The sequence below is a fragment of the Phragmites australis genome, chromosome 8 (assembly GCF_958298935.1).
Source record: "Phragmites australis chromosome 8, lpPhrAust1.1, whole genome shotgun sequence".
Lineage (NCBI taxonomy): Eukaryota > Viridiplantae > Streptophyta > Magnoliopsida > Poales > Poaceae > Phragmites > Phragmites australis.
In genome coordinates this window covers 22,704,777-22,776,865 of record NC_084928.1, presented here as the reverse complement: position 1 = coordinate 22,776,865, position 72,089 = coordinate 22,704,777, and the positions used below count along the sequence as shown (strand labels likewise).

Genomic DNA, 72,089 nt, shown 5'->3' with positions numbered 1-72,089 from the left:
ACCACAGTTAAATATCAAATAAAAGTAAATGGAGATGCCACTGATACAATCTTCCCAGGAAGGGGGCTCCGTCAAGGTGACCCATTATCTCCGTATCTCTTTTTATTTTGTGTTGAAGGTTTTTCTGCTATGCTACAAAATGCTGAAAATTGTGGAAGACTAAAAGGAATAAAAATTTGCAATGAAACCCCAAGCATAAGCCATCTTCTGTTCGCAGATGACTCTCTTTTACTGCTAGAAGCTAATGCCAACAGTGCATGTGAAGTCAATCGAATCCTCTCTATGTATGAAGCTTGCTCCGGCCAAGTTACCGATAAGGAGAAGTCAGCCATTCTTTTCAGTAAAAACACGTCACAGGAGGACAAGAGAGAGTTGATGACCCAATTAAATATCTCTACAGAAGGCTTTTCTGGTAAATACTTTGGCTTGCCGGTTTACATTGGAAAATCAAAAACAAAAGTTTTTGAGTACATTAAGGAGAGGGTATGGAAGAGAATACAGGGGTGGAAAGAGAAAATGCTATCAAAGGTTGGAAAAGAAATTATAATTAAGGCAGAAGTACAAGCTATCCATGTATATGCTATGGCATGCTTTGACCTCACTAAGTCCCTTTGTGATGATATCAGTTCAATGATCGGAAGGTACTGGTGGAACCAGATGGATAAAGAGAATAAAGTCCACTGGATTAGATGGGACAATCTTACAAAACCGAAAAAAGATGGAGGACTGGGCTTTAGAGATCTATATTCTTTTAATCTGGCTATGTTAGCAATGCAGGCATGGAGAATGCTACAGAATCCCTTGTCTCTCTACACTCGATTTCTTTAGGCAAAATATTTTCCATGCAAGAATGTGTTGCATGCAGAGCCAAGGAATGGCATCTCTTATTGTTAGAGAACCATACTTAAAGGTGTTCAAGTGATTAAAAATGGTATTATATGGCGAGTAGGGGATGGTAACAACATTAATATTTGGACAGATCCGTGGCTGCCAAAAGGATTTTCTAGATGTGTAACGTCACAGAGAGGCAACAATGTTATCACTAAAGTTGCAGAACTAATAGACCCTACTTGAGCCATCTGGGATATCCAATTACTCCAACAAACTTTCAGTGAAGAAGATGCCCAAGCAATTCTCAAAATCCCAATCCAAGAAAACTCTGAAGATTTCCCATCATGGCATTTTGATAAGAAAGGTGTCTTTTCAGTGAAATCCGCTTATCAAGTTGTACTGGACGGTCAGGCCCGGGAATCCATACATGGAATTGCTTCTTCATCAAACATTAACGCAAGCAAGGGAAGCCTAACCTAGAAGAAATTATGGGCTTTGCCGATGCCAGGTAAGCTGCTGCATTTCCTATGGTGCCTGACAAATAATAGTCTGCCGTTAAGAATGAAGATAAAGCGCAGGGGAATAGAATTGGACACAAGATGTCCAACTTGCTTCAGATTTGATGAAGATGGTGGTCGTTGTTTTTTGAAATGCAAATTTGTTAAAGCCATATGGAGGTCAGCACTGTTAGAACACTGTCGATTGAAGCTTGTTAATTGCCTGAATGCTATCTCCATGATTGAAGAAATACTTCAGCTGGAAGAGGAAAAATGCTTTAAAATATGCATCTTGTTGTGGACATGATGACATGAACGAAACAAGGCCAATCAGGGAGATAAAATCAGGACAACTGATGAAATCATATCTTCAATTCAACTGCACTTTGCTGAATACAAGAAGTATTATCAGAAAAAGAAGCAAAGTGTTCAAGCCAAGAACCAGGTCTGGTCTCCTCCAATTGATTTCATGAAGATTAACACTGACGGAGCTTTCAAGCAGTCCTCTAGATCAGGTGGATGGGGCTTTACCATAAAAACTGATCAAGGAACAGCACTGGTAGCAGGAGCCGGACATCTGGAAAATGTAATTGATCCACTGCACGCAGAAACCTTGGCCATGTTACATGCTGTTAACGAGGCGTCGAGAATGAGATGTCAAAGAGTCATTTTGGAGACGGACACAATCATCTTAAAACAGACGATCACTACTGATGTTTATGACTACTCCAGCATGTGTGTGTTATTCAAAGAAATAAGAGATGTAATGCATTTATCTTTTCAAGTGTGTAAAGTTGAAGTTTTCCCACAAGCTTGTAATCTTTCAACACATTGTTTAGCTGTGTATGGTGTGAGTTTGGAGCGGGGAAGCTACAGTTATGGCTTGACCCGCTACCAGATCATGTAAAAGACTCTGTCGTTGGCATCACGTCCAGCTTGTCTAGTTAATGGAATACTTTGTGTTCCTCTCAAAAAAAATCTCCCCCTAGAAGAAACAAAAAGAAGAAATCTCTCCTTTGACCAAAAAAAAAAAGAAATAAAATCCTAAATTTCTCCCCTTTTGATAGTGAATCCATCAAGAATACAAAAGAGAATAAAATATTTTTGTTTTTATTATATTTTTAATGGGCATCATAAATCATCCATATGTATGGAAAATACTTGACCAAGCCATACTATCAAAATTAATTGCACCAACTCGTCGGCACATGAAAAAACATAGTGTAAGAACAACTCATAAAGCATAATTAATAATTTATTTGCAAGGAATGATCTTCTAATATCAACTACCTCAATCTCATAAAATGGTGAAACTTTACAACTTTATTGTGCTTGAAAAACTAATTGATTGCTTGAATGCAAAAAGATAAAAATTCATTTGCAAGAAATTATATGCACAATCAGTCTTACTTTTCAATCAAGCCAAGCCTATGTCAAAAAAAAAAACAATCAGAAGCTTAAGATCAATGATTTTGGTCATATACAACTTCTTCCAAGCTCATATCAAAGTGTAATGATAAGCAGTCTCGTAGAGAAAAAGTGTGATAATGCATATTTCATTGATCTTTTACCTATCAACTATTACTCAACACTTAGCACATAACTTTGATACTTAACATTTAGCATTTTTAGAAAAGATCAAAGAAACCAAGAAAGTTTAACCATGACAAAATTTAATTTAATTTTCATTCTAATTAAAAAGCCATGACCAAAACTACACCAAACATATATAGATATGAAGATGCAAAAACCTTGTAGCATAAGCATGACTTTAAATGTCATATATGTATAAAGTACAATGTTCATTACCTTTTTATTGTTTTCTCCTTTTGTTTTTCAAAAATTTCAAGAACTCCCCCTCAAGTGAATCCTTTCAAAAACTTCTTTTTCAAACAGTTAAGCGAAAAAAATCTTCCTGCTAAGCAAAAGAAAGAAATTTTCAAAAATTACTCCCCCCTCAACAGAATAACCAATAAAATCAAGCTATAAGGGGATATTTGTTTGAGATATCATGGTATGTTCTTTTTAAGCACAAGTATGAATCATGGTTTAACACATCCTAAATTTGAAAAGTCATGATGCAATATATAACATGATCAAACATACGAGGATACAAATGCATATATGAACAAACATCTCATCTCATACCACAAGTAGATACCTATCAAAAAGTATGAGTATATAGAATAACTCATAAAGTCGGTGAAGATGCCATTGTGTCCAACAAGCCTCTTGAAGGCCATCACAAGGGTATGGAACTATCCATGTCTTGATTATAGAAAGCTTTACTATCCCTCATTCAAAAAACCTACATTGCACTAGAGAATGTACAGGCATATGTACTGGAGTTAGTAATAAAATATTAAAGAATCTAGTACTAAGACACCTGACTAAAAGTAGGCACAACACGAGTATTCTTATGAGCAAAATTAGTTTTAGCATTTCTCGTGTTACTAGCAACAAAAGGTGATGATTGTTTCACCCGAAGCACATAATGAGGTGCTACAACCTCGCGAGGGATAAAACGTGTCTTTGTCAAATTAGACTTAGCTAGAAATCTTTTTTTCCATTGTTATTTAGCTAGTCTAAATCAAAGCTCTACTAAATGACCATCTCTACCACAATGAGTGCAAGTGTATTAACATGATATTTAGGTTTAGAAGAAGAAGAAACATTTCATTCATTGTGTAGAAGATAAAAATCCAGCAGACTTAACAACCTTCTTAGGTTCAACAAGAGTTTCAAATTTGTCACTACCAAGAGCTCTAACAACAGTGGGTGTATTTGCCTTAGAACAAGCATAACGATAAAAACATAAACCTTCTTTACATATGCTTGACTTAGATAAATCTAAAATTAGGTTTAGATTTTTTTTTCCTTCCCTTAGTTAAGTGTTCTAAAGTTCCTTTTAAGTAATCAACTTGTTTAGAAAGAGCTGGACACTTGTTACAAGCAACATTCATGGGTTTTTTTATTTATAACAATTAAAGCATGAATGATCCTCGTGAGTAACCATGTCAATGGCTATTTGAAAAACTATAGCATTAGCATAATGCAACTTTAATTCAAGAATTCAACAATTAGAACAAGAAGTTGAATCAAGAAAATTAAAAGTTAAACAACTAGCATCTTTACACTATTACAGAAAGTGCTATCACTGCCAGTTTTGGAGCCAGCAGTGGGCAGCGGGGAGTGATAGTCCCCGATTATCACTGCCAGCACGGGGAACTGGCAGTGAAGGAGGTTATCACTGCCAGCTCAAAGCCTTGTTGAATGCTTTGGAGAGACATCTTGTAAACTCATCTATGCAATGAAAATCAAGTTTTGTAAGTTGATGAGTTGCTGATTCAAAATTTTCTTTCTGTTCTATATTATGTGTGATTGGTTTTGGTTTTTGATTAATTTTGTGTTTTTCTAGAATTTCATCTTGGTTTAATCTATCCAAAACCTTGCTAGAATATCTAGTGTTTGATCTGAAAAATTTTCAAGTAGCTTTTGTTCATTATCGACTAGGTTTCGATCTACTCAATTCTAGTTGATATAGTCTGCTTATACTAGGCATAATTCTTGATCCACATATCCAATTGAATTGATTCTTGTTGGATTAGTTTCTTATTTTAATCTAGTTTCTACTATCCAAAATTGAGGTAAATCCGACTTATGGATCTTACTCTACAACATTTTTACTAGAGCATGTACAATCTGTTTCAATTGAAATATCGAGTTTAAGTCTATTTTTGATTTGGGTGAATTAATCTTTGAATTTGGTTTCCACAATAATTCACACCCCCTCTGATCGCCTTATTAGAGTGTTGGGGGGAAAATAAGCCAGTCTGAAGATAACGGTTGAAGATCACCATCCCGGTCCCCCCAAACCCTCTGGTAGAAGCTCGATCTCCGATATCATCAGATCCTCTCATGGTACCCATTCGTGCCTACGAAGCCTTCCCTTGACTCCGCTGGCTCAACCCCCCGAGGCCTTCCAAAACACGGCCTCCCAAAGCCTCGATCCTCTGAAGCTTCGGCCTCTCGAAGTTCCGGCCCTCCGGGGTCCCGCTTCCCAACGCCTTTACCTCCCTGCTCTACGCCTCCCAAGGCCCTCGCCTCGGGATGGTCAGGCCAACTTCCCAAAGATAGCAGGATGAGTTAGTAGACCCTGGGAAGATCTGCTGAAAGGAGAGCGCTGGTCGTGCTTTGCCTGCTAGGAAGTGACTAGCATTAAAGGCCTAGGCTGATGGGCGCCACTCTGGCACCCTGGCGTAGTGAGGGCTATCCTAACACCCCTGACAGTGTGGTGCCAGGCCACAATTGGCGATCGGCTCACCCCCTTCAGGGGGCTGGCACCACGATAGTTACAACGGTAGATATTTATATCCCAGGTAGAGTAGAAAAGTAGATATCCGAGATAAGGCCCAGAAATCGATCGGATTCCAGATATTGGTACATTATGGTAACTTGTACGCCAAGCTACGCACGACCCTATAAATAGGGGCCATAGCCGCCTGGGCAAGAGGGGGGCTAGACGGCAGAAAGACACAGAGGTGGAAAAACACCAAGTCACGTTGTGATACTCCCCCCAGATCGATCCATTTTTTCTATCATCAATACATTCGTGGTGTTCCTTCCTCTTAAACTTCGTCTCCAAGCTTGAGTCTCCTCCTTAGAAGAAACTCTCACCGTACTTGCTGAGGTAAGATGAACTCTTGCTCCAACATAGAGTGTAATCGGTCCTACACATAGGGCTCAAGGTCAACTTTGCTAAATCATATTTGGTTCCTATCAATCTGACTAAAGAAAAGACAAAACAAGTTGATGGGGGTTTTTGGATGCTTAGTTGGTGACCTCCCATTCACCTATCTTGGGCTTTCAATGGGTACAGCTAGACCTAGGCTGGAGGACTTTACTCCAATGATCAACAAAATTGAAAGGAGAATCACTGCAATATCTTCGTTGCTTGGCCTCACAGGTAGGCTTACTTTGGTCAACTTGGCCCTCTCCTCTTTGCAAATGTACATTCATGTGTACCTTTAAGCTGCCCAAGAAGGCAATTGACATCATTGATAGAGCTCGTGAAGCATCTAGGCCCCTATTTCATGTTTTGGTAATTAATGATAATAAGAAATTTATGGACTAAGATGTTTATTTGAGTTATGAAAAGGTTAGTAACAAAGGTGTTGCAAAGCTAGAAGAAGCATGTGTGAAAAATATGAAAATGGCTAGCTCATGTCAAAGGTATAATTGTAGGATATTTTGTTTTACCGGTCAAAGGAGATTAGAGAAGAAAATTGACCGGATTGATAGGATAAGTGTCGTACTATTAAGAGGGGTTGATATGCATTTACTTGAGACACCTAAAGTGCCATAATTGCTCAAACTTACATTTCATATAGAGTGGTAAATTTAGTTTGAGAGAAACCAAAGAAAGACGGTCTTTTAGTGTCTCTAAGTTGTGACGGTCTGACCACTATAATGGCCGGTCTAACCGCTGTATAGAAAAGGCTATTCTATTCAAGTTTCAAGTGTCACGATTTGACCGAAGGGACTTGCTGGTCTGACTGTTGTATAACCATGTTTGAGATGTGTTCGGACCTCAGTCCCGGTCTGACGCCAAGGAACATAGGGGTTTAGACCCTCTGCTCTGGCTGGCAGTCTGACCGTTGAGCATGGCCAGTATGACCATCTGGGAACAGAGAGTTTTGGCACTCTGTTCCCTGCTTGCGGTCTGACTGAGAGGGTTGGCAGTCTTATCGTCAGCCTATGTCAGAAGTAATTATCATGACTTTATAGTCATTGAATGGCTGGCGATCTGATCGCCAGTTGACCTACTACCTGACCACCAGTGCCGAAGAAGTGTCAAATTAACAAAAACGGACACATTTGGTGTGTGGCCTATATATAGTCGCTTGGTTGGTTCAAGAGAGGATGCTAGAACTTCACTACAACTTATTTGAGCTCTTGCCTTCCTGAAAGTGCCTAGAGGGGGGGTGAATAGGCTTTTCTGAAATTTAAAACTAAAAACAGCGGATTAAACTACCGGATATTCCGGTGAAGTCCGGATACTCCGGTATGGTCCGGAGTATCCGGTCTAGTCCGGAGTCTCCGGCCTGACAGGAAATTTCAGAATAAATTTGAACTAAAGGCCACAGCTAGATTCTAAGAATTGCACTAGGTCAAGTAGATATTACTAAGCTAGAATAACAATTAAAACTAGCAAGATTGATACTATAGCAATTTAAATGACAAATTACCAAATGCACACGATCAAGTAAGTTTAACAAGTAAGAACACGAGAATATATCCCGGAGTTCGGCCACCTCACAAAGAAGTACCTACGTCTCCGTTGAGGAGCTCACAAAGAGCCGGGTCTTCTCCAACCCTATCCTCTTCTAGCGACCACAAAGATCAAGCTAGAAATTCTTACTCAATATGAAGATGCTGACAAACTTCCCGAGGCACACCACAAGTTTTGGGTGCTCTTCGGGCGACTCCTTTCCTTCTAGAAACCCAAAGCTTCAAAGGAGATGATCGCAGTAAATGCTCGATGAAGAAATCAATGCTCAAGTGGCTTGAACCCTCTCCAAACACACACTCTCAAATTTGTGCAAATTTGGCTCTAGAGATGGTTGGAGGGGCTTTGAATGCTCTTAAAGTGCTCAAGAGGTCTCAAGGAAACCAGCCACAGCAAGCTCTAAATGCTATGGAGAGAGGGGGCATTTATAGCCCTCTCTCACAGACTAGCCGTTACTGTTTTTTGTCAGAGCTTACCGGAGTATCCGGTGTACACTGGAGTCTCCGGTCCTAATTCCAAAAACGGCGTCAGAACGGTCACGAACGTGTCAAAACTAGCCTTTACAGTTCTGTTTAATTACCGGAGTCTCCGGTGAACACCGGAGTCTTCGGTCCTGACAGATTTTCCAAAACAGACTAAGTCCGGAGACTAGCCGGATCCTCCGGCATCTCCAGGTACCGGAGTATCCGGTGAACACCGGAGACTCCGGTCTTTACTTCTTTTTAACAAAAAGATTAGAAGCTAACCGAGAGCCTCTGCTGGAGTCTACCTCGGAGACTCCGACTGCACACTAAACATTTTACCGGAGTATCCGGTGTACACCGGAGACTCCGGTCTTTTTCTTGAAAATATTAAACCGTAACCGAGACTCTCTGCCGGAGGCTAACTCGGAGACTCCGGCTGAACGCTGAGTACCGGAGTATCCGGTGAACACCGGAGACTCCGGACTCTGAAGATTTTCAGAAAGAGTTTCGTGTCCGTGAGTGAATGTGTCTCTCAACTGGGTGATTCTAAAGGATCTCTTGAGCATTGAGACACTAATCAAGCAAATGAATCCAACCATCTAGGAAAAAATCTATCCTAGACTCAATTTCAAAAGTAAAAAGAATTTAAGCTCTATCTTGTATCCTTCGTTGATTCTTCAATTGTTTCGACCGGCGTCAAACGTCATTTACCTTCACAACTAATGCTCATACCTGTTCAATACTCACAAAGCATGTTAGTTCTTTAATCGTTTTGTCATCAATAAGCCAAAACCCACTTAGGGGGCCTAGATGCACTTTCACTTCCTCCTCTCCCTCTCTTGGCTAAATGGTTGCATTTTTTAGAGTGTGAGAGCAACTGGTGTATAACTTTAAAGAGTTCGAGCATTGGGGCACTAGTGATCCTTCAAGCATGAGTCATCGACTTATTACTCTTGAAGGTTGCCGTCTCCTAGATGCTTGGAGGTTGTTGCGCTGTTGAGCCCTTCAAAGAAGATTGTGAAGGAGCCACTGCGGTGATTGTGAGAGACTTTGAGCACGCCTTGCCAGAGAGGCAAAGTGCTACTCTAGTGAAATCGAGATATTGAATAGTTCTTGTTCTATTCCAGCTTAACATTAAGTTGCTCAATGTGAGCCCTTTCTTGTGTGAGAATTGGATACTTGATAGAGAACCGGTTAGAAGCATGAACTCACCTCAACGTTAATTAGAGGTGATCGGATATTCATTTTCTCTCTTTTTCTTCTCCTCTGGTCCCCATCTCACCAAACCCAGTTTTTGTTTTCTCTCTCACGAACACGTGCACCCGGTGCCAACTCAAGAAAAACACAAATCCTTTGTCCTCGGTCAATCCGAGACCATCCCCAGTCCAACCGCAGACTCCTCTGACATGTCTTCTTGGTATTTCCTCGATGTCTTCCCTTTTTACCATGGATTTCAAAGCTTTTGAAGCTTAAGGTTTGAAGGGTATGATCTATTACATGAGACATGGATTTGAGATGAAACTTGTTAGAATAAGTTGCTAGCATCTATATTAAGTTATTGTCAACATTTGATTTGAACTTAATTTTCCATCAAATTCCACAGTTTGGATCTGTCTGCGTGCTCATGGTCAGACCATAGCCTGTGCCGATCTGATCGCCAACAGCGACAGAATCTGTTTCTCACACTGTTTCATCATGCATCATTCCTTTTCTTTGATCTAATTTCTTGTGACATCTCTTATGATCATTGGAAGGGGAAGTGGCCTTAGGAGGAGGATGAAAAAGATTGTGGCCGGTCGGGGTAAGGCTAAGAAAACATTGGCGAAATTGGATTCCAAGAATGATCATCAGGACTCCGATTGGATGCCCTTCTCAGGATATTGGTGAGGAAACCTCGTATTTTGTTGGTAATGTTGATCATGACATGGAAGATGTCAGTGATGAGGATCTTAAAATGAATCATGAAGCTTATGTTGGGTATAGAAAATCTTGAACTTCAACTGAATATACTAGAGCTAGAAACACTTATCAGTATGTTCTAGATAATGATGCTACTCAACCATATTTTTACACTATAGTTCAACAAGATGCTTTCTATGGTCATCTTCTGAATAAGAAAATCTATGAACAAAAGTGGATATTGGTGAGAAGTCAGTCTAGCATGGATGGTTTAGCTGATATCTTTCAAGAGCTAGGTCTTCATTAGTTTGTGAGTTTCAAATGTGATTGGAATGCAACTAACATCAGGCAATTCTATGCAACAATTGAGATTTCTCATGAGTCAAAAAATTGAGTGGATAACAGGGTCCAGAAAATTTGAAGCTTCCTTCAGGTATTTTGCAAGTGCTGTGAGGATCCCTTATGATGTGGTTTATGGCTCCTATTGATATAAATGATGAATATTTCTTGTCACAGGATGTTTGGAGCACTTTTTATGAGCCTTTGGGTGTTATCTCCAAAGTAACCCTTGGGACAATGACTGGGTTAAAAGTGCTACCTGCAACTATCAATAAAATAGTAAGAGTCACTTTTGCTCCAAAAGTTGAAACAGTGATGCTATTTGATATCATTATTCGAATATCATCAATCCTGTTATGAACAGGAGGAAAATTGATGTGATCAAGTATATATTGAGGGCTATTAATTATATCATAGTGAACATAACTCCAAATCTCTACTTTGCTCCATATATCATGTCTCTCCTTCTTTTGAAGTCAAAATTCCGCCAAACATCTTGTGATATAAAACATATGAGATACAAGCCTTTCAAAATGAATCTCTGCATTCTTCGTAGAGGTCAAGGGAGTTAGGGTTTTCCTGCAGCTCAGGGAGGTTAGGATGAGGAACCTCAGCATTATGTTCTTCCTCAGGCTCAGCCAGCTTCAGAGCCAGTTCCTACTCAGTGGACACCTCCAACTAGTTTCTTTGATCCATATATGGCATCTATTCAATAGGGTTTTCAGCAGAGCTTGGATGCTTTTCAGGCGAACTTTGAGCAGACCTACTATCAGCCTACTCAGCATGCCATAGCTCTCGCTCGTGAAGACATTGCAGCTTTGTATGCTCAGAACCAAGATTTGGATGAAATGTTTAATATGTTATCTCTTGGACAGCAAAGTCTTCAGCAACAGTTCAACACCTTCTCTGATCACTACTACAATACCTATCTGAGGCTTCCTCCACCTCCTCCTCAGGATGATTAGATCTTTTTAGTACTTGATGTCAAAGGGGGAGAAGTTGGAATAAGTGAGAAAGAGGGAGAGCGGGAGATAGTCTATCTTTTCATCTTTTCTATACATAAGACTCTATCATGCATGTAATGTGATGAACTATGTTGCATCTTTATTTGTTTTTTGGTTGCATGAGAACTATGTGATGGACTATGTTTAAGTATTGTAATGTGATGGATTATGTTTATTTGGTTATCTCCATATTATTCTCTATCTATATGTTCTAACTTTGTTGGATGTCTTGAGAAAAATGTTTTGAATGTTATATTTGTATTGGAAATCTCATTGATTATATTCTTTTCCTTGGATCCAAGAAAACAAGGTAAACTTTGCCAAATTTTTTATTAAAATCTATAACTTGTGCCATGTATCTTCTCTTTAATCTTGGGCGCATATGTAGTAGGAACTTACCTTAACATGAGTTTTTGATAGCATTTATATCCTTTATTTTCATATTCTTGAAATTCTTGCTATAGAAACTCACCACCGAGTTTCTTTATGTCATGTGCTAAAAGTGGGCTCAAAACTTAATTCACATCACCTCTTAGTATTATTGTCATCAATTACCAAACAGGGGGAGATTGAAGCATCTAGTCCCCTATTTCGTGTTTTGTTAATTAATGACAATGAGAAATTTGTGGACTAACATGTTTATTTAAGTTATGAAAAGGTTAGTCACAAAGGTGTTACGAAGCTAGAAGAAGCATGTGTGAAAAAATATGAAAATAGCTAGCTCAAGGCAAATGTATAATTATAGGGTATTTCTTTTGCTGGTCAAAGGATATTAGAGAAGAAAATTGACCGGATTGATAGGATAAGTGTCGTACTATTAAGAGGGGTTGATGTGCGTTTACTTGAGACATCTAAAGTACCACAATTGCTCAAACTTGCATTTCATATAGAGTGAGAAATTTAGTTTGAGATAAACCAACGAAAGATGGCCGTTTAGTGTTTCTGAGTTGTGGCGGTCTGACCGCCGAAACGACCGGTCTGACTGTTGTATAGAAAAGGTTGTTATGTTCAAGTTTCAAGTGTTGTGGTCTGACCGAAGGGCCTTGCCAGTCTGACCACTGTATAACCATGTTTGAGATGTGTTCAGACCTCAGTTTCGGTCTGACCACTAAGGAATAGAGGGGTTCAAACCCTCTGCTCTGGCTGGCGATCTGACTGCTGGGTATGGCTAATCTGACCGCCCAAGAACAGAGAGTTTTGGCACTATGTTCCCTACTCACGGTCTAACCGAGAGGGTTGGCGCTCTGACCACCAGCCTATGTCAGAAGTAATCATCATGACTTTATAGCCATTGAACAGCTGGCGATATGACTGCCAGTCGACCTACAGTCTGAGCGCCAGTGTTGCAGAAGTGTCAAATCAACAGAAACGGTCAAATTTTTGCAGTGTGGCTTATATATAGTTGCTTGGCTGGTTCAAGGGAGGGTGCTAGCACTTCACTATAGCTTATTTGAGATCTTGCTAGTTTGAGCATTGAGGCACTAGTGATCCTTCAAGCAAGCGTCATCGACTTGTTACTCTTGGAGGTTGCCGCATCCTAGATAGTTTGGAGGTTGTTGCGCTGTTGAGCCATTCAAAGAAGATTGTGAAGGAGCCACAGAGGTGATTGTGAGAGGCTTTGAGCACGCCTTGCAAGAGAGGCAAATTGCTACTAAAGTAAAATCGGGATATTGAGTAGTTCTTTTTCTATAACATCATAAGATCAAGTTGCTCGGTGTGAGCTCTTTCTCATATGAGAATTGGATACTTGATAGAGAAGCGGTTAGAAGCTTGAACTCACCTCGATATGGATTAGAGGTGATTGACAAATCACTGATACCACGGGATAAATTCCGTGTGTCATCCTTTGAGCTATTTACTTTCATGCAATTTAATTTATACAATTTATCTTCCTAGAATATAAATTGTTGCATGTCACCCTAGGATTGCAAACCTTGACATAGCTCTTAGTTGTTTTCATATTGCTCTAGTGATCTTTAGTTTGTTTCCGCAAGTTTGGTTGATCGCTTAGAAATTAGTTTTAAAACCGTCTATTCACCCCCTCCCCCTCTAGTTGGTATCCTAGATCCTACAACTCGGAGGAACTATCTATGGAGAGGACAAGATGGGTCTATTAAAGGTAAGGCCTTAGTGGCTTGGAAGGTGTGTGCCTCAAAGATAAGGGCAGGCTGGGGTCCTTAATCTAGCATTGCAAAATGAAGCGCTACTGGACAAGCATTTGCATAAGTTCTACAATAAGCTTGAGATTCCATGGTTAGTTTGATTTGGATCACTCAGTACAAGAATCGCAGAGTCCCTCATGCCTCCCCACTGAAGGCTCTTTCTAGGGGAGGGAATCTTGAGTTTTAGTGACCATTACAGAGGAATTGCATATGGAATTCCGGGGGATAGCTCCACGATCCTCCTATCGCATGATGTTTGGGATGGTAGCTTCCTCAAAGAGTAGCTCCCACATTCATACCTACAGTTTGCTATATTGGAGCTTGCTAATTAATTTAAAAAATATAATTGGAGCTTGCTATATACCTAAATTTCATGGATAATTTTTTTATTCATTAAAAGTGGAAAATAAATATCCACATACCTAAATTTCTATATTGGAGCTCGCTAATTAATTAAATAATAATAATTGGAGCTTGCTATATACCTAAGTTTCATGGATAAATTTTTTAATTCATTAAAAATGGAAAATAAATATGCACATACCTAAATTTCTATATTGGAGCTTGCTAATTAATTAAAAATATATATATAATTGGAGCTTCCTATATACCTAAATTTCATGGATAAATTTTTTAATTCATTAGGTAAACAAATCAAATTAGTCCTTCATTAATTCATAGTAATTAATGCTCTTTATTAATATGCAAATAAAACTACTTAATCTAGCTTAGCGATTCACCCTTCATTATGATCACGGCGTACATAGGGAGGTTCGTCGGTATCTTCCATGAGACCTAGATCGACATCCTCTCCGAAAAGAGGTAGCGCGTCAAATTGATTGTAGTCTTCCTCGTCGACGACATTCTCCACTCCGATAATCCTTCTTTTTTCTTGAAGAACCACATAGCGCTCCTCCATGTTAGCCGAGTCCAAGTCCGTTACATAGAAGACTTGTATAACATATTTCTCAAGTACGAATGGTTCTTCTCTGTATCCAATGAGTTATTGGTCCACTATAGTCATACCGTACTTGTCCTACACGGCCCTTGGGTGTCTGACCCATTAGCACAGGAAAAGAGGAACATTTAACACTCCATAGTCGAGCTCCTAGATCTCCTCTATGAACCTATAGTAGGTCTCCCTATTGCCATTGCAGTTGTATACATCTATACAGACACCGCTTTTTTTGTCAGCGCTCTTATTATATTATGCTCTCATATAAAATTTATAGCCATTTATATCATATTCTTGGAATGTGAGGATTATAGTTGATGGTCCGTGAGCCAACACATTCAACTGAGCACATTCTATCTACTTATTCATCACCTGTCTACATAACCAGGAGCCAAAATGATATCAATGCTCTCGCATGATCCAAACATCGGATTTCCCTAGGTTTTTGGTGCGTAGCATCTTCTGGTGGGAACATTGAACTTCTCCGTGTGGATACTGAACACCAATTGGTAGAAATTTTCACAAAGCCTTCGAATTCTTCTCATTTTGCTTTTCTTTGAGGAGAACTTGGTATTATTCATATTATGGGATTGTTTTGAGGGGGATTTCTTATATCTTGGAGCTTATCGGAGTTTAAAAATAAGAAAATAATGAAATATGATGAGCATCATATCTAATACATATTTAACTTTTAAAGCCAATGCTTATGTTGCATGGGAGTTTTTGCACCTTCATATCTATGTATGTAGGATGTAGTTTTTGTTACAACTTTCTAAATCGAATGACGACTTGAATTAAATCTTGTCATCGTTGAACTCTCTTGATTGCTTTGATCTTTGATAAAAATGTTATATGTGAAATACTCAAAGAAATAAAAAGGTGTTGAATAATAATTGATAAGTAAAAGATCAAGGAAGTATGCTCTATCGTACTTCTTCTTTATGAGACTGCTTATTATTGCACTTTTATATGAATTTGGAAGAAGTCGTGTACGACCGTAATCATTATCTTAAGCTTTTGATTATCTTTTTGACATAGGCTTGGTATGGTTGGATAGAATAAGGCTGATGGTGCGTATAATTCCTTGCCAAAAAAAAATATAAGAAGTTCTTGACAGCACAATTGGCATCTTGTTATTTAAAGAAAAAATCAAAACAATGGCATACTTTTGGCTTCAATCTACTTAATTCTGGTTGATATAGTCTTCTTCGACTAGAAATAATTCTTAATCCACATATCCAATTGAACAGATTCTTGTTGGATTAATTTCTTATTTGAATCTAGTTTCTACTATCGAAAATTGAGGTAAATCAGACTAATGAATCTTACTCTACATCATTTTTACTAGAGTGTGTACAATCTGTTTCGAGTGAAATATCGAGTTTAAGTCTGTTTTTTATTTGGGTGAATTAATCTTTGAATTTGGTTTCCGCAATCATTCACCCCCCCCCCCTCCCTGATTTCCTTGTTAGAGTGTAATCAATCCTACACACAGGGCTCAAGGTCAACTTTGCTAAATCATATTTGGTTCCTATCAATCTGACTAAAGGAAAGACCAAACAACTTGATGGGGGGGTTTTTGGATGCTCAATTGGTGGCCTCCCAATCACCTATCTTGGGCTTTCAATGGGTACAACTAGACCTAGGCTGGAGGACTTGACTCCAATGATCAACAAAATTGAAAGGAGAATCACTGCAATATCTTCGTTGCTTGGCCTCACAGGCAGACTTACTTTGGTCAACTTGGCCCTCTCCACTCTGCCAATGTACATCATTCGTACCTTTAAGCTGCCCAAGAAGGCAATTGACATCATTGACAGAGCTCGGAGGAACTGTTTATGGAAAGGGCCGGATGGGTCTACTAAAGGTAAGGCCTTAGTGGCTTGGAAGAAGATCTGTGCCCCCAAAGATAAGGGCAGGCTAGGGTCCTTAATCTGGCATTGCAAAACAAAGCGCTACTGGTCAAGCATTTGCATAAGTTCTACAATAAGCTTGAGATTCCATGGGTTAGTTTGATTTGAATCACTCATTACAAGAATGGCAGAGTCCCTCATGCCTCCCCATCTAAAGGCTCTTTCTAGTGGAGGAAATCCTGAGTTTTAGTGACCATTACAAAGAAATCACATCTGGAATTCCAAGGGATGGCTCCACAATCCTCCTATGGCATGATGTTTGGGATGGTAGCTTCCTCAAAGAGTAGCTCCCACATTACTCGTTTGCAAAGGATAAGAATACATCAATTACCAAGTTTATGGAGTTGGACATGCCTGACAGGAATTTTTACACACCTCTTTCTATGCAAGCTTTTGGAGAGTTGCATAGTCTCTAGCGTAAGCTTTTGGGAGTCCAAGACCAGTCCACCCTAAAAGATACTTGGATATATTGCTAGGGAAATGGGAACTGTGAGTCTAGTATTTCTATGAGCTTCCATACAAATCAATCTCGCCACCTGCCCCCATCTACAACATATGGGCTGCAAAATGTTCTAAGAAATTCAAAATCTTCACTTCTCCTTTTCAAAGATAGGCTCAACACGAGGAGCATGCTTGAAAGGAAAAATCATCGGATTGAAGGCAACGACTATAATTCAATCTTCTTGTTGAGGAGACAGCTTTCCACATGTTTTTTTATTGCACCTTTAGCTCTGCCTTCTAGTCGGAGATTAGGATCTTCTGGAATCAGACAACAGACTTCTTGATGATAGAGTAGGCAACACAAGCTTTCTGGCCGCCTTTCTTCATAGAAGTCTTTGCAATTGCAGCATGGGAAATATGAAAGATGAGAAATGTCAAAATCTTTCAAAAAGAAAGGCCTTCACTCCAAAAATGAAAGAATAACTTCTGTGACTCTGTATACCTTCAGATGCATAGAATGAAAGGCAACCTGCATTCCCTTCTCTCTCTATGGATTACTCCTTTGTATATGTTTTTCCACTCCCGCTTGCTCCCTGTTTTCTTGCTTTCCTTTTTCCTCTTCCTGAGGTTTTGTACAGCGCTTTGATCATTTCGTTTCTTTAATAAAAGTGTCTTGCAGTAGGGTTTTCCCTAGTGGAGTCTTTTAAAAAAATGGATACGTACACCGGTTTTTGTGGAGTCTAATTGTTCCTAGATGGTAGCGTTCATGAAGTATGGAAGAGCGCTCAAGTTAGCGTAATAGTTGCACAATTAGTTAGTAGACGTGCATTATGCGGTATGGCAAATGCAGGATCCCACATATGTTCAGACGTGCTCTAGGATTGTAAGCTCAAATCCTTAATCTATAAAGCTCTCTTTCCTCGGAAAAATAAGCATGACATGAATTTTTCAATAAAAGGCTAACTGGGTTGATAAAGTATTTTGAAGAAGTTAAACTTGTTTTTTTAACAGCACATTCCCACTGTACGGCCTTCTTTGGAGCGAGTCTTATCACTAGGCTCCATATCCGTCCGCAAAGTTAAACTTGTTAGATACATATCTAAGATTCAAGAGACAAAATGTGTTTGGTATGGAATGCTAAGCACGTATCGTTAGCGTTTTTCCGATTTGGAGTACTACAGTTCCTTTTTTAACTCCTCTCCTAAACATTTCTTAAAATTTGAACATAATATTTATGAAATTAGAATCATCATCTGGATGATCAAATGATGACTTGCCTGAGTTCGCAAGGTCAATCATTTGACTCGTCCTTTTTTACCTGTACGCCTCGCCATGATCGCTTCTGTAAATTAGAATGGTTATTTGGATTTAGATCATCCAAGTGGGCTTCTAATTTGTGGGAAAGTGCCATTATTTGTGTCATCACATGGTTAATCGCATACGTGGCGATTTGCTAATTGGTGGTCAACCACCAGTTAAACTACTAGTGGTCGATTTCCTTTTCTAGACTAGCTTTGTTCCGGTGCGTGAATTCCATTTCGGGCCCGTGTGCACCTGTCTCCGCCGTCCCTATGCGCTTCACACACAGCTTCCAGAGTTTGCCCTCGAATTGACATTTGACATTACATATATAATAACAGATTGACATTTGACATTATATATATCTGAACTGTCCAGAAATCACTACTGTTCATTAGAATAAACTAGCTAAGTACTCTGTATGTTCCAATAAAAATATAAATATTAGTTATAGTATCATCAAACACAAATTTAATATATGTAGATTTAGATGCATCATGAAAAAACTGTCAAATAAAAACATCAAAAGCGATGCCATAGTTTAATTTTAAATAAGATCCAGAAAAAGATGAGAAGATTATCTGCTAATTTCTCTACTAATTTGTTTATTTATTTTCATTAGTAAAACGAGTTCCGTATCCGTAGCCGGTAACGAGATGAGAAGGCTAGAGAACGAGGGTGGATAGCAAAAGTGAGTAAATTATTCGAATTTTAAGAGCTTTTATTATATGAGATGAGAGTAGGAGAAAAGATGACGCGAAAACCAACTCGTGTTTTATACAATAGAGACTACAATTTATTCCTACTTCCATTAGTAGCATATATAATTGAAGTGTCAAGCGAAGATATAGTGTAATGGAGTTGGTCTACTATGTAAATTCATAGAGGTGTTTTATTGTATATGGATACGCATAATATTTCATGGCACATCGGCATCCGTATCCTGAAAATAAATCTAGATATATTCATATTAATATCCGTGTGATAGTTGGATCCGAATTTTTCTTACTATATTTATATTTTTACAAATATAAATATCGGATAATAGTGTTTTTACTGCTATCTATTTTCCACCGCGCAAAATAAATCTTACCAGATCTAGACGTCAACGTTCACGTATTCACGTGCTTGGCGGCCGGGAGGAATGCATTGCCAGAGGCGGCGAGGAAGTGCGGCTAGTGGCTGGCTGCCTGTTGCAGTGACAGCAGGGTGGTGAGCTTTGATCCAGACATGAGGTGTGGCTACTGAGAAGTAAAATCATATAAAAAAAATGTTTGTTGTGGACTGTGAGATGAATATAATGCATTTTTGGGCACCTCTTTTCCTACATTACATAGAGACTACACGCCGTAACTGCGTGGCTAACATCAGCTCAATCTCGGCCTGTCAGAATAGAGAAGCACATAAAAACTTTTAGGAATATTACACTGGAATCAAATTTATGGTGTTGGATCTCAAGTGATATTCTCTAACTCGACACAAAACTGTTATCCTTTTCTTCTCAGAAAGGTGCATCTGAAATGCACAAAAAATCGTTCAAGATACACCAAAACTATCAAAATTCGCTGGCTCTACTTTCTTGCTAGAGATTCTGCTTTGTGCTCGCTGCCAGCAGTCACGGTATAACCAGCTCCAACCTGAAATTATTTCGATGATTGAACATCATAAAATACATTATTTCAAGGTGACATTAATGCATAAAGCGCTAAATACAACTACAAGTTTTGCTTCGTTTTCATTTTACGATTGGCCAGCGGTGCAGTTACCACTCCATGAATGTAACTTTAGTCAGGAAAAACAAACCCCATTGCACTAATTTTTGTTTAGTATTCCTAGTCACAAATACTTGACGTTTTAGATAAAGCCTGGTTAAATTTTTGAAATTTGACTATCAATAACTTTTTTCAAACAGATACTATCAAAAACTTTTCAAATACTTAATTTGGAAACATGAAAATCATTTGTGTACATTTGTCCAGAAAAAACTTTCATAATCTCATAAATTTACTCAATTCTATAAATATATTATAGTAGAAAATAGTGGTCAAAGGAACACAATGGAGACCATGTTATGTCTAAAACATCAAGTATTTTTTACCAGATGGAGTAATTAATAAAACATAATAAAACCACCGTATTATGGAAGAAGAGAATTACACACATCCCTTTCATATGTACAATCATAGATATATTGATAGCCAAATTTCAAAAGTTCGGCTACACTGCTGCATGCATTTCAAAATGTTGCTTTTTTGCTACAGCAAGTACAGAAGAGAAGGTACCTGGCAGTCTTTCAATACAGCACGCTCCTGGAGTTGAACGTTATTGCATACGACAGAACCTTGGATGTGGCAGCCATCTTCAATAACCACGTGGTTCATCACAACAGAGTTGACAATCTGTAACAAGGGAGGAAATTATTTCTTTCATAAGGAGAGCAAGGAGCACTTATGCAACATGTTAAAATCAGAATCGAACATAAATCTGGCATATACTGATATGTAACTGGCAAATGGTAATTCCATCAAGCAGCAAGATATTATTGCAAGACAATCACAAAGCATAACATGGCCTTATAATGGCAATAAATACAGATGATCAATTGGATCTTGCTAGAGATGAGAAAAGTTATGAACATCAAATCATCTTTCAAGGAACACAGCATGATACTGAAGAACAATAATATGGATAAGCCACTCAAGCCTAAGCAAAATTATAGATTAAAAAAAAATACTACAGGTTTTAACCAGTTTCTATACCATGTATTGCACACTCAAAATTTGCCAATTCCTAGTTTTGCTACTTAATAAAACAGTGCCAGCAAGTTAAATCTATTAGAATGATATTATCGTAGGCAAGCATCATTTCAACTGAGAATATGAAATAAACTATGATAGAACAAGGTACACTGTAATTACCTTTACATTGGAACCGATTCGGCAATGACGACCAATCACAGATCGCTTGACACTACACTTGTCACCTAGCTGTGAACCCTCAGCAAGCATGCAATGTGGCCCAATCTAAACAAATATAAAAGAAGTTCGACATTTAAGAAAACTTCACCATTCAGAACATCGATGCAAAATTAGATGTGGAGAAGTGAATTAGTAATTTACTATCAAAAGCAATTAGCTATGCCAAACAGATAACCTACAACGCATGCAATAAAACTTCGAAACCTTTGATCATTGGAATGCATTTAAAAATGTTCAGAATTGTCACATTATATTATTAAGTTTGTCATGAAAAGTATTTTCATGTCATTATTTTCTTTAAAATAATCTCTGGCATATAAGTTGACAAAGCTATCACAACTTTTTTTTCCTCGAATACGCAGGAGAGCTGCGCATCATTGCATTAAGGAGGAGAAAAAGTTTGAAAAAAACAACACACACACTCATACCCACACACACACACACCCATCCAAACAGAACTCTAAGCACACACGCGCCCCTTAATGTCCAGTTGTGCTACAACCACTAAACTGAACCTATATCCGGTTGTGCTAAATCCCTAGCACCAGCCATACCCCAGAGATTTGCTTCCTCTCTGGCTAAAAGCAAAACCCGCTGCACACTTGGCGAAGCACCATTGAAAACACAATCATTCCGATGCTTCCAAAGCAACCAAGCCCCAAGTATGATTAGGGAGTTCAGACCCTTCTTTAATGGTTGAGCAACCAAATCAGAGATCTTGATCCACCAATTGCTAAACACTACGTCCTCCTGTAATGGGGATAGGTCCGGGATGCCAAATTGTCGAAACAATGAATACCATAGCTGTCTTGAGAACCCAGAGGTAAGAATATGTTGAATAGTTTCCTCCTCTTTATCACAACTTTAACTCAAGAATATTGATCCTATTACTGAAATACCACAAAACACATAATAACATAACATCCCACTACTAGCACAGCATTATGATTTGTTCATCAAACCACAACAAAGACTATCCAACAAAAATATTAAACTTTCCATCAAAGGAATGTAAATTAAAGAACAAATAGTAACAGATAATACAAAAAAACATCCAGTTTCCTACCGAAGTAATAAGAAATTAAGAATTGGACTCAAGGTAAATAACATATGTACATATAGAACGCAGAATAGTGAAAATAACGACAACAGATATTCAAATGCCAATTTTTACTCTACAGAAGGTGATATTTTTCTGGAGACGGCACAAAAGTAATGTCACCAGTAAAAATTCAACGGTGTCCTCTTCATGTATTATATATAAGAAGGTAAATTGCAAAGTCATACAGTAAATTTGCAAGACTAAAATGTGACTACCATGTCATAAGATTCATTCCAAAAATCTTGTAAAGAAAGAAAAGCAGAGATAGAGAAAGAGATCCACTCCTCAGTACAGTTTGTTGGTTGAACGGATGACTCAATATATGAGTTGTCAGATTGATAATTATCATCTTATATCCATAAAATGAAGATCTTCATATATATACAATATGGTAGCACCTAACATACTTGAATCCTAAATTCATTTTGGCATTTGTTTTCTGTACTTTCAGGGAACCATCTTGTGATGCTAGTAGTTGATGAGTATGAAATTAGACTCACTGTAGTCTTTGATCCAAGTACAGAAGATGGGTGGATGATGTTGTTTTGTGCAGAGAAGGAATAACCAGACAGGTGACTAGCTTCCCCCACAACCTGCAATACAACAATTTGTCAAATTCAAGCATGATGGAACACCGGCGAATCAGCCAAAATAATTTCCTGCAGAATGAGATCCTTACATCTCGATTAATATCACAGTATGACTGAATTGAGTTCAAACGATGACAGTATTTGCTTTTACTGGCAATATATGCGCAACACCTATGTGTGCCACCATTTGAATTTGATAGTACATCTTGCTTCAAAGCAGATGGTGCAGTGACACGATGCTGCGACAAACACTCTAAATTACCAATGGATGGAATGACACTATTACCAGTTTCATCAACTGTTGTTCCATTACCAACTGATGGTGCTGATCTCTGTACAAATTTAGCCACAGTTAAATACTTCTTAGGAAGAAACTGTTACATATTTACATATTAAGCATGAGCATACCAATTGACTCCTCACTAAATAAGGGAGGACTTCGAGTCTAATGCTACGGTATGCTTCCTTTTGTTCCAGTACCTCCTGTAATATTGTCCTGTGACCAGCAGGATATTATAGCAACTGATGTCTGAATGAGAGAATATTTAAAGGAATCAGACATCACAAAAGCTCAAAACAATATAGACCAACCTATTAAAAGCATAAAGATGTGCATCCATCAGGTCGCTTCGAATTTCCATCTAACAAAAGGAAGATAGCATATATATTTAGTTCAGTTTATACTTCAATAGACCATCCAAACTAAGTAATTCTGAAATTTCTGAATTTAAGTTAAACCAAAGCATTATAGAACCAATAAAATGGTTAGCTATCATTTCTCACTAAAAACCATGAATTAAAATGCAATTATTGTCAAAACAGAAAACATTTAATCACACCGTTCAACCACTCAATATTATCATCATAAGTTATACCTCAGTATATTGTATATTTGCAACAAAACTATCAATTAATATGCAGAAAATCATAGTTATCAAGTCGTCAAGTTGAGTCAAATCACCGTAGGGGCGACTTGTCGACTTGGTCGACTGGTCCACGACTAGTCTGGAGTAGACAGCAGAAATTCCACATAATGGATCATATGGGTGGACTTCAGAACTATGGGTGGACTAGTCGTGGACTTGGCAACTCGTTGACTACTCGACAAAGCACACTAATTCACATGAACAATGCTGCAGTGCTGCTGCAAGCTGCTACAAAACAGAGCAACAGCCGATGGCCTGAAGCTACAAAATAGAGCTGCTGGCCTGCTGCATATCTGAGGAGAGCTGACTGACCTGACGCTAAGGGCCGCGACAGCCGACGGTGACAGTGGAAGGGAGGTGACGGGAAGAGGGAGGCGACAGGAAGGGGGAGGGGGAAGGGGAGGCGATGGGAAGGAGGCAGCGACGGCGACAGAAAGGGGGTGGCGATAGGAAGGGGATGGTGGTGGGTTTAGGATTGTGATCCCCTGTGGCCTGCGCCTGTGCATCTTCTAGCAAGAAAAATTGACTGAAAAGATGGGCCAAGCAAAGCCCATTCGCCAACAGTCACACGCCCAGCCACAGCCAGTTGCCGCAAGTTGTCGGCAAGTCCACAAGTCGCTCGACTAGGCTTCCAAGTTGAGCCGAGGGCCTCTAGTTTTGCACCCAGGCCAACTTGTGCGACTTGATAATCATGCAGAAAATTACAAAACAGTAAGGAACATATTCCATCCGCAAAGGGGCAATAGGGTATTTGGATCAATTCCTTAGAAGTATCCCTGGCCTCCATGAGTAGTTGGCATGCACCTTATAATGTGTACATAACTACATATCCACAATAAAGAGTGAATGAAATTTCTAGGTCATCTACCATTCATCCATTACAATACAGCCTGTCTTCTATATTTTCCTATCTTGTCCCAGCTATGTTGTGCTTTTGTTAACCTTGAGGTCATATCGGATTATCACATCAGTCGATACAATTTGACAGTCTCATAATTTTGCATCAAACAATGTGTCTTTAGCAAGGCACCAAAGTTTTCAGCCACAAAAAGGCATGTCTAGTGAGACCAACCCACTTAGTTAAAAGGAGGTTTTAAAAAACTGAGAATTTCAGGGTAAAGTAAGGTTTGAAATATGTTGATTTGGTTAAAGCACATCATATACTGATACCTCATGATGGGGACACACAGGAAAGATCTGAAATACAATGAGATATCTGAATCCAACTTAAGAATGCCGAAGTCACTGGATTTCTTACATTATTGGTTTCTAAAGGATTTAGAAAAATGTATTGCTGTAGCATGTTACAGATAGTTCCATCATATTAGGTGCTTTTTTCGGCCTCTTCAGCCCACCTTTACTATGCAAGCTCAAGATTTAATGCAGAAACAAGATTGCTGGGAAGACCAGCTAACCATAACATAGAACAGATGGGCCAAAAACAAAGTCACAAAGACTACTCCAAGAACCCCTAAAATACCACCAAGTTCGAACCAGAACTCCAAAATAAAGCAAAATCCAAAGAAACAACCACAACAGATAATGTTCAATGTTATCATCCAACAACACAGCAATGTCAAGGGAGACAAGACAATGTCAAGGGAAACAAGACAATGTCAAGGGAGACATGATAAACAGCCATCATATGAAACGGAGCCAAGACACTGTCAAGGGATGAACGATTAACATATCAGATAACATCTTAGTTGATACATACTTTAAGAAAGTTTCCATTTCCAATGCTTCCAATGGAAACAAAAGGATACCAGAGCAAGCCTTGCAGCAATTGTTGTAACTATTCATGATTTGTGTAAACAACAGTTACTTTCGAGTCTGTCAAGATAGCTTATTGCTGTTAATATTGGATCATTTTACAGTAGCAAGCATAATGTCAAATCTAATAGCATTGGACCTTTCCTACCCAACAAATCATCACTCATCCATCTCAGCACATATATAAGCTATCCTCATTTCAGTCCATAAGTACAGTTTTATTCCTTTAAGGTCAACATTGATGTTCCAAATGTGTCTTTGACAGGAAATGTTGCCAATCATTGACAGCATACCTTGTTGTTGCGAAGAGAAAATATCACCAAAACTTACTGATACTAAAAATACAGGATATCTTTTACAGTTGTCAACCTGTCATGCCAAATTTCTAGGACCTAACTATCAGTCCCATCCGACCAACAGATATACTTAGTTCCCGAGTGTTGTCTATGCATAACTAAGTCACTGCAATGACAACCAAGTTGAAAAACCACAAGACCCAACAGTGTTGGCCTGTTTATTTTTGTGAACCATGATGCATGGCAATGTCAAAATACAAAAGTATAGCACTGAAACACTAAATTTCTGTCAGTAAGCAAATACACTTTATTTGATACATATTAGGTGCCTTACCTGACCTACAGCTCGGATCACTCTCTTATGAACTCGAACATCTTTTTCAACATCAGTTTCTACAAGTGATATTGACAGGTATATGAATCATGAATGAAAGTAGAAGCCTACTATTACACATTTTAAACGTCATAGAATGCAAACCTGATACAATATGCAACAAGAATTGCCTATTCATGTCCAGCCCAATTATGTTCAAACGATTTGGCTTTTTAGCTTTATCTTTCCCTCCAGAAGAAGCAGCATCAGAAGGACCACTAACAGGAACAGAACATAGTAAAGCAGTAACAGCTGCACCATTTTTTCTATGAGTAGCAGCAATAGCCCCAGGCAATACATCAGTCACCAGGTCACCGCTAATTACCTATTCAAATAGAGCCAATGCATTAGGATCTAGATTACTCCCAGCGTGCAATTTCTATCATTGTCACAGTATCAAAGCACAAATATTACCAAAATATCATTTTCTGTCAGTCGCTTTGAAATAGCTCGTAATGCACCAGCAGTTCCAATGTCCTCAGGGACTGCAACTACCTGAACACAAGGAAGAGTTACTTCCCAGATGAGAATATGTTCCTGTTCAGTTGTTCATTGGTGTCTATGAGATTAAGCATGTAGGAGAAAGAAACAAATGCCAAAAAAGAAATCAAGAATTAGGAGATAAAGAAAACTTACTAAAAACCAGAATGAACTGAAGCAGTTCAAGTTAATAAAAGTTAGCAATTCAACAAGCACTTCAAGAGAATATTCAATATATTCGTCAATAGATAAGCAAAGGCTATCATTAAATTGCAATTATTAATAAAATGAAATGATACTGAGATAGAGGGAGCCTTACTTAAGTCAATTATTCTTCTAGAACCTACTAAACCTTTATGTATGATACTACCCTCCAATATCATAACCCTATAACCCTAACCCTGTTAACATCGGTGTTCTAAAAGGCATTCGGCGCTAGGGGGCATATGGCTGCTGCCTGGCACCTAGTCTCTGATTAGGCGGCTGACTGGCAAGAAGGGAGAAGGGGAAAAAAGGGAGGAGAGGTTTTTTTTGTGGGGGGGGGGGGGGGGGGGGCGAAGTGATGCCTGCACAAGGCAAAGGCAAAGGGGCCCAAGATGGCAGCGAAGGGCAGAGGCAGAGGACGCAACATGTGAGCAAGAAGGAATAAAGAGTATAGAGGGGAAGGAGACACTCGGTCCACGTACCCATTGGCCACTCGGCCTAGTGGAAACCCTGAAACGTCACCTGCTTTAATACTCGGCCTCTCTTCCCTGCCCTACTATCCTACTCTTGCCTCACTGCCACCTGCTCCCACAGCTTCTGCCACTACCACCTCTTCCACTTGCCGCCCCACGCCCAATGCCGCCTAGCGGGGAAGCCCAGCCTGCCAACTTGGCTGAAAGCACCTAGGCGGCCACCAAGGTAACCTATTAGAATGCTGACTAACATTCAATCATAGTAATATCACTACCTCCACAAACCAAATAGGGGGCAACAATGGTAGATATCCACACCACAAGATCATTTTGTCATAAGTGAAACTCGACTAACTAACAAAACAAAACAAGTTGAGAACTTGAGCCTGAATATACATAGTTTCCCTGCGCTATTGCAGGAATGAGGTAAACTGCTTCTATCTATAGCTTACCATTACAAAGCTATTTGAGCTGTGCCAAGTTAAACAATCTCAAAGTTACTAGTGACGTGAAAAAAATATAAGCACTAGGACATTGACATGATATCCTGATTTAGAAACTTCTTTGTCATCAAGATCATCCAAATTTATTATCTTAGAGCATTTCTAGAAAATACATTTGGCGCTTGCACACTCCCAATTTTTCTACAATCTTCCCCCAGTACGCATCGCTCTTAGCACAAACACAAGAAACAGCAGGACCCCTGGGTGACTAGGCGCTGCAATTTCACGTGCCAAATCGGAACCAAACTCACCTCCACGCGTAGGCGATCCACGTAGGCGCTAGAGACCCACGCTCCGACGAGGCGCGCCGCCTCCTGCCCCTCCACCACCTGCAACACGCGCACACGAGCACATCAGCGAGAACGCCCCCGCGCCTTTAGAACAGAGGTGAAGCGGAGGAAACAGAAGAGCGCTCACCACGATGAGGTCCTTGAGGTCGCTGGCCTCGAGGAGATCGAGCACGTAGGAAAGCACGGGGCGGTTGGCGACGGGGAGGAGCGATTTGGGGACGTCCTGCGCGAGGAGGAGAAGGAGAGGGTTAGGACTTGGGGTGCCGAGATTAAGCGGGGCGGGGTGGGGTGGGGGAGAATACCCTGGAGGCGAGGGGCGATAGCTTCTCGGAGGTTCCTCCGGCGAGGACGACGACCTGGAAATCCATCTCCGGCAGCGGCTGCTGCGGCGACGGAAGGAGTCGCCGGCGAGGGTTTTGGGGCTCGTCTGATTGCGGGGGCAGGGCAAACGGTGGTTAGGACTCACGATGGGAGTTTCGGGCTTGGAGCTTCATGACTTGGATTAGGCAGGGTGTTCGAGGCCGGGCCGGACCAGGCCAAGTAAGGCCCTGTTTGTTTCAGCTTCGGATTCTGGCTTTCAGCTTTTATAATCCGAAGCTGAAACAAACAGGCAGCTTTTGGTTATAGCTTTTTAAAATCTGCTGGTTGGATTGTGATAATCTGAGAAGCTGGTTTTTCTCAGCTTTTGATAGATTGTGAAAGTCCATTTTACTAAACTGTCCATTAAATTTTTTTAGAATCTACAGTCTAAAAGCTTTTCACAATCCAGCTTTTCACAATCCAGCTTTTAACAATCCAGCTTTTATAAGCTGCTTTTCAAAATCTCTAGCTGAAACAAACAGGCCCTAAGCCTGCTAATGGGTTAAGAACCAGCCAAAAACCACAATTTTACATATTTTTTCTTTAATATTTACAAAAATACACGTTTATTTGGAAAAATCACAGAAGCAGGTTACCGCCACCCGTCCATCGGGCGAGATCAAGTTCTCACTCGTCCATCAAGCAAAATCAAGTTCTCGCTCAATAAACAAACCAGAATTTGATCTCACCGATGAACAGGGACCGGCACTATTAGCAGATTTAGGGCCAACTCAAAAACCAGCCAACTAAAACTGGTTTGAGACCAAACCATTAGCAGATTTAGGGCCAAGGAACAATTGGGACATAGTTATTTGGATCGATGAAGGCGTGTTGCCAACGCGTGACCGTGGACCGCCTCGAGTTGGGCTTCACAAAGCTGGGAGCTATCACTGGGGAGTCAATTGGGCCCTTTTTGTCTCTGGATCAAATTTGAAATGCAATTGTTTGGTAATTCCAACTCCAGCGTTTCCATTTGTGCATCAACAAGGACGCACAAAGACATTGTTTTAAAATAAACACTCAAATTCGTGTTGAGGATGACTCAAAATTTAAATAGTTTTAGTATATATCCACACCCTCAAATAACCCACTGAACTAGGGCTACCAATCTTCACCGTTTGAGCTATCACACCCTTAACCAACCAACCTCCACCAATTGAGATGGGCTCGTAATCATTTGTGGCCGCGGTCAAGTTGGGTGGTGTCACTGGTGAGCCGGGCGTACAGGGGTGAAGCGAAATTTTTTCCCTAGTTAGCAGCCCATCCGACTCCTTTGTGCGAGCTTTTTTTTATATATTTTTATTTTTTTAATATCTATAAAAATATGATTATTTCAAAATATTATATATCTAAGCTACTATCATCCGTTAGAAAGGTGACAGCAAGGTCTTACCCATCCAACATGCGATAACTTGTGAGGCTCATAGCACAACGGGTTTGAAATTAAATACTCCGATTGACGTGGTATCCACGTCAATGTGTCGCCCAACCAATTAACGACAGGGCTCTGCTGGGCCCATTAAAAATGAACGGGTGACACCTTTTCACACACATATGCATGCGTAGTGAAAAAGCTAGCATGCTTGAATGCATGCTTTTGGACTTTTATGACATGATTTTTGCTTTTGGAGGAAAAATCTAGTCTAGCACATCGAATGTGAAAAGGTGTCATCTGTTAAACGAGCGATACATTTTCCAGTGGATCTAGTAGAGCCCTATCACACTTCTAATGGACGACAGCAAATGTGTCGCCTATTGATTGAGCGACACGTTGACGTAAACGTCACATCAACTAGGGTATTTAATTTCTGACAGTTGTGCCATGGATCCTATAAGGTGTCATCCATTAAAAGGACGACGGTGGTTTAGATGTATAATATTTTGAAATGGTCATGTATTTTTTGCAAATTTGAAAAATAAAAATATATAAATAAAAAAATTCCCCTTTGTGCACCCCTGGTTCAAACGTGTGCATCAGGTTGGCGCGCGTGCGGCCCAGCCAGACGCAATGCTAAATTGTTGGGCAACCAGATGATCCACCCATCTGCAAAACGTGAGACCCTACAGCCATGTGCGCTAGTCACAACGTTTCGATGGCCCTTTGCTACTCACTGGTTCCCTCGTCGTCACTACTATGGATTCCTTGCTCACATCTAGCCCAAATGCGCTCCCTAGACAGATGAAGGTTTAGCCTATCACGCTATTGACGTCTCGCCATGTTAGCAGCCTACAGTCAGCTGACAGACCATCAGAGCAACCGATTTGGAGCCCTCGCAGCAACCATGGAGGTATGTATTAAGGATTCAAACATGTGGTCAGATTTTGTTTGGTAAATTAACTTCTAATGTTCAGTACTCTTGATAAATGTTTATGAGTATGGCATGTTTCATACGTCTATGTACTCTTCGCTTTTCATGTATTGTGGTATACGATAAGCTATAAATACATCTACATGCTTGTATTTGAACCGCAATAATGTTGGTGATCCAAGGAGTCAATTAATATATGGTTTTCATGTCAAGGTAACCTCAATATCTCCCTGTGTCATTTAACATATTTTTCTATTTTTTTATACATACTCACTTATCAGCGTATTTGCGCTTTTAGAAAATCATATATCACCAAATATATATCTACATACCGTACCATATATAGGTGAAACACAATGTTAAAGTGGTGCACCAGGCCATCTCGGCTCAAGCTTCACCACTGCGTCCGGAAGTACTGAGCTACCGCCACCAGCACCACCTGTGGGGTTGGGTCGTATGGCTGTTCCACGGGAACTGTATCACCGGTTGTTGTTGGGTCATCAACGCCGGCGTCATCGGGTAGGCGTAGGGGACCTGCTGCAGCTTCCGCTGTGACCCGGCCAAGCAGCCGCGCAGCAGCCTCAGGCGTCGGCTTGCTGGGGAGAGGGAGATGAGCGTCAGCCGCGCGCAGTGCTGTTGCGGCGAGAACAGGAAGTAGGAGGAGAAGCAGCAGCAGGGATGGGAGAAGAGGGCAAGAACGGTGGCCAAGCACCATGGCTGGATTTGCCTCTCCCCTCGTGGGTGATGTGTCAGGGCTCAGGGTGTGCAGTGCAGCTCGACGAACCGAACTGAACGCGCCTCAGTGCCTGCCCGTACCTGCCTGATTTATGGACGCCGCCCACAGCGACCGTGACGCATCTCGCGTGGAATGGAGATCCATCCGTCCATTCGTCGATACGTCCGCGGGGCTCCTGCTGATCAGCCTGACGACGAGAGGCCGTCCGCGTGTTGGCAGGCAGTCGATTTGTGCTGCGCGGGACCCAAAGCTAAGCTCTTTCCTCGATCTTTCCGCTCGATCATTACTCAAAGGCGACGAATTGGGATTTGGGAAGCTAATCACAATACCCGGAGTAAACACGTGCAGATGGGCTGTACCTATTGAGCCGGTCCGAGATACGATACTGTAGGCACGATTCAGGCACGGTACGATCTGATTACCGACGGGTCAGACCGGTACGGCACGATGTTACGGACCGTGCCTGGGCCAAGCGCGCGGCACGACGGGCCAGCACGGCACGGCCCGGTTAAGTCGAGTCGGCACGGGCATGGCCCAGCCCGGGCCGGCACGGTCCGGCCCGGCACTATTTTTTTATTTTTTTTATTTATATTTTTAATTATTTTAGTTATTTTTAAATATTTTTATCTATTTTTAAATATTTTTATCTATTTTTATTTTTATTTATTTTCTATATATTTTTTATGTATTTTTTCATTTTTTTATATATTTTCACGACACGGTCGTGCCCAGGGTTCCATTTACCGACCGGAGCTCGGTTACCGAGCTCTGGCGGTAACCGAAAATGCGCGATAACCGCGGTTACCGGTCAAAAATTCAAAAAAAATCGGAGAAAATTCATTTGGCAAATTTTAAATTTTTGCGAAAAAATTATTTTTTTCCCTCTCGGTAACCGAGCGGTTTGGGTCGGTTACCGAGCGGTTTAGGTCGGTTACCGAGCGATTTTCTCGCATTTTTGATTCGGTCGGTTACCGAGCGGTTTGGGTCAGTAACCGCTCGGTTTTCTCGATTTATCGAGCGGTTTTATCGAATTTCAGCGCAGTTCAACAAAAACCTAAAACAGGGTTCAATATTGTAAAATCAATAACTAATTCATCCGAGCTTCAAATCAAGTGAAATAAATTTTGTTGGCTTCCTTGTAACATTATCTACATGATAAAAGTATTTATACTCATAAAAAAGTTCAAAATTGTCTGTGAGAAATTTTATTTGTTAAACCAAGGTAAATGCATAGTTTACTCTTTGCTAATCCAAAAATCATGAAACTAATTTTGTTAGTCTTCTTACATGATCCTATATCTTTTAAAAATATATGAACTCATGAATTAGTTATTTTAACATGCATGATTGTGTAAATGTGTTGCGGCTAGATTAATTCATAACTGACCCATCACACCTTAAAAATTAATGAAACCACTTTCATTAGCTTATTTATATTATGATTTACGTAGAAAAAATAATAGTAGACATGAAAAAATTAATTACAGTGATGTTTCTTAACATATTCACTTTATGCTTGTGAACTTTGTAAAAATCATAGAGAATTTAATAAAACTCTAAATAAAGTGAAATCAATTTTAAAGATTCTCTTAAAATACGTTTTATACAAGAAAAATATGTGTTTGCATGTTACACTTTTCCTTAACGTGAGTTAATAATTGAGCCGCACGCTTCAATTTTTTTCATTTTTTTCAAACTTTCTCCCTATAGAATATGATGCAAACGACATTATTTTTGAAAACAAATTTCACAGAAGTTCTTAGAATTATGTCTAGTTGTTTTTAAGATTTTTTTTGAATTTTTTTTAAATTTGTTTATTTTTTCGAATTTTTTGAATTCAAATTTCGGTTACCGAGCGGTTTTTGAAACCGGACCGGACCGGGAAGGTCGGTAACCGCGATTTTTGAGCGGTTACCGACAGTTTTTTGAACCCTGATCGTACCGTGGGCCAAGGGAAAGGCACGCGAGCCGACACAGCACGGTCCGTTACTGTAGATGGGCCGTTTGAATCGTGCCGTAACCGGGCCGTACCGAGTTGGGCCCGTACCGGACCGGCACGAACGGCCCATTTGACCATATTTAACCTGGAGTCATGGAGCAGCAGGCGTCGAAGACCAACACACTTTTCCGGTTCACGTTCCAATTATGCATCCACTAGGAAAGACTGCAGCTAGCAATCGGAAACGGAAAGCACAAAAATGTCCTGCAGGCTACAAATTCAATCCCAAGACTTCAACGAGCAAATTTAATGATTCCGGGAGCACGCAGTAAAAAAGAGTCATTTTTATCCTCAATGTTCACTAGTCAGTACATAGAAAAACAATTTTGATGTTATTACCATTTGCAGTCACTACATTCTTTACTCAGAAACGGGTTAGTTTATATTAATATAAGTATATATTACTTTCTCTGTTCAGAAATAGTAGTTATATTTTTTTTTACAAAAGTCAAATTTTAGGTATTTTAACTAATATTTAATCAAATTATAAGAATATCTAGTATATAAAAATTATATAACTAGATTCATAATTCAAAATAATTTAACACTATATAGATTTTGTAGTTATAAATGATATATCTGTGAGAAAATCTTAATCAAAATCTAACTTTAAAGATTGATCCCAAAATAAATACATCTACTATTTGTAATTGCTATAGGTCCTTGACCCCCTCAATAACATCGACCGTAACTCCTCCTCCACAGACCCAACTAGACGCCTCCACAATTGCCGAGCCATCCGTAGCATTTCCTGCGGCGCCTACTCCTGCCTCTGACCCGCTCTCCCTGGTTGCCAGCCTCTCTGTCTCCATCAGCAAATTGATCGCGGAGAAAGAGGCAGCAAACCACAGATGTGTCAAGCTAGAGAAGTTGGTGGCTGACGAGAGAGGCGAGACGTGCGCTTTTGTAGAAGGTCGCGCTTGTTGCCTAAAGTGCCAAGCAGTTAGAGGATGAGCGGCTGACCCGCAGTTTTCTTTGGGCATGTCTTGTTAAGGTTGGTAAAGTCAACATACATCCTCCATTTACCATTAGGTTTTCGGACCATGAAAGGGTTAGTCAGCCACTATGGGTACCACACCTCTCAGATAAAGCCTACTTCTAGGAACTTGTCGATCTCCTCACGAAGTGCTTACTATGGATCAGGTGCGAACTGACGTGCCTTTTGCTTTAAGGTCGCGCGTTGTATCGCACTGACAACTTGTGCTCGATCACTTCCCTAGGGACCTCAGACATATCAGATAGACTCCAAGAAAAGACATTTGTGTTTGTCTAAAGGAAAGTGATGAGCGTGAGTTTCTATTTTGGGTCTAGGCCAACCCCGATCTAGACCATTCTGAATGGGTCGGCATCGAGCTGGTTGTCGGGATTGGCGACGGCGTGGACCTTCTCTGGACAGCCACTTGGCTCGGCGTTCTTAGGCTGCGAGCCAAGAGTCAGCTCTACCATGTTGAGGCATTCTCTTGTCGCAGTGCAGGGCTCTTTTGGTTGTTAAAAAGGGTGATGGCTCCCTTGGGACCATGGATCTTGATTGTTTGGTATGCATAGTGGGCAACATCCATGAATTAGGCCATCGCTGGTCACCCTAGGATCGTGTTGTATATGGTCCCGAAGTCCCCTATGTCGAACAAGACCCTTTGGGTCCTAAAGTTATTCGGCGAGCCGAAAATGACGAGTAGCTCAATCTGCCCTAACAGCTTGGCCGAAGAGCCGGGGGTGATGCCGAAGAAAGGAGAAGATGGTTTTAACGCACTCCTCGGGATCTATAGGGCGTCTAGCACGTCGGTGAAGTTGAGGTTGATGGAACTCCCTCCATCAACCATCACAAGCCCATTCAGGAATTGTGCACTATGGGCTCGATAATGATTGGGGTAACATTTGAGGCACTTGACGCATGCGGGTTGATCCGTCTGACTGAAGATGAGGGGTACCTCCGACCACTTTAGTCACGGACTCAGGGCCAACATGGTTGCACGTACTTTATGGGCTATCGACTTGTACTTCCTATTTGAGGAATATATCGTGGCACCCCTAAAGATATGGTGGACTATGTGCTCGGCCTGCTGAAAACCCAGAGCCGACTGGTCGGGATTGGCTCTATCTTCACCATCGTCGTTGCACCTAGGTCTGCGCCCCCAAGCTCTTTGTCGATGATGCCTCGCAGGACCTTGCATTCAGTCAGGTCATGTGCGTCGGTACGGTGGATCGGGCAATAGCCTCTAACCTTCTTCCCGTCCCTCTTCTTAAAGCGTCGGCGCAGTTGGCCAACCTGCTTAACCACCATGACGTCGGGTGGTCCAACCTTGCGCTTGTTCTTTTTTTTTCTCCTTCTAGCTGGCCCGTTTGGAAGGGACGGGCTGGTCAGAGGTCGGCTGCTGCCTTGCACCGATCTGGTGCTCTCAGGCCTCTGTGGCCTACACGTACTTGTCCGTAAGCTTGAAGAGCTCAGTGGTGCTTCTGACCCCTTTAGTGGCCAGCTTTTCGACCATCTTCTGGTCTCTGACCTCCATCTGGAATGCGATGATCATGAAATCAGATGTGATCTTTGGAATGGTATTCCGACATTCGGTGAAATGCCAGATGTAATCTCATAGAGAATGGCTATGCCGCTGCTTGACCTGGTATAGGTCATCCTCGACCCATAGTCAGTCGTAGGTTCCCTAAAAGTTAGCGACGAACTGGTCACACAAATCTTCCAGGAAAATGGACCGACTCGTGGGGGAGGTTCATGAACCAGGACCGAGGCAAACCGGTCAGGGCGGTAGAGAAATAGTTCACCATGACCTTCATGTTGTCACATGTTGCTTGCACCATGGTGGTGTAGATCTGTAGGAACTCATCCGGGTTGGTTGATCAATCGTACTTTTTGATTAAGACCGATTGGAACTTATCCGGCTAGCGCACCTCTTGTAGCCGAGAAGAGAAAATGCTGCACCCCATCCTGTAACGGGGGGCCACTTGCCGATGGGCAGCTTTGCGCGTTCGGGGAGAGAGCAGATGGTCTCCCAACCCTGGTGATGGGATGGAGGAGTTCAACGTCTTCCTACGAGGGGACAGTGAATGATAGGGCCGCTTGTCTTTTTCCTGCTCTCGCCGGGTGCAGTCCTCCTACTTTCGGTGGCCCTTGGGCCCTGGATTACATCGCGGAGGTCGCGGTGGTGAAGAGAGTCTCCACATACTCCCTGTTATTGAGGGAGCACGGGTTTTCTCCTGCCACGGGGTCCACTGCGAGCACTGACAACCACAACCTCGTCCACTCCTTGTGATGGACAAAGAGGCTGCTACCACTATCTGGCACTAGGCAATCTCTACCAAGAGGGCGAGATCGTGCAAACATGGCGCTACTAGTGAACTCTTCGGTTCCACCACTGGCAAGTTGCTAAGAAGCACTCGCGTAGTCTATAGGTTCTGCGTGGGGGTCATGGCCTCATAGTCGAGCTGCTGACCGCAAAGCGATGAGATATTGCTAGGGAGAGCCCTTGGCACTTGTGTTCCCCATACGACGTGAGTCCGCGGTGTGGCGTGATAGCCTTGAAGACGCCACCGCTAAGGGCTTAACCCCTGGCTGGCGCTCCTCCAGGTGACGTTGTAGTCACTGGGATGGTGTAGGACCACCTCTATGCCTGGCGCCACACTGGTTTCCCTCTTGGCCAATGGCCTAGGGCTCACCTATGATTCCTGAGGCACTAGCGTCTCCGATGCCCCCCGTTGCATCGTCCGCCATGCAGACTTCACACTCAATTTTTGAATCCTCGAATTTCATCTTAGTGTCCCATGCTCAGAGCACACTAGGCTCGTCTGGGTCGTACTCCATGACGAAAACTTCACGACGGCCGGGGTCCTAGAAATGGGACTCTATGGTCATCACAGATTCAGATATAGATAGCCCAACCATGGTCTCAATACCGAAAGAAACACAAAAAACGTGCCCCTACCTAGCGCGCCAACTACCGGGGGATGATCCCTGACGATGAATCTAGGGCGTACTAAACGATAGATGCGTTGATCAGTGTTTCTATCTGTCGTTGGTCAGTGTTTCTTTGTGGTGGGATCGGATGGACACAAGAACACGGGGATTTATCCAGATTCAGACCTCCTGTGGGATAATAGCCCTACATTATATGTATTTTCTTATAGTGGATGAACTTGTTATAGGATGTTCTTTCCTTTATAAGCCGAGTCCTCCCCTATTTATATAACAGGGGAAAAGGAGTATATACAAATGGATTGTGCCAAGCCATACAACAGACCTACTCCTAACAAAGCCAACTACTCCTAGGTCATCATTACGGGGGGTATGCATGCCCATCCTGCTCTAGTCACCCTATAGGCCCTATCATACCATCGAGCGCTATCACGTTAGCCTACGATTTGTGATAATAGGTTGATTCTAAAGGCCAACAAAAGGAGAACAAATGATTCTTTTCCGGGCACATAAAATTCTATTTTGTGTTCTTCCTTTATTAGCGCACTAGGCATGTCTGCTGATCCGCAGCATGCCAATATCTGCACCATTCACAACTGCTGAGTTTCATGGATGGCCAAACAACTAGTAGTGATTTTTCAGTAAACCTACTAGGAATGGAAGGATTCGGGAAAGCAGCATTCTCATCACTTAGCCCGACTAAGTTTTGATCTCCCTTATTATATAGGGTTTATAACAAGAGAGAAATGGAGTGGTTCAAAAGCAAGATGACTCTTGCCCTCACCTCTGCCGTGTGCTCCTCCGCCTCTCCTCGCCCTGCTCCCACCTCTCCTAGCTTCCATGTTGCCTTCTAGTCTAGTGTCTCTCTGCAATGGCTAGAGACAGATTGTTTGACCCTCCCGCTTGGGATTCTACTTGTGGGAAGCTTTTCCAAAGGGAAGTGCTCAAGCGGTTCAACTCGTCGGTACATCATCCTTCTTCCTCTCCATTGGGCTCGTTCTTCTTGCTTGCAGTGTTTCAAAGGTTCACTTTTCGCCTATTAGAAGAGTCAGTTGGCCTCGCATTGGAATCAGTTCTTGGGGGATATTCGGCTGGTTTTCATGTCAAATTTGAATCTGATAGATATTTTCGTTTCTCTGTTGCCTCCAAGAAAGTTGGCTCCTTTGTCTATGACCTTCGCAGAGTCATCTCCAAACACTTTGATGTTTACGTCCATCTTTGGAGAGATAGTGGTGCTGCTTGGCAAATTAAAAGAAATTTATGCTAAATAATGTACTACTGTCTCATATAAAAAGAAAAAGAAGGGGAACACCTCTTTGCGGAAGAAAGTCTCTTTTGCTGGTCATCTAATTTTGTCTTCTCCCTCCAAGAAATGTGTTCCACCAGAAGATTTTAATGTTGTTAGCATTGGTGGTTTTTGCTGCCCGCTTTAGTTTGAAGTGTGCACCTCATTTGGATCTTCTTCTTTGCCTGGTCAATCGTTAATCTCTATTGGGAGAGTTTTTTCAAATTTGAAAAATTCATTATTTCCTGGAGGGCCTCTGAGTCGATGGTGATGCTGAAGGCGATGGCGACTCTATTTGGAGCCTCATCAACGTAGCCAAAGCCAAAGGCAAGGAACGACTCCCTTTGAGTCGATGCTAGAGTCGAAGGTGACAATGACTCCATCCTGAGTTGATGTCAAAGTTGAAGGTGCTGACGTAGCCGAAGAAGTAGCCATTATCAACGAAGGTGGTTGGCAATGTACCGTGTACAAAGGGAAATTTGGCTCCATAGAGCGCAAAGGGCCATGTCTTTTTAAGACTCACGGTCTGAGGTCTGAGTGGAGCATTGCCTTTACTTGAAGCTAAGCGACACCTCGGTTGTCTTTGGCGGGCCTTTGTCTGCCTCTTAAGTCAATTTGTGCGCTGCCTTTACCTAAGGACCAATGGCACTTGGACTTCTTGTCCTGCAGGACAATAGGTGCTTCGCATCCTTTTTGGAGACGAAAGATGCATTAACCTTTCAGAACACTAAGGCCATATCATATATTCTAGAGTACGAGTAAACTGCTGCATATATAAAGAACAAGCGCTTCAGTGTGCTCATGTATTGCATGCCAACTTAGCTTAATAAATGAATATTTCAGCATAATAATCGACGCATGCTAGGACTACTCGAGCCGAAGCCTAAACCAATTGATGAAGAGCGTAATTCACCTTTGCCCTTGCATTTTTGTTATCGACAGCTAACTCAACCACTACAAGAAGTGGCCTCTCACGAAGGTCGAGGCATTCCACATGTGCCTTCCCCCGGCATATATTCTGATAGCTATGTCAGGTCCCCTCTGGACCCGACAGAACCTTTTCCCCTAGTCGAGGCATTGCCTTTCAACTTAGTTGTAGTCAGATGTGTAGAGACTTTGCTGAGTAAATTTGTGTTATACTTCATTGTATCTTATGTATGGCTTCGATAGCAACACGTGTGAAGCATCGATTAAAAAATGATGTCTCCCCCAACTTTACAGCCACAGGGACCTTCAGCAGTAACGTGCATGAAGAATTAGTCGAGCGTTACTTTGGCAGATTTACGATGTTTTTGCTCATGTTTCTTAATTCAAAGGCCAAGCGTGTGTTGGCTGGGTCCCCATAGTCAGCGCCATCTGTTGGGATAATTATTATCAATCGTAACCGAAGGGGTTTATTTCAGGCAAAGAAAGAAGAGTGGAGATATGAGGAATCAGCCTCTTCTGCACTTGACCTCTTGAGTCTTTTATATAGGTAGAGGGGTAAAGTTAAATCTTCCTCTCCAGTTCTTGGTGGGACAGAAATATTAAAAAAAACTCTTGAGAAGGGGTTTATTTCAGGCAAAGAAAGAAGAGTGGAGATATGAGGAATCAGCCTCTTCTACACTTGACCTCTTGAGTCTTTTATATAGGTAGAGGGGTAAAGTTAAATCTTCCTCTCCAGTTCTTGGTGGGACAGAAATATTAAAAAAAACTCTTGAGATTTTACATGAGTTTCTTTGTTATATAGGCTTCTTTGTAGGTCTAGATCTTTTCCCCAATCCATTGCAAGCCTGGGTGAGTAAAGTATGGACTACCTGCATTCATGATAACAGATTATATTCTTTCCTGCCGAGCTGTTGATGGACATGAGTAAAGGAACAATCCAAAAGCATGCACTTAAAATTGCAACTAATAAAGTATTGCTTCTTCAAATTAATTGTGGATACTTCTGAATACACTTAAAACTGCAACTAATCACCAGCATATCTGAAAAATTATTATATTGGAAGGTAAGAGACTATGGTTCGATGGTGCAGAAAATGTTAATAATGTGTGTGTTCGGGATTAGTCAACACTTTCTGTATCTCTTTGGAGACATTTCTTTCAAAAGAGAATGAGGACAACAAGACAAATAATTAGCAACGTCCTCAATAATTAATAAAAATGGGGGAAAACACCAAACCTTGCTTCAGATGGAGTAAACAGTAACACTCTTGCTTCTAGAATTTAGAAAAATTAGGTTTGAAATGTAGGGACACTTACTGTTATGTATCTTGTAGTAGAAATCTATTGGTAAGCATTCATATAACAACATGCCATATTCAGTTTTTAAACTAGAACACTGATCTTAACCACAAGACTTGTATCACCTATCTCAGTATTTGCAGTCATTTTCAAGATAGAATAGTAAAGGAACATGAATACATGCATCCTACATGAAAAACATGTAGTTTAATCCTTCCCATACCAATCATATTTCTAACAAAACCCACTGCACTCTAGAAAATCTATTTACACTATGAATTAAACCTCGTGAGGATTGATATCTTATTTTTCTTTTAGCCAAGAGATAATTTGCACAGCCTGCATCCGAAATGAAAAGCACCATATCCTGCCATCAAAGCAATTCATCCAAGACATAACTATCTCCTGAACGCAATAAAAAAGATAACACAAACATAAGTCAGGAGAGATCAAATAGAATCATCCAAGTTGTGATATCTCATATCCATATCTAGCATTTATTTTTTACCGGCGATCATAAGCACACCTCAAAAAATAAAATTACTGTGTTTGCCACCTCGCAGTCGGTAGACCGACAAAACTAGCTGAAACACATTATCTAAAGCAGTAACATAAGTGCTAACAAAATAAAATCAACAAGGCAACGAAGCAGAATCAATAGCTTATCTATAAGTTGTACCAATTAGTCAAAATCTGATAGACCTACAAGCAAAGGTCACTTACACTCGTACAAATACTCGAGGAACAAACCCATTATAGAACACCCAAAATATCCGCTTAAAACTAGGGAGACAAACTACCACGCATCAATGCTCCAACCTTGATTCAAATACGCTTGCAAAAACCTCTAACCAAGCAGCACCAAACCAAACTGGCAAAAAGAACTAGTCGCGCATCCTCCAGCTTAGACTTCTGATAAACTGAAAGAAAATTGTACCACATTCATATCAGTTCTTCAATTCCAAGCCAGACCCTCCTGCGCCATCAGGTCGACCAAAAATAATCTCTTATACAACTAGCTGAAATGAAGAGACGACCACATGATCACACGAATCGATCACCCCAACATAGAAGTGACAACATACTCCAGGTTTACTCTGCTTATTTCATACATCATAAAAAAAATCACGCATACATCTCAAACTTTCAGTCTATTATGAATGTAGCACCGGGTAGAACTAACAGCAGGCCCAGCAAAATCAATAGACAAACATTCAAGTCGTCACATATACACACAATTCACAGTACCAATAAGGTCCAACACAAGACATATATTCACAAAATGTGCATAAGCAATGTACTTGAGCAAATACAAGCAAGTGAAATCATTTGAGAGGATATAAACAAATGAAATCATTAGTTCCTTGACCAGTGCCTTGTCAACATACTTACAACAAACTGAATACAGCTGGAACAACTAGATCAGTTATTCTGAAACTCTAAACAAACTCCTTGTCCAGGTGACGGTCAATGATTTCAGATACGGTTTCTAAGAACATATTTTCGCTTGTCCCTGGAAGAACAGCATCCTCTGCTTCCTGGATGATGTCCTCTATCTCAGAGCCTCTATTCACAGTTTCCCTGCACAGTATGCGCCCTATGTCATAGGGTGTGAGGCCTCGATCTGCACCTTTCTTCAAAAGCATGGTGCTGATACGCAGGACATGAGCACATCTCGGAGACAGCTCCCACCCGTGGAACTTGAGAAGCTTGATGTCTTCTTCAGCGTTGAGTGATTTGATGTATGCAATGGTTTCATCGCTGAATGGCTCGCGGGCTTGGGGCCAGTAGAGCCACTCAAATGTACAATCTTCAAACTGCATTGTAACAGGGCAAAATGACTATCATTGGCTTGATAGAAAATAAGTATCTTAGCTTGATACAATAGCTATGATGCAAAGGGATGAACCGAATAATTAATGGATGAGAAAATATTATCACCTTCACTGGCAAGCAGTAACCATGATCAATTGGAATCAGCTTGTAGCTGCCATCTTCTCCCTCCTTGCACACTAAAATGTTCCCTGCATGGCGATCAGCATTCGCTAACCTAATATCTAACACTGCTATCTTGTGGACCTCCTTGACTGGGAATGCACGAGGACCCATATCCTCAGTACTTCCATTGTTCCCCATGAACATTTGCAATGACCCAACCTTGAAGCTCTTCCCCCTATGTAAGGAACGGACCAATGCTGTGGGAGGAACGCCAGAAAACCCGACACTGTGACCCGATTTACGATCACCAACTGGATGGTCGAGAATATAAGCTGCAACTTCCCTTAATGCACCTTGCCCCACAATTGTTCCCCTCTTCATTCCTTCCCCATCAGTGGACAAAGGAAGGCCCCTTGGGTTGTTTTCAGCCATAGGTTCCTCGTCAATAGGCTTAAACACAGCAACATTCTTGTGACCAGTTGCATCTTGCATGAAGTAAACCCCTCCTGAACCTTCAGCTGACATCATAGGCAGGTGCCCATTCTCCAGTCCAGCTATGGTTGAGCTTATCATTTTCATCACTTCAGGTGACAGCTTCACTTTTGGATTAACAACAATTGGTTCAACAAGAGCAGGCTTAACACTAGCTGATTTTGCAGGGTTCACAGCATGAGCTTCGGTTTGTAGGTTGGCTTTCTCCTCTGGGTTGACAATTGTAACCAAAGTATCTCTACCAACTTGCTGTGTTCGTACCTTTGCTGGTTTGCGGATGAACAGATGAATCACAGCATCATCCCTCTTGCTAATATCTGCAATCAGCTGGTGGTCCTCAAGCTCCTTACCATCGTATTCCAGCTTGTGATCCTCCAGGTTATCAATATCCTCATCACCCTCTGCTGAAAGCTTGGTCTTGAGAAACTTGACACTGCGGCTTTGGTCCACCTGGAACTGAAACTTCTTCCCTGTGGCAGTCTCAATGTTAATCACCCGGAGATCGGACAGCCGAATAACAAGGTGCAGAACATTTCCCTCAGCCAGCCCATAATCTTTGACAGGGCAGTTGTTGCGCGCCAGCTCATGCCCATCCAGCACGAGCCGCTGCTTTGTCACCACAAACCCCTTGAACCGCTGGATGCGCAGCTTGACCGAGGCGACAGACTCGGAGCCCAGCACGCTCATGGGCATGAGCGGCGCGCCGGGCACAGCGAGGAAAATGAGAATGGAATCCTGCAGCTGCGACCCAGACAGGCAGTGCGGCGACCGGCTGCCGTCAAAGCAGATGGGCAAGAGCGCAAAGTCTTCTGGGACTGGCCCAAGGGCAATCACACCTGCTGACGACATCTTCACAGGGGGCTAAGAAGGCCGGAGCTTCCTCTGACTGCTACCACTACTATTTACACTAACACTACAAAGTTAGATCCTTCACACTACGAAGTGTTAGCCATGGAGACGCAAGCCAAGGGTTCCTTCCTTCCAGTGCAGGATGGAGGAAACCCTCAGAGAGAGCCGGTCAGAACAGCAACCGAGGTTACAAGCCCATCGCTCGTTCGAAGCATATCAAATCTGCACACATATCAGAACTTTCAGCTACTGACCAAAAAACAAAACAGAAGATGGGGGAAATCGGAACAGATGGTGAGGAAATCGTACCAGGATTGGGGAAAAAGTGGCGCAAAACCGTCACTTCGCCCCACTGATGGTCGAATCCTCAATCGCGAGACAGAGGCTGCAAGGGCCTGACGACCATTTGGAGCATCAGTCACAAAGTCACTCAGATCCCCAGTAAATCGTAACAAAAAAATCGGTGAAATTTCTCACCAGTAACCGTCCCCCCTATCCCCGGATGGGGAAAACACAGAAAAGGATCGATTCCTTCAATCCACTCCCCGATGTCGGTACAATCTCATCAATCCCTCACCTCCAGGGCGAAACCTGCAGCATCACATCCCAAATCAGAACACCCCCCATCGATTCAAACCACCAAACAAATAAAAAATGAACCAAAATTTAACAGATGGAAATCGCAGGACCGAATCTAGTAGCGCGCACGGGACCAGGAGGAGGATGAGAGGCAACTCACCACGCCCGAGTGTTCGGGGATGGAGATCTGTAGGCTTCCCGATTGCAACTTCCCTTCCTTCTTGCTCCGCGGTTCACGCAGCGCGAGAGACAGGAAAGAGGGGAAGTTTTGGTTTGTTTGCAGTGCACAGCAAGGAAGGGAAATGAGAGAGAGAAAGAGGAGGGTGTTGTGGGCGGCTGACTCTTAATGCGGGGCTGGGTCGTTACTTGACGCTGTAAACCGTGACGTGCCATGTCAATGTCAAGGGAGGGAGATTTGTAGGTTTCTCAATTCCAACGATCTTTCCTTCTTGTTTCGTGCTTCACACAGCGCTCTAATTTATCATTTTTAATAAATATTAATTGTTTATTGAGACTGATACGTGAACTAGCCTGAATTTATACACTCAGGCTCAGATGGTAAGTTGGTGGCCACTTCAGCTTGAAAGTGATAAATCTGCAAATCTTTCGCGTGAGAGAGGAAAGAGAGGGAGTTTTGGTTTGTTTGCAGTGCACAGCAGGAAGAGAAATGGAAGAAGGAGAGAAAGAAAAGAGAGGGTGTTGTGGGTGGCAGAGTAATAGATCTGTGCTATGAACTGTGACGTATCATGTCAGGGAAGGGAGATTTGTAAGCTTCCTGATTTTAATGGCCTTTCCTTCTCGCTCCACGATTCACGCAGCGCTTTGATTTGCCACTTTTTATAAATATCAATTATCTACTGAGGCTGATATGTGAACTAACCTGAATCTATACAACTAGACTCAGATGATAAATTGGCTATCACTTCGTATTAAAAGTAACAAATATACAAATCTCTTTGTGCAAGAGAGAGAAAAGAGGGAAGTTTTGGTTCGGTTGCAGTGCATAGTAAGGAAGAGAAATTGGAGAGAGAAAGAGGAGGGCATTGTGGGCGGCCAACTGTTAGGCGAGGCAGGGCTGTTACCATGCCAGGGGAGGGTGTAGCTTGGTTGCATGGAAGGGTAGTATTTTATGTGACGGTTTTGTCCCTGGGCGGTGGGAAGGGAAGGAATCTCGCTGTCAAAGATTGAATGCTGCTAAGCTGGATTAGAAATGATTCTTAAGTGTGGCTTCACCAGTAAAATATTAGATTTGACTGGATCGATTCACGGGCATCTTGTTTTTTTATTGCTGCCTGCGATTTAGTGAAGTAGATGTTGTTCACCAGCACAATAAGACAAACTTTCACAATTTTTTAGAAAAATATTCAAAGATTAATCACCAGGACAAGTACTTGGATTTATCTCATTAAAATGGTTAGAACATGTTTTGTAATTAAAATCAATTTTATATCATTATAATTTTATTAATTTTCAATAATATGTCCTTAGGACAAAAAATAATAGGCAAACATGTAAATGGAGACGGTAATATTATCCTAAACGACATGGACCGAATAGAGTAATAATGTAAGAATAAAAATGTGTGACGAATGACTTAGACATAATCTTATTTACAATCTCTTGACACAAGGGAAAAGGCACATATTGTGATCAATAGGCAAATGAAACAATGGAATGTTTAGAATTAGAAAAAATGAAATTCAATGATATTTTTTTGTATCGGTTGAATTCTACAATATGATAGACATTGTAATTTGTTCAAAATATTTACTGCTGCTAACGTTGGTGTCACTTACATGACAACTGTAATACAAATTTTACCATACTAGTGGCAGCCACCTATCATCGGGTAGTTGGTCGCATGTTCTCTCTTTAAATATATCTTTAGCTTTACTATTTATTCAATTAATAATGGGAATATCTAGAGAAAAATATGTGTTGGCGAAGGGACTAGTGACGTTATAAGAGGGGTGAATTAGAACATTTAGTACTATTTTGGCTCAAAAATAACACAAAATAAATCTATATTGATTTCTATCTAAACGTGCTCTAAGTTTATCTATTATGTCTACTCTACAGATTAAAGCACTTGTAACTTATTTAAGAAGATAAATTACAAAAATGTAAATGTGAAAATATAAATAGGTAGAGAGAGCAAACTCGACATAAATTTTTTTTTCGTAATATCGATGGCATGAATGCCACCCCTAGTCCACGTTTGAACTCTACAAAGGATATACTCCCGGTCGGCACCCGGCCGCGGCTCTTAAGCGACCAAATCACAAATACAAGGTCTCCATCCGAATGAACCATCAAGCCACCAAAGCAAGGTCTCGCCACTAGCCTCTCTTCTAATTCCTTGCGGCTGTGATCACTTTGAAGCTTGAGCTATCAAGGCAAGAGTCTCCACGTCCTCGCACAATATTAGAGCAGATAAGAGAGAACTTCACAAATTATGATCCAATAAAAGGATACCAATTGTATGGATATCAATACAAAATAATGATACCAATTATAGCCTATGAAAATATATGGATCATAATTTATAAAACTCATATAATATAGTCTAAACTTCCCCTATATGTGTGTATACATATGATAAGAAAGAAATATATGCATAACTAAACAATATATTAAGATAGGAAGTTTAAGTCATATTATGTATGGAGGTAGCTTAAATAAATAAAAGATTTGATAATGATACAAATTGAAGCATTTAAGCATTGTATACCTCTGAGGAACGGTTGATTGCTCTATGAGACTATAAAAAATATCACTAGAAACACATATTAGTATCAAAATCATAATCTATAGAATATACTCCCTATAAATGTGTTCATACAGGTGTTGAATATTTGTGAGAAATATATATGCACTTGTTATCGATAACAATAGGGATTTATCCTATAGATTGGATCATGGCACGTGAAAGATACCAAATATAAAAACTAATGCCGTGTAAAGAATCTATAACTAATAAACCATGTAGATTGCTCATAGGTTAGAGATAAACACAAATAACCTACCATATGAAAACCTATACTATACAATGCAATAGATTGAAATAAGCATATGCAATACTAGACAAGGTAAATAAGTTAGAAGCTAAACAACAAAATGCATGCACATAAGTCTAGCTATACTTACCTCTTTTTTTATGGAGATTTGGGTATGTGATGATCATAATATTTATCAATGCGCCTATCTTAAAAACTTGGATTTTTTGCTTGTATCTTCACTCTATTTTGTGAGCCAAGTCTCCAAATTTCTATAGCCGCTTTAGACTTCAAGTCTTTTTTGAACCCAAATCGATTGGGACCTCTTCATGTTGGTGATGACTTCCTTATATACCCAAATGGATTGGTTCTACCTTCGATCCTTTATTCTAACCATATGTGCAACCACCTTGTCATTGTCTTTCTTCTTGAGCTTGTAGTTGTTACTATTAGTCTTGATCTTGTAGTTATGCTTGATGTAGAGGTTAGAGGTTAGAGGTCTTGTTGGAGAGGTTCATCATCATCTTCTTCTTCTTGGTCTCATTCTTGACTGTTTTTGCATTGGAAGGACTTATGGTCTTCTTGATGGCATTTGAAGCATGCCACATTGGACCCTTCTGCAAGCTTCTTCATCATGAAAGTACGGTTATCATGAAGAGATTGGACATATCTTTTGCTTTTTAATCTTGCCAAGTCCTTCTTGAGCTTATCCACTTCTTACTTAAGCTCATCATTTTCTTGTGCAATAAGATCATTAGATGGTTCTACAAAAACATTCTCAATGCATTTCTCATTGCCAAAGGGTGAACTAGATAAAGTAATTAACTCATCACAAGAAGTGGAAGCATCTACCTTACGATTGTAATTAAATAGAGAGGTAGATTGCTTCAAAGGAACCTTAGTTTTAGATTCAATGCACTCAAATTTAGCTTTAAGCTCTTCATGCTCTTTGTGTTAGCAAATTGAATTTGCACAAAAATTATTCATAATTGGAAACAAAGGTAGCATGAATATCATTAAGTGTATTAAATTTTTTAAGCTCTTTAGATTGTTTCTTAAGAGTTTTTTGTTGCTCATTGATCAAATGAAGGAGTTCATCATAGGAAGGAGAATTTTCATCGGATTTATTATCACTTACATCGCTATCCATACCTTTGGCCATAAGGCACTTGTGAGATGACTTGCACGATGACGAATTGCGTGATGATAACCTTGAGGAAGAGTTTTTATTGGAGGGGAGGATGATGAAGATTTCATCACTTGAGCTTGACTCTTCATCGTCGCTCACTCATCTCCCTATGCTAGCAAGTGACTTGGCTCTTCCCCTTGTCTCCTTCTTCATGATTTTGGTTTTCTTCTCCTTCTTGATGTGATCAATTGTGTTGACCAAGTCTTCAATGGAGATAGGATGATCAACCTTGGCCTTGATCCTCTTTATGTTCTTCTCTAACTTTGAGAAGAGATTGGCCATCTTAAGATCAATTTCTTCATCACTTGATGTGCTTTGATCATCCTCTTCGTAGCTCTCTTCATCTTGATCACCATTATCTTCGCTTGAGCTTGACTCTTGCTCTTGTCTCCTCATCATTGTCTTCATGTGTTGGCATTGAGCTTGCTTACTTGTGAGAGCAAGGTTCTTAGTGTCCGATTAGAAAGAAACTTTCACCCCCATATTCATTGTCATCTCATGGACTATCCAATGATCAGTGAGAGTTGCACCGGAGTATTTCCAGAGAAAAGAAGAGAATGCTTAACCACACCTTCTCTGAAAGAATTGCTTCGATGAGCACTTTGCTCAAACTTTCCAGTGAGGTATTCAAGCCTCTCTCTCCCATGTGACATATATACTCTTATGAGTTCAAACACCTAGAGCTTCGGACCATTTGGTGAGGCAAATCTTCCCGAGACGTTTTTAATTTAGTCTAACTTTGTCCCGGCTGTGGTGGCTTCTTCATGTATTACATTCATGAGACCTACTAGCATATATTCTTGACAAACATGTTAGTTCCATTGACTATGTTGTCATCAATCACCAAAATCACAATCATAGCCTAATAAGACCATTTTCGCTATAGTTGGTTTTAAAGGAAAGCAAGATCTCAGTGTAACACATGGTATTTTGGCCATTTAATAAACTTCACTTAAAAATTGTACTTTTAAGAATTTCAACAATCAAATCAAATAAGAGTTAGATTGGGCAAAATACTCCAAATAGACATCAAATTTAAAATTTGAACTTTGAAAATATGCACAAACGAAACCATAAGGCATTCAGGAGTTTTCTAAAATTTGTTTGATTTAACATTTGAGTGCAAATTTGAATTTAGTTTAAATTTCAACTTCTCATTTTCCAGAAAAGTTTAAAACAATTCCAAACCCTCAAACTTTCCATTGGCCGAATTTGCTTCCCTTCTCTTTTCGGCCCAGCCCAAAACTCCTTTCCTTTTTTGTTATTTCCTTTTCTCTATCGGGTCAACCCATCTCTTTTTCTCTTTCGGCCTAGCCTAGCCCATTTGCTTACACCACCCCATCCATAGTACGCCGGCCCACTTCGTCCCATTCCATGTCGCACTGCACCAACATGTTGATGTGTGATGCTCGTCACGCCTTTCAACCTTCAGACGCCGGCGACAACCATACCACACTATTGCTGCTCCCTTGCCCTCTCCTCTCGATCTTTCTCTATCTCATGTCCCATTTCTACAGCCGTCGATGTCAATCCGTTGCTTCCCTGGGTTCTGTAGCCACTCCCAGTCGTCTCATATTGTCTCCGCTCAGAAGAATCCTACCAGAGCTGGGTCTGTAACCACTCACCACAGCTATAAATGGGGCCGCCATCGCCCCCTCACTGCATTTCACCACCCCAACTACCATCACTCACCCTCACCACCTCAACTCTATCTCACTCCCTCTCTGGAGCCCCTCTGCTCCTTCCCAAATTCTCTAGTCGTTGTTGCAATTTGCTGCCTCCGACAAGCCATTATATTCCCTCTTTGTCATGCTCTCCTCTCGATGATCTCATCCCACTCATGCACTCCTTGTGCAACTTGGGCACCAATGAGAATCAATTGGAGCTAGGGTAAAATCGATTGGAGCTCTGGCTCTTCTTCTTTTCCCACAACAACCACCTCTTCGACCTTGCCAGCCTTTGGTAAGCACCGTAGGGCCTCCCTCTCCCCTTTTCCAAGCTTCTGTGTGTGCTCCTCTAGGAGCTAGCATGCACATATGAGCACATCATTGTGGCCTCACCGCCCACCACCACCTCTACACATCATTGATCATCGGCGACGCTGCTCTAACCCCTCTGTGACCATAATTGCACTCCATAGAAACTCCCTAGTGCACCAGCTTAGCCCTAGAACATGTGAACACATGTTTTCATTCTTCCCTATCATCCATACTGACTCTAGAGAGCCTCCGCCGCTGCTCCGGTTAAAGTCTGGCATCAAGGACCCCTCCACTAGCTTCACCACAATGCGTAGACCCTTGGCCAGTAACACGTTGACGTAGCCAATGCTGATATCATTGTTCTAGCAAGTTCCCTGACACAGCGTCGTCATGGATGCTCTATTCCAACAACTAGAACCACTCCAGTGTGCGCGTGTCATCCACGTCAACAAATTTGCTGACGTCGAAGGTCTTTTTATCCGGTCAGTTGTGCCACCTTAGCCTAGTTCATGAAACCGGGTGCTCCGTGGATCGCACTAAGTAGCTTATCCGATCTAGAGTCTATAGATAGACAAGTCCATACCACCGTAGCTCCGGTCAAGGTTGACCAAGTCAATGTTGATGGTTGACTATGGGCTCCACCTATAAGTGTCCCATCATTTTCTAAATTTTTAAAAATATTTATTAAATATAAAAAATTCTTTTTCTAAGAATATTTTAGGGATTCTCCATTTTTTTATAGAATTAATCTCCTAATAATTTTTCAAGGCCCATTTTTCCTCCATTCCAACTCTAATTTTAACAATTTTTTTGCTAAAATTTATCTAAATCCAAGATGTATCCGAATTGAAACGGTCGGGTGGGGGACCAAGGCAGAGGAGTCAGCGTGTGCGTGCTTGGTTTGATTGGGGGCTACGAAAGAATAAATAGTAGGTGCGATGAGCTAGCTTGGCTGGCGAGAGGAACGGGCGGAAGAGATTAGGCGAATGCGTAGGATCTGACGCGTGCTCCACGCTGCTAACGGCGCCGCCCGTGAGATACCGACGCAGCGCCTGCGCGCGTGGCGGCCGGTGGAACGAAACCACGGGCGGAGGCGACCGACCGTTGGATGTGCCGTTCCAGTTTTGTTGGCTCTTGATTACTTTTTCCGTGTCTGCTGTGCTGGAGCCTGGAGTACGTGGGAACGTCTCCCCTTGCTCCGGTCCCTGTCCGCAGTGGACTTTTTCGTCCGGTCCCACGTCCCCCAAGCAACGCGTCCGACGTCGTTCGGGGAATCCACCCGAGTTCGATCCCTCGTGTGCCTCACCGGTGGTTTTCCCTGCTCCTCCGGGTAGAGCCCGGTCTCATATGCACTGGGTGCTAAAGTTTAAGATATCTCTTTTGAATAGAAGCCGGTAGGTCTTATTTTGCATAAATAGTGTATGGGTAAGGGTGTGATATGAGTTTTTATATAAGTTTAGATATTATAATTTGTATTTTGAAGATAGGACTACTAAAAATACCCGGCAAGATACTAAACTTCTGCTGCACCAACAATTTTGTTTTTCTTTTGGCGAGGGAAAAAAGCACAAAATTACGTGACAGGAACACTTTGTACTACGTTATCCGGATAAAAAAGTCTTTTTCGCATATTTTCTAAGTATTGTTTTGGCACTAACATGATCTTCAAAATATATTTTATCCTTATTTTGCAAATTTAATAAAACGGTGATGCGGCGGGAGTATTTTTCAAGGGATATCTGCCCATAATCAGGTATTTACGTGCGCAATATATTCGTAATCTATTGTATGTTTAAACTGAAATGGGATTCCAGAACATCACTTATCTTTTTTATTAGACTGAATAACGACCATTTATCTCCTAATCACTGTTATAGATCTATACTTCTATAAAATATACGAGTTGTGGCAGATACAATAGATCTACACTTTCCATCCGAGCTAAACAAATGGTCGCTATGTAAAAATTAGACTCCGTTCCTCCTTTCAAAAATACATTCAATATCTTATTATTTATTTTCTATACATAGACATTCAATATTTGCTTTCCATATATTCCAAAATTATATTCAATTTTCTATTATTTATCTTTCATATCTAAACGTCTAATATTTACCTTTCATACATTTACGGTCAGGATTTTTACAAAGGGTGTGTCACCCTCCGTACTTCGCCTACATCGCTAGCTGTCTAGAGAGGGTGCGTCGCTTCCAGGATGCCGCCTCTACCACTGTCTACGTAGAGGTCACCTTCATTGCGCTATATTTACACTAAGATACTATACTAGAATTATTTTTATCCTCTCACAAATTAGTCACTATCTTAATCCTCCTCACAATGTTACTATAGATAGCCTACTCTGGATGATACGGTCCCCTCCATCCTCTAGTACAGATACTCATCATTCTCCTCAATCTTGAAATTATAGGTTCACGTTGTGAATTTCGTGTATGCAAAACTCCCTGTCGACAATTGGTGAACCGCCTAATCTTACAAACTTGTAAAAGAGATGGAGATGCTTCGGGTAGATGAATCAAAGAACACATAGAGAGGTTTTTATACAGGTTTAGATCCACTTAGAATAATAGCTTCTACGTCATGTTTGTCTTATATTGCTTTTAAGACTGTTACAAGAGGATGCGTGACTGGCCTAGATGGATCTAAACTAGTCGGACGACTTCCTTGCGTGTAGTCGGAGGGAGATGCTAATACAGATCTAACTACAAAAAGGCTTGGTGGATGCAGAGCTTTCGCATGCTTCAATGGCGCGTAATGGCTTGTATCGGATTGTGTCCACTTGTCCTCCGTAAGGTCCCTACACTCTGCATATATAGGAGAGTTGTTGTATGGCCTTTGGAGTCTTTCTTTCTATTCTTGGAGATAAACTTCCTTGTTTATGAGATATTTTAAGTATCTGCAGGCGGTTTCCATACGTCCAAGGATTCCCTTCCCGGAGATAAAGATGTGCCCCGAGAATGACGGAGAAACTTGGGATATTCGGATATGGTACTTTTATACTATTCATCATCAAGCGCCATATCAGTACTTGAAATGAGGCTTCGACGGATCAAAAACCTGGTCAGCAAAGATAAGCATTTTGTCCGATCATATCATCGAGTAGAACTCGGGTTTCTGATTAGGATGGCACGCCCAGTCGGGTTCTCAGGGTCCTCAGATGATCTATTTGGGATTCTAAATGCCTCCGAATTCTCAAACGAGTTCTCGAGAAGGTATTCCATACGAGTAGGATTTCTAATTCCTTTGAAAAATATCGTCCCAACTTTGCGAAAGGATGAGGAGGAGAAATTGTCGCTGGCTGGATTTGAAAGTTGGACATCGCAGTAGAGATTTTGGATAGTGGTGAGAATTTTTTACCTAACAGAAGATCATGATTAAGCTGGGAAGCTCAACAGGCTATCGCTTAAGTAGTCGAACTCGAGACGAAGTCCACCAAGATGCACCACCAACTTTTCTGGGAGGTCGTTGAGTAGGAGAAGATGCCTTCCTGGGCATGCCATCCCTTTGCCTTCTTGCGTTGATCATGGTATCATGTGGAGCTTTCTGAGACCCATGACGCCTTAGCTCAGGATGGGGCCTAGATGTCCGCCGTGTGGCAACATCTTGTTGTTGCCCTTGATGTCTTCCAGAAAGCGCTCGCCGGAGTCGGGATTCAGGTGGAGCCCGTGGGAGATGCTGATGCATCCGGACTGGCTACTCGGGCGACCAAGCTTGCCGAGGCCTATGGGGAGCTCTGAGGGAAGATGGCTGAGCACATCTCGAACTAAGCTCGATGAGGCGTGAAGGAAGCAATTTCCTAGGTGATGGCCATACTGAAGGTACACTACCAGAACAACGACACCGATGTTCCCTAGGAGGACTTCCCGGGGAAGACAAACAAGGAGTCGGTGCAGAAGGTGGAGGAGATGCTTGGGCCGACCAAGGTTTATGTGGAAACGATGGACTTCGTACTTGGGTCATCGCCTTAAATTTTCATCCTACAGTCTATAATAAAGAACTCGATAGCTTTTTAGACTTTTAGGAATTTTTATCTTAAATGCCTTGCATTCAATGAGGGTACCTAGTGATGGATGTGTTCAACAACATATAGTGATATCCTTACTTACTTCCTCCTTTGATAAGTGTAGAACGCGTTAGTCACTAGCCGGAGTGCTTATTATAGTCAACCTTTGCTTGAGTGGAAGGTGTCATAGCCCCCAGTCACCTGTGGAATGTGATAAGGAACATTTTCGCAACCCCGAAGTCGCAACATAACGATCATGCCTTTCTCGTTAGAAACAACTTTTAAAATGTACACAATATGTCATTTTCGGTTTTGAAAGTGCATTTAGCCTTTATATGTGGTTTTGGTAATTAATGACAATACCTATGAACTAACAATGGAGGTGAGAATTGTTAGTAGGTTGTTCCATAGGTGATGCATAGAGAAGGGATATGCATCAGATGAATGAGCTCTAAGTGATGCTCGGGTAAGTCAATGACAATATCTATGGACTGACAATTATGTTGATAATTGTTATTAGGTGATTCCATAGGAGATGCATAACTAATGAAGCATGGATTCATTGAGAAATGCTATAAGTTCAAAGAATTGCATCAAAAGCACTGAGATCTTAGTGATGCTCATGAAAAGAAGGAAAAGCTCAAAGAAGAAGCTTGAAGCATGACGGTTAAGTTACTTGTGGAGATCAAATAACTAAATGTATGAAATTGTCTATTAAGTTTTATGGACTAATCCATGTGCTTTGTACTTGAGAGTGAGTTGGGGTTATGATCTATAAGAAGGCATAAGTTGAATTGAAATCATATATGCCAAGAGTGAAGAACAAGAGTGGACTCCATATTTTATAAAGTGAATTCCTTGAATATGTCGAATACAAAACAGTTTTCTATGGCAAGACAGTGAAGGGCAAGCAAGACTCGGCTGCGATGGACCATCCAATGGTGAATGGCAAGCAAATGGCTTGGCGTTAAAGGACCAAGGCGGTGGTGAAGAATAAGTGAAGGCTTTACACCAATGGACCGTGTGAGGCTATGAGAAGTTATTAGTGATTCGCATCAATCATATGAAGAATACAGAAGAGATGGAGTGAAGAATATATGAAAATTGGCAACCCTCAAAGTTTTAACGAAAGAAGCGGTCCTTGAAAGTAGTCAAAGGCTCCAATTGTTCAAACGAGTTTTATCTTTGAAATTGAGTATAGTTATGCCGCACTATTAAGAGGGATGCAACGTAGAGCTAATTATCATAACTCAGTGCTCAAGAGTTTTCTAACCAACCCAAAGAGAGAGTTAGCTTTAGGAACCCGGTGCGAAAAGTGTGGAAGTGTACGAATTGAGTTTTGGAGTGTTCCTAGTTTGATCCAATCTGTTTAAGGTCGTGAATTCAGTCGGGTTGTGTATCGCTCTAAATAAGCTTTCTATAGAGTCCAAAATTATTAAAATCGGACTTTGGGATCAAACGTTATCGCCGTTTTTCAAAGGGTCTGCTGTGTTAACTCGGATACTCCGGGTTGACCTGGATGCTCCGGGTTGGCCGGAGTCTCTGGGTTTAGCTCCGAAACGGGTGGTCTATTAGAATCTTTTTGGTTTACCCAGATACTCCTGGATGACCCGGATACTCTAGGTAAGATTCCGAGTTGGGGTCTCGGTTTGAGCCTTTTTTAGTTTACCCAAAGACTCTGGGTTGACCTGGATACTCCGGGTCAGTAAAAAAGCTATGTAATGGTTAGTTTTTAGGAGGTGGGTATAAATACCCCCTCCCCCCATCCTTTGGAGCTGCAGCTTGGACACGAAAGAGAACACATTTTTGAGCCAAAAGAACTCATACACACTCCATTTTAGTGAGAGATTTGAGAAGAAAAGTGAGTTGGGTTGAGAGATTGAAAGATTGAGTGAAAATGAGCTAAAATCCATTCTTGAGCACTTGAGTTCATCGACAAGAAGTTCGCAAAGCGTTTGCTACTCTTGGAGCTTGAAGCTCCTATGCGGTTAGGCGTCACCGGCGAGCACCTAAGGTTGTGGTGTGCCATGGGAAGTTTGTAAAGGCTTCGATTTTGCCTCTGCAAGGGAAGAAATAAAGAATGGAAGCCAAGCTGAAGTGTGACTGAGCTTGAAGAGGAAAATAGTTGTGGGAGACCCGGCTCAAGTGTGACTGAGTCCCTCAATAGAGACGTAGGAACCTCTAGAGGAGGTGTCCGAACTTCGGGAAACAAATCGCGTGTCTCCTCTCTTGTTTTCATGCTCTTGTGTTCTTACTTAATATTTGTGCACTTTCTCGATCTACTTAGTACGTGTGAAATTGATTGTAGGTTCTTCATAGATCTACCTGGAATCATCACTTGAAACACACGACTTAATTTGGTTTGAGCTAGAACTCTTTAGCTATTCTTTAATTTCAGTTTCGAGCTAATTCCCTGTTGAACCCGGAGGTTCCGGATTGAACCCAAATACTCCGGATTCTGTATAATCCATTGCAAACACTTTGAACCCGGATACTCTGGTGAATAGTGTTTTAGGATTTTTCAATTAGAGTTTTATTGCATATCTTTTGTTAGATTTCAGTAATCTTTGTCACCCTAGGATTGTAACCTCCACACTTATTTAGGGTGTTTGTGCACTAGTTGAGCCTAGCATATTTAGGATTTTCATTTGTGAAAAATCTGTTAGTTTATTTTCCGCTGCAAGTTTAGACCAACGGTAAAAGGGGAAGAATTTTTTGTAAAAACGCCTATTCACCCCCCTTGCATATCATCTAGTGCAAAATTACCTATATATTATGATGCTATGGTTAATTATCCTCATTGTGATGCATCTATTTCTATTAGTATTTGTGAGACTAATATTTTGATGGAAATAGAAGCTTACTTGAGACAAAGCTTAAGTGGAAAGGCTTAAAGAAAAATCAAGAAGAGAGGCCCACCTAAGAGAAGATCAAGGAGGATGTGCTATACATGTCATCAATATAGACATTATAATATGGATTGTCTTCAACTTGGAAGTGAAGCATCCACTTCTCTAAGGTGCTTATCCCCTCACATCGATTCTCCATTGTACCTTATGACAAAAGGAAAAAAGAAAGCGGTAAGTGAGGTTAATAATGCTAATGCTAGTTTTAGTGCTAGTGATAGTGATGAGCTCAGGTTTGATCACTTGAGCAAAAAGAATATGTCTAAAATGATCAAGCTAATGGCCACCATAGAAGGCTTAGAGGATAGCCTTGAGAGGCAAGAGGAATTCCTCATTGGGAAGATTGAGGAACTCAAAGCCTTAAATGTGAAATATGAAAAACTTCAAGAATCCTATTTTAATTTATCTAATCTTTATATGGATCTTAAAGTTAACCATATTTCTTTGCTTGATAAATTAGATGCTATGACTTTAGTGGATTTAGAAATGACATGTCCTAATTGTAATATTTTATCTAAGGATAAATTCACTATTTCTCCTATTAATGATGCTTATGCTACTAACTCTAATTCTTGTGTAGTATTTTTGGAGAAAGAAAATGTTGAGATAATAGCTCAACTTGAAAAGCTTACTGGCAAGCATGTGAGCCTTCAAGAAAGTCATGACAAGCTTTTTGGCACTCATGAGGATCTTGTAGATTCTCATGCTATGCTAGAAATAGCTCCTGTGGTAATAGTAATCATGGTAAAATCCTATGAACCTCATGTGAATATTAGCACATTTCCTTTGCCGAATATAAATTTGACATGTGCTAGTTCTAGCAATTTATTTGATATCAATTCTATATCCAATGATGAAACTCCTACTAATCGTTATTGCTCTAAAGCTAATATTTTCTCTAGTGTTACTTGTGATATTTATAGTAAAGGCAAAAGCAAGAAGCTCAAGGATCAAGTGTATTCAAGAAATAAAAGTAGACTTGAACTCAATTCTAAGAAGAAGAACAAGTCCAGTATTGTCAAGATCAAGGGGTAAAATTAAAAGAAGCTCAATGCTCTCATCACTCGCTTCAAGTGCAAGAAAGAGAGTCACCATGTGATAGATTGCTCCTTCAAGAAGATAGAAAAGGATATGAGCAAGAGCCAAGATAAGAATATGCCTCATGTCAAGTGCTTTAAGTGCTCAAGTGTGAGACACTATGCGTCTATGTGTTCCAACAAGGTTGATAACAAGACCACACTTCCAAATAAAAAAAAAAGAAGCAAGTGGAAGTGCTATGGATGCAATGAGAATGGACATGAAGTTGCATCATACCCCTACCTGAAAAATGAAGGCCTTATGTCATCAAGGAAGAGGCTCACAGCAAGGAAGCAAGCAAGATGAGAAGGCATCTTTCAAGGATATGCATCTTATTTGTTACACTTGCTGGGCCAAGGGACATATTATAAAAATTGGCCTAAGGGTAACATTTCTAAGCTTAACTTTTTCAATAATGATCAATACTTGCTAAAGAAGGCTAAGAATGGTGCTTGTGTTGCTAAGGTGATTAGTTCACCTCATGTAAATATAAAAATCATTTGGGTGCCTAAGTCTCTAGTGACTAACTCTAAAGGACCCAACATAGTTTTGGTACCGTAAAGTGCCTAATTTGCTAAATAGGTACTTGGAGATGCATTTAAGACTTGACTCACTTGAGAAGAATTTTTCTTGCATATCTCATATCAAGTTTCCTTTCAAGTCATATTTCTCATCATTTGTGGAAAGATCGTCAAGTATGAAGATTACTAATTCAACATCAAAAACCAATGACATCTCGGTAACAAGTACCTACTTTGAAATATCTAGCTTCCTTAACCTTGTGTAGGTGTGAGTCGTTCACAATTTTTTTGTGATTATGAACCCTTAAAGTTGGCTGGTAGTTTTTTCTTAAATGTCTACATTCTTATGAAGTGATGCATTTAATAATGCTCTCTAGAGCAAAGTCTTATGAGTGATGCAGGCAATGAATACTTTGTGATAATCATCAAGAAAAATATCAAGAAAAGATCAAGACTCATAAAAACCCCAAGCATCTTAGCTTTTTGGATAATCCGGATATTCCAAATTGAATCTGGAAGTTCCGATCTTTGTAAACCGGACATTCCGGGCTAAATTCGGAAGTTTCAAAATCTGTAGAAGGTTGGAGGTATATTGAGATGAAGAAAGAAATTAAAATTGGACCTCCACCTCAAGTGCTTCGTCAAAAGCTCATGAAGTGTCCAAGAGACCACTTCATCAATGATTTTTAAAAAGACATTTGAAAAAGGGATAGTAATTGCTAAAATCTTAAGTTACAATCTCTTCTGAATTTTACCTTTTATGTATTTGTGAGCTATATAAGGTAAAAGAAAAACTAGAGGATTTGGTGATGGTTATGGAAGATGAACTTAATCTATATGATCTTATGGTTGTAAGTTCATTCTAGGCACAAGTATTTCCTTTGTAAATTTATTTTGTGCCTTAACTCAAAATATAGGGTAAACCCTTTTAGATTCTTGAATGAACTATGTGTATGTTACAAGTAATTCAAGTACTTGGATGCACATATTTAGGGTGAGCTCAACCTATGTTTTGTGCTTTGAGACTAATATTTTTTCAAGTAAAATTTGTGTTTAGTCTCTTTGTGAAATGAATATCCTTAAGGATGTCAATAAGAATCGGGATTGGAGAGTTTGCTATTTATTTGAAGAGCTATCTAATTATTTAAAGAGTCAAGTTATATGGAAATATATTTATTTTCTATCCAATGTCATTCTATGAAGGTAACATTCTATCACAATGCCTTAAATTCATATTCTTGTTCATTGTGTTAGATTTTTGTTCTACACAATTTTTAAGAGTGCTCTAGAACTTGAAAGTTCCGGGTTATATCCGAAAATTATGGATTCTGGAAGTTTCTAGCTCTTTGCATGTGTAGGTTGTATATCTATGCTTATTTAGAGCTTGTGCTTATTCTAGCATGTGTATACTTTATTGCAATCTTATCACGTTTATATTTCATATCCATACATGTCTTGATTGCTTGCTAAGTGTGCTATGAATTTATTTCTAGTGTATCTAGCTTTCCTTGCTAACTGGTATGTGTAAGTCATATAACTAGTATGTGTAAGATGCATTGCACATTCCTATATTGATTGTGGTTTTGGATCCTTTTTTGATCTTATCCATCTTATTGAATTCTAGTTTGGTTCTTTTGGAGACATTAATGGATTATCACATTATGAGGAGTACTATGCTTGGTGCATCTTGCTTACTCATAAAATTGTGAATATTTGAGCAATACCATTTAAAATTGATATTATTGCTTATATAGCATCTATGTGATATATCAAGCTCATATAATGCTTATCTTCGCACAAATCCATTAATTGATCCATGATTGGTTCTAAATTGAAACTTGAGATTCTTGGTACATCTTTAGTGATCTTTTTAGTCTCAATATTTTAATTTGAATCATTTCTCATTCGAATCAAATCAACGATTGTTTTTATGAGTTTACTTGTAATAGTTGACTTCGTGAAGAATGTATTTGAAGCATGGTGTTTAATTTCTAAAATCCTTCTTCTCATGCTTCTTGAAAGAGAGTTGATCCATGCCATATTGCAATTACCGACTTGTAAAATCTCCATATACCATTGTTGTTTTACAATTAGTAGTAATACAAGTGGTAATCCTTGTTGATCATCTTTGTTTCAATTTTTGCTTCTTTGTGACTTCTTTCTTTGTGAAGGATTTTATCTAACTCATATGTTAGGAATATTGGTTTCTTCAATGAAACTTTCCTCTTGGAGTTTATAGAAGTTTGTTATCTCAATGCTTATATCATATTCAATATACTCACTTGAGATAAGTTTTTGAGCATGTTTAGAACTTCTTCATGTATCTATATGCTCAATCTTCACTTAGTTCATTTGTTGAACTTTGTGAATGATTATCTGTTGATCTTTTGATCTTAGATGTAATTTGGATAACTTTTTGATATTTGTCTTTTATTTGGTATCTTCAAGTCTCATATGCTATTTTTGTCCAAATTATATCTTTATTGGATCTTGAAAGTGACGAGCATGCTTGTTTGACCTAAATGTTAAAATCTATAGCATGTTTGTTTTCTTTGATCCTACATTTAGAGTAAACCTCTCTCAAGTGCTTTTATTGTCTAAAAGGTGCATAGAGCTTTCATTTGATTTCATTTGGTATATACCTTTATTCGGTATATATTTTCAATCGGCAAGAAGTTCCCAAAGCGTTTGCTACTCTTGGAGCTTGAAGCTCCTATGCGGTTAGGCGTCACCGGCGAGCACCCAAAGTTGTGGTGTGCCATGAGAAGTTTGTAAAGGCTTCGATTTTGCCTCCGCAAGGGAAGAAATAAAGAATGGAAGCCAAGCTGAAGTGTGACTGAGCTTGAAGAGGAAAAGAGTTGTGGGAGACCCGGCTCAAGTGTGACTGAGTCCCTCAATAGAGACGTAGGAACCTCTAGAGGAGGTGTCCGAACTTCGGGAAACAAATCGCGTGTCTGCTCTCTTGTTTTCATGCTCTTGTGTTCTTACTTAATATTTGTGCACTTTCTCGATCTACTTTGTTCGTGTGAAATTGATTGTAGGTTCTTCATAGATCTACCTGGAATCATCACTTGAAACACATGACTTAATTTGGTTTGAGCTAGAACTCTTTAGCTATTCTTTAATTTCAGTTTCGAGCTAATTCCCTGTTGAACCCGGAGGTTCCGGATTGAACCCGAATACTCCGGATTCTGTATAATCCATTGCAAACACTCTGAACCCGGATACTCTGGTGAATAGTGTTTTTAGGATTTTTCAATTAGAGTTTTATTGCATATCTTTTGTTAGATTTCAGTAATCTTTGTCACCCTAGGATTGTAACCTCCACACTTATTTAGGGTGTTTGTGCACTAGTTGAGCCTAGCATATTTAGGATTTTCATTTGTGAAAAATCTGTTAGTTTATTTTCCGCTGCAAGTTTAGACCAACGGTAAAAGGGGAAGAATTTTTTGTAAAAACGCCTATTCACCCCCCTTGCATATCATCTAGTGCAAAATTACCTATATATTATGATGCTATGGTTAATTATCCTCATTGTGATGCATCTATTTCTATTAGTATTTGTGAGACTAATATTTTGAAGGAAATAGAAGCTTACTTGAGGCAAAGCTTAAGTGGAAAGGCTTAAAGAAAAATCAAGAAGAGAGGCCCACCTAAGAGAAGATCAAGGAGGATGTGCTATACATGTCATCAATATAGACATTATAATATGGATTGTCTTCAACTTGGAAGTGAAGCATCCACTTCTCTAAGGTGCTTATCCCCTCACATCGATTCTCCATTGTACCTTATGACAAAAGGAAAAAAGAAAGCGGTAAGTGAGGTTAATAATGCTAATGCTAGTTTTAGTGCTAGTGATAGTGATGAGCTCAGGTTTGATCACTTGAGCAAAAAGAATATGTCTAAAATGATCAAGCTAATGGCCACCATAGAAGGCTTAGAGGATAGCCTTGAGAGGCAAGAGGAATTCCTCATTGGGAAGATTGAGGAACTCAAAGCCTTAAATGTGAAATATGAAAAACTTCAAGAATCCTATTTTAATTTATCTAATCTTTATATGGATCTTAAAGTTAACCATATTTCTTTGCTTGATAAATTAGATGCTATGACTTTAGTGGATTTAGAAATGACATGTCCTAATTGTAATATTTTATCTAAGGATAAATTCACTATTTCTCCTATTAATGATGCTTATGCTACTAACTCTAATTCTTGTGTAGTATTTTTGGAGAAAGAAAATGTTGAGATAATAGCTCAACTTGAAAAGCTTACTGGCAAGCATGTGAGCCTTCAAGAAAGTCATGACAAGCTTTTTTGCACTCATGAGGATCTTGTAGATTCTCATGCTATGCTAGAAATAGCTCCTGTGGTAATAGTAATCATGGTAAAATCCTATGAACCTCATGTGAATATTAGCACATTTCCTTTGCCGAATATAAATTTGACATGTGCTAGTTCTAGCAATTCATTTGATATCAATTCTATATCCAATGATGAAACTCCTACTAATTGTTATTGCTCTAAAGCTAATATTTTCTCTAGTGTTACTTGTGATATTTATAGTAAAGACAAAAGCAAGAAGCTCAAGGATCAAGTGTATTCAAGAAATAAAAGTAGACTTGAGAAGACCAAGGCAAGTTTGTTCTTAATTTGCCTCTTCCTTGCAGTATCCATATTGGCATCCAAATAGTTCTTCATATCTTTCATGCATTTTTCAGTTCCTTCAAAGTTGTCAACTACTCATCACAAATGCTAAGCCATGTCATATTTCAACGTGGCTTCTCACATACTCCACACCATGTCACCATAGCATGTTAACCGCATTACCATATGATATTAATATTGTTTATTGTGATAGCTAGAGTGTTACGTGTTTCACCAAGAATGAAATGTTCCATGCGAAGACCAAGCACATTGATATCAAGAACTACTTTATTCGTTATATTATTGCACAAGGGCAAGTTATTATGGGGAAGATAGATACCGAAGATAATCTTACATATATGCTTACCAAGTCACTCTATAAGACTAAGTTCAAGCATTGCATGGACTTGGTATTCAGGGTGCTTAGAAGCCCTTCGGGGTTTCGGAGACAATTTCTTCATGAACATATTTATAACAATTTTGAGTCAAGGGAAGGCTTGGATAATGCCTCAATAGTAGTTCTAGTTAGATATGACTCCTCAAGCACCTAAAAATATAGGCATTGTACACGTAACCCTGTACCATCATAATAGAGGTTTGTGTCGGTGATATGCCATAATGGCAATCATAGAGATGATTGTATAACGTCTATATTTATGTACTTTTGAAAAATATGTTATTCGGTTTCTTGGATAATTATCATTTACATTGATTAGAAAGCATGTGACTTGTTTGTAAAGCTCTTTGTTTTATTATGATGTTATTCTAAACGAACCCTAGTCTTATATCATTATGTGGGATAATAATGATTCGCAAACTAGTACATGTACTGATTGATGACCATGTTTCATGGATCATAGATATGGAGATATCAAATCAATAATGTGGACACATGTTAAAGAACGTAGTGTTGGATAGACCCATCTTGAGATATTGATGGGATTGTTATGTGATGCGCTATTAGTTGTAATCTCAAATGGTGTACCAGTTGATCCTTATACCTGAGATTGCCAAGATTTTCAGAATATGTAGTGTTACATTTTGGGGCTACCAAATGGTACTCAGTAACTATATAGTTACAAAGGTAGTTTTTGGCTTCACCATGAACATGTCATGTAGTGTGAGCGATTAAGATGGAATTTGCCATCTCTTATATAACGGGAAAGGTATCTATGGACCTCTCAATGTGGTTGGATTAGAAAGTGCATGGTCATGCCAATATTATTAAAGAGTTAATCATGAGTTTAGTAATCCACTACAAGATTGGGTGAATGGTCGAGCTATCACAAGGATGTCACATGTCTCACCTTAAGCTTGACTGGTATCGTGAGGCAAAGGTATTTGTGTATGTATATATCAAGATTCAACCAACATGACCTTTATATATACTTGGGAATCAATATGCGCTACTAGGGTCCGCTGTTAATTTTAGTTCGAAAAAGGGTTTCAGAGTTGTGCCGTTTATATGTGAAACTAACGGATTACACACTTAATAGGTTTGAACAACATATACGGATTGGATCCATTAGTGGATTTGATTGGATTGTGATCTATGATGGATTAGAGTCCTAATGGGCCACCAACGTGAAAGCCCATTAGTGGGATCTATATAAAGGGAGGCGTGGGGTAAGGAAACAAACCCAATAACATTATATTTGTCTTCACCTTATTCTTATCAAACATCAAGCCAAAATGAGAAATACCTTTCAAATAATGATGAATCAACTTAACAACATTCTAATGTTCTTTGCCAGGATTATGCATAAATCTACTAACCACAGCTACATGAGCTAAATCATAACATACATGAGATTTCCAATTACATTGACGTAAGGAACACATGACATGTAGTCTTTCTCTTCTTCATTAGTAGGACATTAACTTAAAGATAACTTAAATTGTGATTTTTGAAGCTCAACCAAATCACATGTATGATTTTTATGAAGGCTCTCAATTTATTTATTCATAGCTATCAATCACTAAAAAGAATTTTCTCATGAGATAGCTTTGGAATAAGAAGAAGACTCACCAGTATCATAAATATCTTGTAAATCAAGAAGAGTATAACATGTCATATCATCAGTGTTATGATATCTAGCAGCCATATTTCTTCTTATACTATCTTGAACAACACAATGATCATTAGAGATTAGAAGAATCATAAATTAGCTATAGAGTAAGAGTAGTCAAATAATCATTATCAATGGTAGGTAAAACTACCCCAAATTATTCGTTTCTTGTAACAGCTTCAGAAATTTCAGATTCAATTGTGGATGAACTACCCACATTATCACTACTTAATGAGTGTAAAACATCTTCATGAAAAGTAACATCATGACTAATGATCAATTTGTGAGAATCAGAACACCATAAACTATATCCTATGACACTAGAACCATATCCAACAAATATGCATTTTATTGCTCTAGGCTCTAATTTCCCAGTGGTAACATGATCATAAGCAGGACAACCAAAAAAATAATTTAGAATAATAATCAACTGGTTTACCTGATCAAACCTCTCCTAGAATCCAAAAATTAATGGCAGAATTGGAGAGAAAGTGATCAATTAACAAGCCGTAGAAACAATCTCAACCCACAATGCATGCTTATTTAATAGGTCTGCATTTGAAAGCATGGAACATGCTTTTTCTAGAAGAGTGTGATTCATATGCTTTGCCAAACCATTGTGCCGAGGATTTCCTGGAATAGTCGAATGTCTTGCAATACCATGATTAGCACAAAATGTATCGCACTCACCGTTATAAAATTCCAATCCATTATCGGTTCTAAGTTTCTTGATTTTTCTGCTAGTTTGATTTTCCACAAAAGCTTTCCACTTCTAGAATATTGAAAGAGCTTCATTCTCGTGTTTTAAGAAATAAACCCAAACTTTGTAAGAAAAATCATCAATGAATGTTATCATGTACACACATCCACTATTGGAATATTGAAAGAGCTCCATTCCTATGTTTTCATGATGGGAACATGACAAACCTTTGTAAGGGTTCTAATAGTGTCATTATGGGTTTTTGTTTTAACATAACCAATTCCAACAATTTCAAGTGGAGACTCATCACCAATCATAACTTCATTGACGATGAGTACTATAAAACTACCGTATACGATTATCCTATATGTGTACGACTCCCCTAGGGTTTCCTAGATTCTCGCAACATACGAGTATATTTGGAAAGGAGTCCCTAGATGTACAAAAACTGCTCGCGGGTTTGAGGATTATCTCTTAATGAAGAAGTCTATCCCTAAGATTAAGGATGACAGAATTCTACTCGGAAAGGAGTCCAGATGCTACACGACAATCCCATATATATACGGAGCCAGGGGACCCTGCGAAGGACAAGCAATCTAGTTACCAGAAACAACCACTCAATGAGCCCCTAGCCTTCTGCAATCACGATCTACATTAACATCTCTTTGAGATTATGCATGAGGAGCCTTTGACTAGGTTTAGATCCCATCTAGGTTAGCCTAGACCCCCTTGTAGTCTGTCTTGAATATCAATAAAAGAACACCGGACGTAGGGCTATTATCCTTCGAGAGGCCTGAACCTGTATAAATCTCTATCTTTCAGTGCATGATTCGGCAAGAGGGAGTATCCCCTACTCTAATCACATTTTCGTAAGATCAGCGGTTTACTAATCATTGAAAGCTGGCGCCATCCGTGGGGCTCATACCCAACAACATCGAATCGTCTCCACGAAACATGTCAGTGACTCTACCCAACTCTACACCAAGGACTGGCTACTTGGATGAGGGGTTCTATGACAACTTTGCCCTCTCACCCGAAAAGGATCCGATGATCAATCATGGGGATCTAGGGGACGACTTCCCTGGTGATGAATCCAACAACGAGGTAAGTTGTTTTATGGATTAGTGTGCCAAAGATTACGGCATTGAGCTTGAACCGGTCGATGATCAAGGCATTCGCGCAAGCGACATTCACTGCAAGTCGGTGTCTTCCCCCGCAGTTTTTGACAACATGGATTATCGAAGAACCTATCCGGAGGCATCCTCCAACGACAAATCCATGATGGATGTAGACTCCTCCTCTATCAGAGCATACCCTTGAGAAGTCTACATCATTGGGCATGGAAGCGCTTCTTCATCCAATCATGACGATAATCCTGCAAACTCATGGGATCTCATTCATCCAGCCGTGGGAAACAATAATCAACCCCTACTGATGACAATGTCTCATGACCTGATCCAAAACCCTATTGGGAACTCAAATCCTATCAGTCCGCACCATCAGCAAGGTGCTCGATGTTTCAGATTTGGGGCGGCTCAAAGGCTCCTAAGTCTTCACGATGCACTTCAACAACATCCTACTGTAGTTCTGTCCACTCTCGAGGGCAAGAATTGGCTCAACTTAATGGATGACCTCACCAAGCAAGCTTAGGCATAGGCCGAGTCCTCTCATCAAGCAGTGACCACTAACAACTCTACCTGTGGGAAGTCTCACGCCAGTCCTTCTTGTGATGAGTTAGATTCAGAAAGATGGAATCCTTAGAATAAAATTGGCTAAGAAGACAACCGAGCTCATCGCCACCGCAAGACCTTGCCAATTAGAAACCATCCTACCTTGGACCTGCGCGAAGTTATCGATGAACGAAGATGCTCAAGGACCCCTGAGGAACTTTTGACTTCTCCTCGATGACCTAACCAAATATCACCAAGGCATCACAGTCGTTCGAGTAGAAGTCGCGGTCGGTCTCTGACTCCTATGAGTAGAGCACTCAAGGACACCCAAGTCTCTCAGGGTGCCATTAATGGGCGCCAAGTCTTTTCTCCATATCTCCAGAGGGTTGGCTGGTCGGTTGGGTTCTGACCCGTGTCAATCGAGAAGTACAACAGAACTACCAATCCCGTTAAGTCCTTCCAAATCTACACTACACTATACAAGTAGCTGGGGGGACAATAAAGTTTTGGCCAATTACCTCTCCATAGCTCTTAAAGAGTCAACCAGGACCTGGCTAACCAACCTACCACCGAGGACGATCTACTCGTCGGAGTAGCTCTGCGACTTGTTCTGGGCAAATATCCAAGGCACATACATTTGTCCCGTCCAGAAGAATGAACTTTTTCATGTTGTTTAGATGGAGAAGGAGACCCCACGTGAGTTCATTCGACACTTCAGAAACACCTGGAACACCATCCCAAAGATAATCGACATTGATGTCATCCAGGCATTTACTCGAGGGGTTAGGAGCCGCTGGTGTGTTGAAGATGTCACCATGGAAGAGTCTAATATGGCCCAAGAACTAATGGATATAGTCAACAAGATTGCCAACACTGAGGAGGCTCTACTGTTCATCAAAGAAAGGGATCAGGGAATCCAACGCCCTCAGTCTGGACTAGATGTCGACTCTTTGAGGAACAAGCACAAGAAGAAAAACTCCAAGGGAGGCAAAGGTATGAAAACTAAATCTGATGAAGTTTTGGCAAATCTTCCTGATACGCATCTTGATAACCATCCTGGCTCATCCTAGGGCAAAGGCAATCAGTCGGGCACTGACGAACACTCTGACAAGCCATGGTGCAACTTCCACCAAACTGATGGACAGTCTCCAACAATGCCGCGTCTTCCAGAAGGTGGTCAAGGCTAACATCGACAAGATTAAGGAGAAGGCGACTTAGGTCACAATCCAGAGTAGAGACTCCAACTCCAGCGGTGACTCATATTGCTTTCTTTCCAAAAGGAGAACAAGACCATCAACCACATATTCAGTGGCTCGGTATCCTACAAATCTAAAACGTAGTACAACATGGTGACTTGGGAAGTATTGGCCGCTATCCCCAAGAGTCACTAGGTAGTCATGGGGTCTAACATCGAGATCTCCTTCGACCAAGATGACTGCCCAGAGAACTTCATATGGCCATGCCGCTTCTCAATAGTGGTCGAGCCCACAATCACTCAACTGCATGGTTACCCAAGTGATAATCAATGGAGGATGTTCCCTCAACATCCTCTTCGCAAGTGCACTTTATGCGATGCAGATCTCTCGATCTTCCATCAAACTGGTTACTCAGTCCTTCTATGGCATAGTACCCAGATCTTCGCCACGCTTATGGGCATGATCACACTTCCCGTTATCCTCGGGAAAACCAACAACTTCCCCCCAAATAGAAATGATTCTATTCGACATGGTCGATTCCAAGATGGCATACAATGCCATCTTAGGGCAACCAGCTCTAGCCAAATTCATGGCTGCTACACACTACGTTTGCAGTGTGTGAAGATTCTAGGGCCCAAGGGAGTCATCACTGTTTAGGGCTGCACCAAGGCAGCTCTGCGCTACGACAAGCGGAGCCTCAACATGGCGGTACAACACCAACCCGACAAGGAGACCAAGAACTTGAGGCCCAAGGTAGCCATGATGTCCCACGGTGATGTCAAGACTGTTCCTCTGGACCCAGCAGAGCAAACTAAGACCGTCCGTGTTGGCTCCTCCCTGAACCAGAAATAGGAACTCGAGTTCATCACCTTTGTCCAAGAAAACATCGATGTGTTTGCATGACAACCATTCGACATGCTCAATATCCCCAAGCCTATCAAGCAGAAGCTCCGGCGGTTCGCACTTGACTGGAAAGAGGTGATCAAGGTGGAAATTGAGAGGCTCTTGAAGGCATAATTCATCAAAGAAGTGGAGCACCCCGATGCCTTGCTAACCCTGTCATGGTTAAAAAGTCGAAAGGCAAGTGGCGCATGTGTGTGGAATTCACCGACCTCAGCAAAGCCTGCACAAAGGATGCCTTCTCCCTACCTAGAATAGATCAGATAGTTGACTCTACCTCCGGGTGTGACTTTCTAAGCCTTCTCAATGCCTACTCTAGTTATCACCAGATTCATATGTGTCCTGAGGATGAGGAGAAAGCCTCCTTCATAACCCCTTTCTGGGTATTTTGTTATGTAAAGTTGCCTTTCGGATTAAAAAGCGCTAGCACTATGTATCAGTGCAACATGCAAATAACTCTTTACGACCAAATTGGCCAAAACATCAAAGCATACGCCGATGACCTTGTCTTCAAGTCCAAGAGGAAGGGAGACCTTATCTCTGACCTGCAAGAAACCTTCAACAATTTACACAAGCATAGGGTAATGCTAAATCTAGAGAAGTACGCGTTTGGAGTTGAAATGGGAAAGCTACCCAGGTACTTGGTGTAACACTGGGGAATTGAGGCCAACCCCAAAAAGATCAAGGCCATCGAAGAAATATGTCCTCCTAGGTTAGTACGTGAAGTTAAGAAACTAACCAGGTGCATGGCAACTCTCAGCCACCTTATATCCCGACTCAAAGATCGGGGGCTTCCTTGTTTTATGTTACTACGCCAACGTGACTAGTTCAAATGGTCTGAAGAGGCATTCCAAAATCTTAAAAGGTATCTTTCTTCCCCCATGTGCTAGTCGCTCCCAACCCAGAAGAGGAACTCCTGCTCTACATAGCAGCCGGACCATGAGTTGTGAGTGGAATATTAGTGGTGGAAAGAGAAGTGCCAGACAAGCGGGAGAATAGCCAGAGACTGATATACTATGTTAGTGAAGTACTCCATGGTTCTAAGGAGTTCTAGCCGCAAGTACAAAAGCTATTATATATGGTAGTAATGGTCTCTCGCTGGCTAAGACACTATTTTCAGGCTCACAAGACCACCATACCATCAATCTTCCCACTCTAAGAGATCCTCCACAACATAGACACCATTGGACGAAACACCAAGTGGGCTATTGAGCTTGGGGAATTTGATGTTCGCTTTGTCCCTCGTATTGCAATCAACTGGTACTCACTAACTTTATCACTGAATGTACAGAATTCGATCAACTCCAGAACAACAGCAGTGACATGCCCGATGTATGTACTCTCTACTTTAAAGGGTCACTAACGCTCCAGGGCTCAAGGGTTGGGATAATACTCACTGTTGTTGTCCTAGGAAAAAGACTACAATACACTTTGTAGTTAGACTT

The 72,089-nt window shown here is 40.6% G+C and overlaps 2 protein-coding genes across 3 annotated transcripts; both read right to left on the bottom strand.

Annotated features, from left to right (window-relative positions):
- Positions 1 to 19,335: 19,335 nt before the first annotated feature.
- LOC133926797 (uncharacterized) lies at positions 19,336 to 28,589 on the bottom strand. The gene is made up of 13 exons (XM_062372899.1): positions 28,384 to 28,589; positions 28,209 to 28,304; positions 28,043 to 28,120; positions 26,546 to 26,626; positions 26,237 to 26,456; positions 26,093 to 26,151; positions 23,355 to 23,404; positions 23,172 to 23,259; positions 22,853 to 23,095; positions 22,674 to 22,766; positions 21,012 to 21,116; positions 20,376 to 20,492; positions 19,336 to 19,730 (listed from the first exon to the last, which is right to left on the bottom strand). Exons 1-13 carry the CDS (start codon positions 28,447 to 28,449, stop codon positions 19,665 to 19,667), a joined length of 1,362 nt encoding a protein of 453 aa, XP_062228883.1. The 5' UTR covers positions 28,450 to 28,589; the 3' UTR covers positions 19,336 to 19,664.
- A 13,580-nt stretch (positions 28,590 to 42,169) lies between these two features.
- On the bottom strand, positions 42,170 to 45,124 carry LOC133926796 (phosphatidylinositol 4-kinase gamma 4-like). Of its 2 annotated transcripts, none has more exons than XM_062372897.1 (5): positions 44,887 to 45,124; positions 44,675 to 44,788; positions 44,507 to 44,592; positions 42,860 to 44,419; positions 42,170 to 42,735 (listed from the first exon to the last, which is right to left on the bottom strand). In XM_062372897.1, exons 4-5 carry the CDS (start codon positions 44,195 to 44,197, stop codon positions 42,358 to 42,360), a joined length of 1,716 nt encoding a protein of 571 aa, XP_062228881.1. In that variant the 5' UTR covers positions 44,198 to 44,419; positions 44,507 to 44,592; positions 44,675 to 44,788; positions 44,887 to 45,124; the 3' UTR covers positions 42,170 to 42,357. The 2 variants fall into 2 exon arrangements, with proteins under 2 accessions (XP_062228881.1, XP_062228880.1); XM_062372896.1 differs by having other exon boundaries at positions 44,937 to 45,124.
- Between the last annotated feature and the right edge of the window lie 26,965 nt (positions 45,125 to 72,089).

Bases quoted from the DNA above. Each gene is read 5' to 3' on its own strand.
- LOC133926797 (XM_062372899.1), bottom strand. From the start codon at position 28,449: ATGGATTTCCAGGTCGTCGTCCTCGCCGGAGGAACCTCCGAGAAGCTA. The intron at 23,260-23,354 runs GTTGGTCTATAT...TGCTGGTCACAG, and splicing joins CATCTTTATGCTTTTAATAG to GACAATATTACAGGAGGTAC. The intron at 20,493-21,011 runs GTAATTACAGTG...CCCTTGTTACAG, and splicing joins GAATCGGTTCCAATGTAAAG to ATTGTCAACTCTGTTGTGAT.
- LOC133926796 (XM_062372897.1), bottom strand. From the start codon at position 44,197: ATGTCGTCAGCAGGTGTGATTGCCCTTGGGCCAGTCCCAGAAGACTTT. The intron at 42,736-42,859 runs GTGATAATATTT...GTTACAATGCAG, and splicing joins GTTACTGCTTGCCAGTGAAG to TTTGAAGATTGTACATTTGA.